General features: G+C 30.1%; 2 protein-coding genes across 2 annotated transcripts; one reads left to right on the forward strand and one right to left on the reverse strand.

The window, feature by feature from the left end:
- Positions 1 to 3,363: 3,363 nt before the first annotated feature.
- Positions 3,364 to 31,145, reverse strand: LOC100162279 (probable G-protein coupled receptor Mth-like 5). Its single transcript, XM_001947265.4, has 6 exons — positions 30,639 to 31,145; positions 9,272 to 9,497; positions 7,796 to 8,096; positions 5,228 to 5,500; positions 4,718 to 4,853; positions 3,364 to 3,895 (listed from the first exon to the last, which is right to left on the reverse strand). Exons 1-6 carry the CDS (start codon positions 30,959 to 30,961, stop codon positions 3,601 to 3,603), a joined length of 1,554 nt encoding a protein of 517 aa, XP_001947300.1. The 5' UTR covers positions 30,962 to 31,145; the 3' UTR covers positions 3,364 to 3,600.
- A 22,381-nt stretch (positions 31,146 to 53,526) lies between these two features.
- LOC100571758 lies at positions 53,527 to 56,817 on the forward strand. Its single transcript, XM_003240368.4, has 7 exons — positions 53,527 to 53,802; positions 54,063 to 54,525; positions 54,624 to 54,680; positions 54,758 to 54,898; positions 55,629 to 55,780; positions 55,853 to 55,908; positions 56,322 to 56,817. Exons 1-7 carry the CDS (start codon positions 53,661 to 53,663, stop codon positions 56,322 to 56,324), a joined length of 1,014 nt encoding a protein of 337 aa, XP_003240416.1. The 5' UTR covers positions 53,527 to 53,660; the 3' UTR covers positions 56,325 to 56,817.
- The last annotated feature ends 4,500 nt before the right edge of the window (positions 56,818 to 61,317 follow it).

The raw sequence follows: 61,317 nt of genomic DNA on the forward strand, positions 1-61,317 counted from the left end.
AAGATGATATTTCCACTTTGCCCAGATTGATTTTTTCTTAAATAAACATTATTTTTTTTAAGTATACGTGATTTAGGAACTTTGTTTTTAATAACTACATAAAATTAATATAATTATGAACATAATAAACTAAGTTTAAAAAAGTTAATTTATAAATATTATTTAAAAAACCTTAAATTCTTATCATGTATTTTTTTAAGAAATTTAACTATTTTCGTATAAACGCTTTTATGGTGAATGTAAGCTAGTGAATGATACTAAATCATCATCCTAGCAAATACGATACATATTGATGCCAACTTATATGCTCATTATTATTTAATCACTAATATTCAAAAAGTTATTAACATTATTCACTTTGCCCAGCTATCCGCTTTACCCTGGTCTCCCCTACCTTTAAACTGTAACAAAATCAAACTTTTATGTCAACGCAATCGAAAGAAATAATAACAATTTAAGCCACTTATTTTCAAACTCGCGACTACTTGCGAGGGAATCAAAACCTATAGGGTACTTCAAATCGATTTAGAATCTCGAAATTCGGCATGAAGCAACTTTGATAAAAAAGCTTGCCCTTGTTATATTATAAAATAAATGATAGATGTTAATATAAAATGAAGGATTACTGGAACGATAAAGATACCTTTGTCATTAATTTATGATCCTCCAGTTTTCCATATTTTGATGTTATAAATTTCATTTTGCAATAAAATACCATAATTATGACTCGATTGTCGTGATGGGTGAACTTTTACTTATATACCTACAGGTTTGTACGGAACCCTCGGTGTGCGAGTCCAACTAACACTTGACCGGTTTTTTATTATTAATTGACAAACAATTAAATTATACTAATATAAATTATCATCTGAAAACCAAAGATCAATAATACATAGGTACTATACTTTTGCTGCGCGGCTGCGATTTGTGCTCGAGACAAGCCGCATAGATTTTCGAGCGGGGGCACTGATGTTATGTTATACAAGGAGTATATAAATTCCGACTGTCCAACTTTGAATACTACTGCAAACAACATCACCACAACAAGCCACATAATCTTCGTTATAAATGGTATTTAAATATTTAATTTATACACAGATTTAAACGTACAAAAAATGTTAAATGTAATTGATCGAATAAATATTATCAAATTGCCATGGGAAACAATCAGTAGCTTACGCCACAATAATCTTAAGATGTACACATTTTGAGTTTATTAATGAGCTAGAATAAAATGTTTTCGATATATTATAAATATATTTTAAAAATGTAAACAAATGTTTAACCGAAAATCAGTTACTTTGTGAAACTTGACAACCACACACAATAAATTACTATTGTGTTACGATGAATCTCGAATGTCAAAATGTGTTTCAAAATTCAAACTTTAAAACATAATATTATTGTTGGATGCATTTAGCTTTTATGATTTTTATTATTAAATTATATTATTTTTACTGAATTATTTTATAATGATATAGTTATGATAAATGATAAATGTATGATTAATAATAAAATGTATGTTTTTTGGATTTACCTACTTTACAGCGGAGTGGTAGGTAGTATACTTGCCCAACTTTTTGTTTTTAAATTGTATGATAAATATAATATGATAAGTTTTGATTTTTATCTTCACTTAACTTCTAACTTAATTGATATTTCACACAAAATGTATTCACTATTATTTATATAGATACCAGTTATTGACAGGGGCGGACTGGCTCCTCCAGAGCGGCCCAGGAATTTTTTTCAAGCGGCCCATCGCCAAATAAATCATTGTCGAAGGTTAGGTTAGGTTATATCGTGTATTATAAATAACACGATGTCCGCGGCCTGCAGGCGGCATCGAAATTTCTATTTATATAAATACCTATTGTTTTTTAGAACAGCAAAATAAAATTTTAGATGATGTTCGTATTGACGTATTATTTATGTTATATTCTATACATTTTAAGTAGACCAAAAACTATTATTATAATTTAAAAATCGTAATAAGTTACTTGTACAACCAAATTGTCCGGCCCCATAATTCGATTATTCGACTGGACCATCGGGAAATTTCCCGATCACCCGATTTACCAGTACGCTCCTGGTTATTGAGTATTATTGACTATAGATAATATATTATGTTTGATATATGAATGGACAATTATTTAGTATTTTATAAAGCAGCGATCGAAATCGTTTCAAATTTGAACAGTTATGGTCTCGGTTTTTTAGAGCGGTTGTTCAGTTCGATGGTTTCGGTTTGGGTTTTGTAAACGGTTTATTTTAAGATTTTAGGTTTTAGTTACGGTTATTAACCGGTGCCTTTAAGCTTTTGGTTTCGGTTTCGGTGACGGTGTTCTAGTATGAAAACCGGTTAAACTGGTTTCGATCCCTGCTATAAAAGTATATAGTTATAAACTATATTTACTAATCAGTTGAAAAATAGTGTTTTTGTCAATGGTCTTTCGAATTTATCTGCCAAAATCATGAACGTCATTGGTCATCACAATACCTATAACTATGTTTTTATGATTTTCATACAATTGATTTAATTTAATCAAAATTAGTCAATTAATATTAAAAATTATATTATGTCGGCTGTTACAGCTTACACTGAACTAAATTTAAATGACTTTTTGAAATAATAATCATTATATTCGTTAATGTGTTTTCACTCAAATACAAAATACATACAGTATTGCAAAATACTTTTAAAAATGCATTCAATATTCAAAATTCTATTTAATTTGTTCAGTTTAAAAATAAAACTTAATTAAAATGAATTATTGTTTATGACTTATGACTATATAGCTATAGGTGTGAGATTATTGTACATTTGTACATAATATTTCTATCATCACTAGGTCTCTGATTCTAATATATATACTTAATAATTAAATCATATGAATTGAATACAGAGACCTATAAATAATCATATTAATAAATAATAAGTCTAGGATTGAATTATTTTCAAAAAAAATAATAACTGTTATCAACGATTACAAAAAAAATAACGTTATTTGTAACGCAGTAATTTATTAGGTAATGAAAAAGTAATGTAACGTAATAAAAATCATTTTAAGTAACGCAAATATAATTTAAATAAAAATATTTGAAGTAATGAGTAATGTAATTTCATTAATTTTTAAAAGTAATTTACCCAACACTGCTTATACTCATATCGGTACTTAATACTTGACAAGACTACTAAGTATTGAACGTTTGGTACCTACCTACCTATAATAGTAGATGTAGCAGAACACAGCATGCTTATAATAATAATATTATTTGGCTCGAAATGATTAAAAGCCTGCACTGTAGATAAAATATAGACGATTGTAGTAAGTAAAATATACGCAAAATGTTACACATATGTAGAAATATTATTATTGCGTTTATTGGAATGGCGATTCGTATATAATATATAAAAAATAAAATAGTTATAATTATAAAAATGTAAAATCTAATTATTATAATAGTCCTTAATTATTTATATTTATCGAATAAGGACATAATATAAATACGACGACATTCGATCGTTTTTATTAGTATAAAACGTATTAGGTGTGTCGTTGAATGAAACTGGCGGTGGTGGGTGTGGGTGAAGGATCGCTAATAATCGGCAGTATTGAACGCCATCATTTCCTCTCCCCATTCAGCGCCAGCTTGTACGTCCGTTTCCTTTGGTCGGCAACACGGCAAAATGCACCGCTCGTAGCAGCAGGCCTTGCGCAGCAGAAACTTAACTCGTTTCGGTCGGATGACGGTCACGTACAGTACCAGCGCCGCTTGTATGGGATTGAAGACAACGTGCACGTAGAACAGCGAATCGTGTTGAGTCCACGACAGGATGAACAGCGTCAGGTCGATCACCATGATCGCGAACAGTTTGGAAAACATGTCGAAACTGCGGATGAGAAAATAAAATAAATAATAATTTATACACTTATTATGGTTTACTGTAAATTGTAAAACTGTAGTAAATCAAGTTAGGGGTGAAATAGGAATTGAAATATATAGTTATTTTACGACGATAGAAACTATTAAATCTTTGTTAGCGATTCAAAGACATTTGCTAAAAATATAGCATTTCCAATATTTGTTTAGTAATCACGTAGAAACGACGGCAATCTAAAGTTTTCATATTTCAATCTTTGTGAGTAATTTGTAGTTTATATTCTGAATATTACCATTAATAAAAGTTGATAGATGTTTGATTTTTGTAAAATGTGTGTATAGTAAATATTCGTTTCAAAAAATAATAATTTAAGATACTTATAATACTTTATTATTCATCATATCAAACAGATTTTTTTTTTCAAATTCCTTACCAGATTACAAAGTTTTTAATTTTATTTTAGGAGAAACAAATTTAAATTTTTCCAGGAAGTATGATAAAAAAAGGATTATGTTTTAGTAATATTAACTTTCAATTTTAAAGAACCAAAAGAGTTTTCGTCACGTTGAAAAATAATTTGTTAGAAAGTAATTACGGTTGTAGTTAAGGCAGCTTGAAAGTAAATAGTCAGTTTTCAACTTTTCGAACACATTTTATAACTGAACTAAAAGTAACTATTAAAATCATTATAATTGCAATTCTTGTATTGTTATTATTATTGTATTTTTATAGTATATTTGAATATATTAACTTCACATTTGTTCACACTGCATAAACTTCAAAGTCTCTATTGAACGTTGATTAATATTAATGCAATAACACTGCTCTTACCTATATTTCATTTTGTGATGGATTTGACCGTATGTCGACATCCGTTTGATCACTGTCTTGGTGGAAATGTAAAAGAACAAATTGACTAGAATCGTGCATATGACCGGGACGAATATGACGGAAATTCCGAGCCACCCTGCAAAGGAAAAAAAACATCAAATTTAATTTTTGGACATAACAATTTCTGTATAGCTCATTATGGTATTCGTCTTTTAAAACACCTTGAACATAGTTTTTCGCAGTCACAAAACCATATACTGTGTGCTCTTACAGTTATGCATTTAAAAAGCTAAAATATGCACTCGTTATAGCAGTTATGGCAGAATATTTGAATTCTGTCGAACGATTCCATCGTAATATTATATAAAGAACTGAAGATTCTCGTATTGAACACACGTTTGCGGAAGAGGAAGTTTTACAGGTATAGATACATGCAGGCTATACAATATGTATATTTATTTATCAACACATGTTATTACCATTATGTATATTATTCGAGATACGACTTACCTATGGCTCCTTCTATTGATGTGGTCGTAGACGGATGCGACGAATGGCTTCTATTAGCGTTGCTGTCACGTGAGTCCAATATCAGATGTGCGAAAAGCGCCATGCCGCCCATGGTTAACGTGCAACCCCACACGTACAACGAGTAATAACAGTATTTGCGTCCGTCGGTAATGCGCAGGAAAACGTTACGTGACTTGAACGTACGCCAAATGTAGTAACCCATCGCGTTCAGCCAAAAGAACGAACCGAGCGTGGACGTGTAAAGAAACGAGTCTGTAAGGGAGAAAAAAAATAAAATTATATCGACATAATGTTAATATACTGTATAATATGGATTATACGTATAACTTTTCGATTTATTAGTATTACCTAAACGGCTATATCGTGATCGCAAATAAGACGTAGTTTATTCACTTTATATTATCTATAGATATTGGTAGATTACATTATTTATTGAAATTAAATAATTAATTTGTGCACGTATTATTGAAAAGTAATATATTATTACACCACTATTAAAAAGGAATATACCACTTTTATTTATAACAGGAAATTATTATACTCATTAAACGACACCCGCCCGACGATCACGACGGTGAAAGTATATAATATTGAATACTATAATATTATATATATATATATACGTGCATAATAAAATATCATATTATTATATACACGTATAATGTATATATTCACGAAACTACAAAAGCATTTATAATAATAAGCGCTTAAGAGTTTCAATCCTATCAATCCTATGAGTTGTGAAGAATACCTACCATATACTACGCGTATACAAACGATAAAACGGAAACACGATACTTAGGGTTGCGCATAACATAGTGTAGGTACTAGGTATATTGTATAATTTTGGCTGTCGTGAAACGGAGTTATATCATATTTCTCAATAGCATATTAATTATCCAATGAGATTATGCGAGAAGATAATAATTAACTATTAATTGAAATCTATATTATTGTCTCTTATATACTTTGTGTTTAAACGCTGTAAAACATTTACTTTTACGCGTTGTTTATAGTAGGTATTTACCGGAGTATTTACCTTGTCAGTGTGCGCGTCAATATGAATAATTATAACATTCCCTTAATGCAGCTGCAACAGAAATGTACCTATGATACGCCTATAATCTTTCAAATTACATTAATTTCTTATTAATTTATTTTGAGTCACGATTATAATGGTACACAAAAAGTAATGAAATAAAAATCATCGTCTGTCGACAAGCCAGATTAAATAGGTGGCTGGTCGCTAGTTCGTGGTGGGGTTGTAAGTCCCTGGGGCTCACGGATGTAAAGCGAATGCCAGTTTCACCGCCTAAACTTAAAATATTATAGTAGCCATCAATAATTGTAGTTGTTCGTCATCATACTTTTTAGTACTAAATCTATTTTATGATTGTTATTATGTTTTTATTATTATTACTACCTATATAAATTATTTCTGAAACCTAAGTAATATTACTTAAAAGACTTCCCATTATATAACTGAGTTATTTTCAGTTCGTTATTATTTTAAATAATAAACTCTGCAAACAGATGTTTGTATTATCACGTCATTTATAACGAAGAGATTTTATCGACATTTTTAAATTAATATTTTTTAACCATCGAATATCTGAGGAGAGGAAGAGGGTATGAAACTATGAACATGGTTCCAGACGCCATCCCCCTTACAATAAAAATTCGTATGGCTTGATACAGCTTGATTGAAATATAAAAATGTATATGTATTTAGACGAAGTAATTATATTTGAATATTTTCTGTAAATAACTTGTACAAGGTATATATGGCAAGAGATTATTATTAGAATATTAATATTTATAAGTATTTATAGTGACTATATCGCTAAATAATTAACAAATAATTTATATATTCATATTTTGATTTTGGGTATCTAACATGATGGTATTATATTATGTACTAGTTAAGTGCAACATTTGTGTGAGTGCCATAATAATATAATATAATATTATGTTCATAATATAAAACTGTAGGACTATATTTTTTTTTATTCAATGAGAGGAAAACCCTGACTAAGTATCGTCTCTCAAGCTCCTAGAAGACTGGCCCACCATAGATCTTAATACTAGGTATTGACTGGAATTGAACTGAAAAGAACCGGTTCTGGAATCAAAAATCCTTAAACTATCGGGAATTGAAATCGAGTTTAAATATTTACAAATAATTGGAACTTATAATTATTATATACGAATAATATTGTGTTTTAAATTTATGAATTTATTAGTTTTGATTTTACCTCCATAATAATTTTTTCGAGTACCTGTACTTAATTAAAGAGTGCTTTTAAAAGAAAAATCTTAGAATTTTTCTTAGCTCCAATTTTAACCGGATTCAAAACCAGAATCTTATTTTTTTTATAAAATAATTAAGTACCTAAACCAGAACTAGAACAGAAAAAAACGAAGGTGCAAATCTCTGGTCAGTTGTATAACTAGGTATTTATGTATTTACTGTATGGTATATATATATAGTTACGAATAAATAAGTATTAACTAATACATTAATATCTATACAAACAATACACATACCGGCTGTCAAATAGCTGACGGGACCGTTGTACTCGACGAATATGCGGACAATGTTGGCGATCCGGGCTACGATCATACAGCCAGCTAGAGTGGTCACCATATTTCCGATCAAGTCTCTGAGCTGCGGCAAAACGAAATGGACGACGGCGACGAGCAGTAAGCAAACCATCGCGATGGCATGGCAAGCAGGGTTGACGATCCTTCGCATGACGAAATCGGCGTCCGTCCAGGGTGACGGTATCTGTGGCGTACAGATGACGGCCACTTGTGCGTTCATGTCCGGACGATCGATGTCAATGACCTTCAATAAAATATGATTGATACAAATTTAAGTGGTGAATTTTTTTATATTAAAGCATTTTTTTAAGGCATTAAGTCGTATTTTTTAGGACATTTTTCTTATTTTTTATGGCATTGAAGTACGTTTCCTAATAATAACATTTCAGAGATTGTCCTTAAAGATATTAAAAAAGTTTAGCGAATGAACCACGTTAAAAAATACAAAGTGCTATATCCAATCCCTGACACCAACAGGTGGTTGCACATCTCGGTTGAATTAGTTCCCAAAGCGAGGTACACAGATACCGACTATTTTCCCGTGAGTTGAGGCATATACTAATAAGGTATTAAAAACCCGAAGAGTTTATAGGTTTGAACGCACTAATCCCAGAAACTCCTGGACCGATTTCAATAAAAATTATACCATTATAGATTACACACGGAGGGTGTTTTTAGTATTATTTTCAATCAATATAAAGGTTGCTATAGGATGGTTCACATACGAAGTTCGCTTTGTTTACGAAAATCGATTAACTTATTGTGTATATAATATATAATATTATATAGGGTTGCCATTTGGTGACAGAAATACAATTTGTAAAATATCGTTTTGGGTTTTATTTAAAAATAAAATAAAATAATATTTAATTTATATTATTTGTAATCAAAATGTACAACAAAAGGCGAAGTCTTGTTTGTAGCTTATAAACTGAAAAACTCAAAAAATCTTAGAGATAAATATTATGAAAGTTTGAAAAGTAGTTTGAACTATGTTCAAAAATATACCAAGTGTTATATGCAATCTACCACAGGATCCATTAGCTCACAAAGCATACCTACCGATACCGATTTGGCCGTAAACATGATGTACACCGCAATATAGCACCGTATTTTACGTTTGATAATTTTTTCCGGTGTGAAGTCGGGTTATAGGTACAGTCAGTATATAATTATATTTTCTTAATATACCGAAGATTATTGTCATATACTGAATTTTCAGGCAAATTATTTGAAGCTCATGCCCCCCCCCCCCCAATTATCCAAGTCCTAATCGTACCACTAAAACCAAAAAGCTCCTAGAACAATCAAACTTTATGTGCACACTTATCAATTATTCATCCGCAGATCTTAATGGTCATATAAGGACCATGCATAATAATGCATAATAATATTAACATAATAATATTATGTCGTTACTTTGTCCAAACAGTAAAATCCTTGTTCGTAGTCGAAGGAACGTTCGTGATCCACGATGAAGTCACGGTTCTGTTGCTGTTGTTCTTCGCTGCTGCCGTGCTGATGTTTAAGGACGTAGTGTCTGAGTTTTCCGTTCGGGTACAACACCAGTCGGTCGCCGGATCCGCGGTAATGGTACACCAACCATTGTTGACGGGTTTTACAGTTTGGGAATCCGGTGGCTAATCTAAATTCGAATAAAAGAAAAATAATTATTAATCATAATTCATAATAATATATAGATACGTTTAATCTCGAAACGCAAAACATTAACGATTCTAGTACTCCACGAAGGTAATGTATAGCGATGGCTAATGTCTATTAGTCGATCATAGTAGGTACTTATTAAGCTTTTTTCCGTAAATTAACAAAAACTGAAATAATATTTTTAAATTATATATTTTATAAGATTTTCAAATATTGTATTTATTATTATTCATTCGATATTAGAATTCACATGTATACCTACAGTAGCTCAGCGACTCCGCTCATCATAACAATTTTATTTATTTTGTGTACTTACTATTAAATTAAAAATGTCAAGTTGCTACTATATCTTCAAAGTTAGGAAGTTAAGAAAATTATATATTCTAATATATAATTAAATTTATTTTTTTTATTTAGTTATTATTGTTTATTAGTGGCATGCATCTATTTATTTATTTTGTACTTAAACTTAAAAAAAACAATTCTTGTAATAGTCGAATGAAAAATAAATGAACTTTAGACTTAATAAAAACAGTGAAAAATATTTAATTTGATTTATTTTTTTTTTAGATTGAAAAAACTATAAAATTTGGTAAGTGAAAATAATATAATGTTTTAAAACATAGTACATTATTATGTATAACCTACCATCTATCTGTATAATCCGACTTCAACCGGAAAAAAAAGATGTTTTGTTTGAAAAGAATGAACATTGTAGTAAGTACAAGGATACTCATACGTTTTTACAATAGTACTTTAAAAATATTAAAAATTCATATGCACGATTTTGGTTTAAAAGCATTTAAAGTTCAAATTTTGACAACATTTATCATATTGAAAATTTAAAACAAGGTTTCTCATAAGTCATAATTATTTCATTCTGTGGCCAAAAAATCTAAAAAGTTATACATACAGATTATTCTTAACAGATATTTTAAGTTTAAATTTGGATGAAATTAAATATTTATACGGAGAATAATATTTATAAATATTATTCGTGGGTATACATCTACTTGGAACTTTTAAAGTATATTATTGTATTTTATAGACACAATGATATTTTTAAATGCAATGTTTTCGGAAAAAATCAATTCAACCTATACGATATTGCTAATAGTAAAATAAAATATTATTACTTTAATAGCAATAATATCATAAAATATATACTTAATAATATAGGCTGATAAATTTTCTTCGCTCAGAATCGTTTTTCGTATAGGTACCAGCCGCCTATAATGATTTTTACCATTGAATTAAAATCAAACATATCCATAACGGTGACCCACTCGACATCTAATATACAGCGGTACCCACTTGACGAGGTACACTCGACACCGGCTACTATGCAGCAGAGCGACTTCTATGGGTTTTTTTGTACTGATCATTACATTCATTTTTTGCAGTGACTGAACGACTATGCCAGCCCCCGTTCCCCTCCCCTAGTAAATACACCAATATTCTACCCTCAGTGCCATCTGCAAAATATAGTATCTTCGCTGAAACGTGCGGAACGTGAATTGCAGGGTTTTCACGTTCTGGTATTATTGTCCATAATATATGTATAACACCTATAGTGTCGAATATTTCATATTCAAAGAGACTGTTGCAGTATTATTGCGTTCAACAGAGCGAGCTTATCGCTGCACAACCTCGACTACCACCTCGATCCCACACGAATAAGTTACCCATCTACAACGCATATATATATATATATATATTGGTGCGGGTGTATTCTATACGGTTAAGTGCGTGCGGTCCCTATCGATCTGTACCTTTTCAGCGACGACATGATTGAGCACCCTCGCCTTATTGGATTCCGTATACGCATTATACGCGCACACCGTCGCAGTCGTCACAGTCAGCTCGTACAACATATATATTATATATATAACCAGCCCGAGTCCCACCCACTGATCCGGCCGGGGGTTCGATGCTGAGCGGAGACCTCGCGCGAGGCACTCGTCGTCGTCGTGCAGTATACTTTTTGCGCGTCGTCGTTGTCGTCTCGTTTCGAGAGTATGTAATATACGCACTATGATAATATTATTCCTCGGGCAAGATATTATGATGGATATTATAGATATATATATTATACATAATATTATATATTTGTACAGGAGTACGTCAATGTTTCGAATTTATTGACAGTTGACAGCATAGTTACCTCTCCTAACGGTTGCACCGTATATTATAACCACTGCGGACCAAAATCAATAATGATTATTATTTTGTTATTATAACGAAACATGATTTTTAAGGGACGATAAAGGGGGACGTCTCCTCTTTCGTCCACGAAAGTCTATTGATCGCTGGGTCCTGGCTACTGTAAATACACACTATGGCCAAACGCTAAGGAAAACAGTCTTCAGTCTACTAAACGAAATGAAAATTGTATTTCAATGTTGTAAATAAATGATACTGCATGGGGACCAAGTCATGTGAAAACAGTTCAGCTCTCATAATATGTAAAGCTTGATAAAAAAAAAAGACTAAAATCAAATACATATTTATTGTATACATATATAATATAATATCTACATCAGTAACAGCAATTTATAAAAACACACAAGTTGGATCCGATAGATATTTTGTATTGTGTAGCGAGGTACGTGAAAAACAAAATTATGGTATGATGATAAAATGATCATTAATAATAGCTACGCCTGGAGATAAAATTTAGTAACTACCTATATATATATCCACTCATTTAAACCAACAAATTAATTATATTAGGTTCGTTGTGGTATAAGGTCCATAAACCAAACTTTGTTTGACGACTTTATGGAAATTGGGAATAAAGTTGAATTAAAGAAGGTATAACAAAAATAATGAAATATAACTATATATAAGTGCCCATCTACATAATATGTATGTAATTATGTATATTATATACCTAATAATATTATTTTGATATAAAAAATGTTAATAATCCCAAATTAAATTTATGAAAACGTATAAAATAGCTAGTACCTATAATTTTGTTTTTTTTTTTTGAAATTACCATGTCAAGTGTTTAATAATTAGAAAAAAATAATTAACGCAATTATCCGCTAAATAATTTACAGTAGAAAAGTGGGATTCTCATATTTTTTGTAAAGAAGTTTGTATACTTATCTGCTGCAAACACTATAGATAAGAATACGGGACAGCTAGACTACAAAAGTGGGACACTTTTTATCCCCAGGAAAACATAGGGCTGTCTACTCAAAAAATTTTACGGAGTTGAATCTAATATTACGCCATGTACCTAACTATTAATTTCTGATTCAAATATGTATAAGAAATGGATTTTCATCCCATACCGAGGTTGTTAAATTGTCTACACGTAATTGAAAATACTATAAATAGATAAATAGATGTCTGTATCTTTGGTATTATAATTCCTGAAGACGACTACGTCCGAGAATTTCTCATAGAGGCAAGCCACTAGGATTTTTTTTGGGGGGGAGGGATACTTATATCGCTTGAATTTTAACATTGATGTCCCGTATTCATATCTCTAGTATTTGTCCGGAGATTTCTTAAGTAATACAAAATAACTCAAGAAATATATTGGTCTTTAAATATATTTAAAATTTTCAAAAATCAGATTTTGAATAACTGCATTATTAAAGAAAAAAGTATCGTTATGAGCATGCTTGTTAAATCACAATGCATGAATTCATATTTTTTTTAATTTACTGATCTTAATTTTTAAACAAACAATATTATTAGTTATTAGTTATTAGTTATTAGTTCTTACTCGAGCATAGAACAAATAATAACAAAAAATCGAATTTCAAAACTGTTTTCAGAAATTAATATTTTATTTTATTTATGATATACAATACTTTTTATAATATATTAAATATTAATATATCGTATGAATGACCAAGCACTAAGGCATTCAAATAAGAACTCTCATGAAAACATGAATAGATAAAATGTTAAATTTATAAATCAGTATTAAAAAATCAAATTAAAATGAAAATGTTGTCAACATGCGGTAATGCAATTTAATACCGGTGTCGGGTGTACCATCACATAAGTTTAATTAATACGATATAGTTTATCGTAATACCGGTTACACCTTAAAAAACCTATACGAGTGTACCGTGATACTGATCATAAGTATAGTACGTTTATATGATGGTGTTAAAACGGTTTTACATAGACGGTTACTTGTATTTTTACTGGTAAATAAATAACTCTAACTATCTGCGTGAAGAGAATATCCATGAATTTCAAACCGTTTTAACCCCATCATATAACCGTATCGTACCGGCATTGCAGATGATATCATAAGTACACAAGTGTTGAAATATATAATTTATAATTAAATACTTAAAATATACGATTGCCTACCATATACCAATAATACCGCTGTATAGTTTTATAAAAGTGACATAGGTTCCTATGTATATAATATATATCCAACTATTTAAACAGCGTAAATGCGTGTGCTGTCATATTAAGAGACAAATATTTAATAATTTGTTTTTAACCAGTTCTACAAGAAATCTTCTTCGGCTTACGAGACGTTCTGTTTTCTGTCTTTTTTGATTCTTTGTTACACATTCATATTGTTAGTGTAAACGTGTTGAAGTACATGAACAATATTAATATTATTTACAGCAAAGACAAGTAATATTGTCAACGGTTCAACGAACATTTTAACTAAGTATCACAAATTTATCACGTTTTAGCTGCACAGTCGTAATTTATTAGTTTATTAATTAATTTCATTATCTACCGTTGAAAATCATCGTTAGGCACTTAGGCACGTTTAGAACTATTTAATTGATGGACGATGGTTAGTACTATCTAAAGAGAACCTATTATTATATTGTAATTTGTAGAGTTCTCCGTAATACTTAAGTAGTACACTCACATACGTACATTTTAATATGGGTAATGATGATTAGTGCATTTCTTAGGATGCAGGTGGAACTACAGACAATGCACGAACAATCAAAATGATTTGTTTTATACTTTAAGGAATGCCAACATACCTATTTGTTTTTAAATGCTATATGCCAAATAAATACTAACTTTTTACGTCTCCGTGCGCAATCATCATTATTCTTAATTAAGACCGCAAATTTGAAGTGCTTATTATTATTATTTTATTGATATATCATATTATGTACCTACACATGCTCACTGCAGCTCCATTGTGCGGACAATCGTGCGTTATCGTTTATTAATTTCACAATTATTATTGTCCATGCGTACATACCGACAAATAATATAAAAATAATCAATTTTATTTTAATTTCGCATTTAACAACGATTTATCCACATAATAATATAAAGGTAGTATATTCTAATTTCTAGATACATTATTGTCCACCGATCGGGGAAATATTATAATCATTACATTTATTTGACTATATACCTATGGCAGGGGCGTATATACACGGGGGCGGATATGGGGACAAATCCGCCCCCATGGCTCTTTAAATACATGCCTATTATTATACTATAATTATTACATCGTAATCAGTAGGTTAAAACTCTTGTCATCCGCCTCCTACAAAAAATACTAAATACACCACTGACCTACGGTATTAACTTTCTGGTGATGGACTATTTTAGAAAAATACAATTTACTGTAAAACTCGACACGCGTCGTTTAATTGACTTTCAAGTGCTAATACAAAAGTATACGCTGTAAGAGAAAGCGAATCGATTTTTTTCTCACACATATTGTTTACACGTTTATGTATAGGTTAATATAACTCGAAATTACGATTCAAACCTCCATTTATACACGTCAAAGTTGTACGATATGTAAATATAATATTATTTCAGATATGGATGCGTGAAGCATAATACTAAATAACTTTTTAACATTCGTACCTTTGGAATTTCAACCAACCAATAATATAGTTATTTAAAAACGTTTCTTTGTACACCACGATGTGTACAAAAATTAAATTTTATATTTACAAGAATAAGACCTAAACATATTACGGAGAGGTTTTGGTATACGGGTAGTATGCAATAAATAAATAATTGTATTGATGATTGTTTTGATTAACGCATCCACGGTAGGCATTTAGACGTAAAGAATTATTATATTATTATTTAATATTAAATGTATTGCAGATGTAATTGTTTTGTAAAATTATGCTCAAGAACGATATAGTATTAAAACTTTTTTGCACTAAAAAAGTTTGGAAGCCTTTGCAATGCCATTATATAATATTATACTATAATATATATATACATAATACATAGGTACCTAATATGCGCGTATAATACGCCACGCCACTACATTGAAACGGTTCAATTGGAACTTCAATCGTAAATTTATTCCGAAAAAGTTTTTTTTGGTTCACTACAGGTTATCCAATATTTCATTAAACTTAAGGTAAATGCTCATAACTGTGGAAATATTTAAAGACTTATTTGTTTGTTTTAAAGTTGTGTCTTAATATTCGATATAGCACCATAATGTAATAAAATATTAGTAATAGCTGTTAAAATGTGCTTAAATACAAAGAGTCAAGATGCGGCATAATATTGTTTGCTAAATTAAATCTTTCTAAGACCAAAGACGTGCTTGTAAAGGACTTTGTATATGCCTGAAGGCAGTATAACAATATATTATTTTACTTTCCGTCTTTAACATCATCCTCCTCAAAGTTACAAACACTGATGTCGGTCGGTTAATTGCGTCTGACTAAACTTTAATACAATATATACCACCACCCTTAGGGTTTCTCGCCAGAGGCAACAAGACCGAATACATGTATGTTGTATATATATATTTTTTCGTAATACCACCTCTCCCAAACTATGTATACAGCACTGCCTACATGAATGGCTGAACGTATTTTAAACTTTATTGCTTTACATTATATATAAAAAAAAATCAATTCGTTTTTACGTTCGTTTTGCGAAAAAAAAAAATCAGAAAAGCAATTTAGATTCGGGTTCTTTTTGTTATTCATTGTAAACATAATAGTCGACATAAAAATTCAATTAACACGGAATAAACATTGTTTTAGAATAAATAATTTTATGTGGTTTTATTTACACATAATATGTATTAATTACACACATATTTACACATATTTACACACATATTAATAAATATATAATAGCTAGCATCATGAGGCGTTCAGCAAAATATGTTCTTTTTAATATATTTATAAATACATTTTTTGTATGTGAACAAGGATGTACTTAAATCCGAGAATAGCTGAACCATGAAAAACGATCGGAACGAATTTTCTAAACACTATTTTGGTGGATGTCTAGAAAGGTTTAATATTATTATTTTTATCTATTATCACTGATATTAAATAATATTCAATCACAGATGCCAGCTATGTTGTTCGAACCGAATGCATTTTATATCATATACTTGTGATGAAAAATGTTGTAAATAATGATACTAACTGACAAGAAATTGTGCAGATGGACATAGATTACATTATGCATTAATTCTTCACATCAGAAATGACTGAAAATATGGAAATCACTTTATTGTAATATATTACCTAACCTAACAAATATGATTTGAAATTTCATAAATAAATGATTATATTTGATTAATTTATGAATCTAATGTTAGCACCACAAATACAATTTAAGTCTTATTAAAATTTAAAAACAAAAACCCAATTAAATATTATATACCTATATATTTCAGTAATACTGGCAAACCACTTGATTTGTATAATATACATTTATAGGCAATAATAAAATGATGTGTTAAATTATTTATTTGTACCTAAATTACATAATTGACAGTCACGTGTAGGTAGTACCTATGCGTTTATACAACGTTGATAATGTGTATCAAGACTTTTAAATATTAACAAAAATAAAATAGCCATATTAAAAACCACTACCCTGTTGTATAGTTTACGTGGAGTATAGAGAAGAAAGGAATATCGTTTTATTTTCGGTTACCAGTTTTAAAACTTAAAGCCGGGTGCTTACATTAATTTATACTTTTTTAAATGCTACATATGTGCTTAATCAAAAGATCCAATTATATTAAAATAATATTAACTTTGGATGACTACCTACCTATGTAAAAAAAAACTTTATTTAAAAAAAAAGCAAAATATCGATATTTTGGAAGTTTTTCTGCAGCCATTAGGTACAACTTAGCCCGTGCACGCATTATAGTGGGTATATAATACTATTGATGTTTTTTAATGAAATACTGAAAAATATAATAATATAGTTTTACATATCAAAGGTATAATTAACTGCAAAAAAAGAAGTCTTATGAATTATATATACACATGACGGTTATAAATCCAAATAAAATTGATTTTTCATATCATAGTTTTCATTTATTGTTGAACGGTATTTGACTCAGCAATTGAGTAGGTATTTGTTTTACGTAATATTAAACATTATATACCTAAGTAATAAATTGACTCAAATTAATTAATTTTCAAACAGTATAAGATCTATGTTGTGGATATTATAGAAGGTAAAAATAATGATCCTATTAAAGTTACACTTAAACGATAATCGCTTGAACGGTAAATGACGCAATCTATTGATCCAATTCGTATACCTAATGCGAAAATGCACTACGTAGGAATCCAATGTATCGGCAATAAAATGAAGTCAGTTCGAATCATATTGGCGTGTTGGAGAAATGGAAAGCATTTTTCGGTAAACATTTTAATTAAAATTTCGATCGATTATAATTTTGAAAACAATATTATACTTCAATATTTGGAATTTTTAGGCTTGGCCGAGGAAAGTATGGGACGGATGATCTCATATTTCCCGAACAAAAGATACGATCAAGTCTGTATGGGTATAGAAACAGGATGATTAAAGAGTATAGGTACTTATAAAACAAACAGATGCCTATCGGTTTAGTAGTGAACTAGAAATATTTTCTTTGTTACGATGGAATACTTTTCCGAAATGATTTGTCTTTTACGTTTAGTTTTAATACAAATTATATACCTATACGTACTATAAATTATTGAAATTAAAAAGAAAACTTTTTTTTTTTATGTAAGTTACATAAACAAAACCATAACACAGACAATTTCGTAAATTGTTCTTGTTTATATTTTGTTTCAATATGTTCGTTCATATAAATCACACTTCATGAATGAATAATGATATAAAGTAAGTATTAAGTAATATTTAGTACAAAGACATTAATTGTTCTTTATGAAATATACATAATTAAAATATAGTACCTATATTACAATATGATTTAAATTATATACACATATATATAAATATAACCACGGTATTACAAATTGAAAACATTCAAAATCAACGAAAAGTAACAAGATTTTAAAAATGACTATTCGGGTACTATATAGGCATATAATATTATTATTCTATTAATCGTAGGATCCAAAAAAAAATCAGAAATATTTTCTTCCGCTTTCATAGAAAAGTGTGAAATATACTTAATAATGACCTATAATGACCTATAATAACCTATAATACAATTTTCTGAAAATAACGAAATCTTTTTGATATAAAACGCCTATACATATTATAGACAAAGACTTCTATTTAAATGTGTACATTTATCATTTCAAAAAGTTTTAGTTTGTTTGAAGGATATTATTTTTACATACAGCTTAGAATTTAGAGGAACAGAGTTGAGTGTCGCAAGGATACTCCTCAAATTGTTGGTCCACAATACTACGTTCATATAAATATTAAATACTTATAACTAACTAATTAACTTCTAATCTGAAATTAAAATATTATGTATCAATATAAGTACCTATAGGTACTTACTTCAAAAAATATGCCGCTTCGGAATATTAAATTTAAAATGTATGTATTGTAATTTAAAAAAGTAATTAACTTAAAAAAATGATAACAATAATAAGTAAATAAACATTTTTTTTTTAAATAAGGCTTTTGCAATGACATAAAATTATACAAAAATAATATTTTCAAAAAAGTTAAAATTGTTTGAAATTATATTATGAGTCTAAACATTTAAATGGCACCTATAGTATATGTAGTATATAATTAAGTCATACGTATAACTATATCATTTAACACGTTAACTTTCGTAAAAGGTGAAATAATTTAATAAAATATCACAAAATAACTTTCGATAATTTATTAATAATACCTATTTAATAAAACCGGTCTTGTTTGTAATTATTTCCAAGTCTTATCGAAATAGAATTATGTAAACGAGGACACATTTCAGATTATAGAGATTATAATATCATTTTATTCAGTTTTTTTTATATACCAGCTAGGTATAAACTGAAATTATTTAGTTTTTAATTACTTTGATTAGGTAGGTAGTTTTATAACCAATATTGATATAAAAAGGTTTGGCGAGCGTATCGAATATACACCGTATTAAGGTTATTTGTGATTTGCGCTAAAAAATTCACCTTGTCTTTAAACATCTATAATCTTAATAAACCTACTTATAATGTTGTGGGGCTTATATTATATTATGTATGCTCTAAATTCGAGAACGGCAGAACCGATTGGAACGATATTTTTTATCATGTTCGGTGGATGTCAATAAATATCACTTCAGGGTGTCGGCAGTCTGCTGTCTCATATGTCAGGTATATTATGTTGTACCGTTATTATGTTATTATGGTACTTGTAGGCGTGGGTATAAAATAAATTTATTTGGTATATATTATTTCCGTGGAATGAAATACGAAAGTTAATAAATCAGAATTACGTATTCAGTATTCGCCAGATTATATAAGTATATGGACAGTTCTAAAAATCTATAAACTTTTCGAAAGTGATGAGCGTTATGTATTAAATCTTTGAGTTGCTTGGAAAATGTCCTATGGTCATAATACGTTTGACAAACGCAAAGAGTCATGAAACGTTCATTAGATTTGAGTTGTGTAGCTTCAAAACGTCCTATAGTGTTATATATGATACGTAATTTAGTATACGACCTTTAAGAAATGAGTTTTCAAAGAAGTAATCTACAGATAAACACAACCCACGGGCGATTGCTTTTGGTTCAATCCGTTAAATCTTTACCTAATAATTGCATCAGCTGGTTGATTCACGTTTGGCAAATAACATAATAACAAATGAACTGCTTTCAAAAGACATCTTTCATCAACAACCATAACCATTATATTTATTTATTGTTGGTTAATTTTAAATTTGTAAACGTCAGAGTTTATAATAATATTATATGATTATAAACCATAATTTCTATTCGTAAAATAATCTAAATGCTTATCAACTCGAATTCCTTTCGTTTAAAACAATCTTATTCTACTCACAGTTGATTTTATCTCTGACACTGCGAATAATTGTCTAGGACAACCAAACTCTTTATTATGTTTTTTAAATACGCATTGGTATTTGGTACTCAAAGTACCTACTCGTGTATAACCGCAGTACTCAATAAAAATTAAAATAGAATAGTACACAATATACTTAGTTATATAATAGAATAACATTGAGCAGTTTTATATATTTTACTAATTGTACAATTTATATAAATAGGTAGGTATTAGGTTCAGCAAATTGTTAGATAAATATATATTACAGATTATAAGTTTAGTATATTATAATAATATTATAAAAAACAAAAGCCGACTGCGAGGAATAAAGATCATCGAGTGTTTTACAAACGTAGGTATTAACAATACATTTATTAATACATATTACAAATAAATGAACACCTAAAATCTTAACTGACTATAAAACATGTAGGTTAGTAATACTATTATATTTAAATAATATTATAATTTATCAATACTGCAGGTAAGGAAATAGGACATTATTAAAATTCTATAACTAAACAGCATTTTAAAAAGTTTTATGATGGATTATTATGTATAAGGAATAAATTAAAATTTGTTTAATATATTGTATAATATATATAAAATATATTGTGTATGGAAATTATTAAATAAAAGCGTATAATATGTGCCTCGTGTACGCATGTTGTAAAAGGTGGAAAAATAATAAAATGGCATTGTGTGTTTTTATATCGAAATTGACGATATTCGACAACGAGCTTAATAAAATCAAAGTTATATTCTTCCTCTTTCCACTGAAATAAAATATAATTCACCCCACAGGATAAAAAAAAATACAACCCAATTCAACGAAATGGAAATAAAATAAATGAGGTGGGTACTATATACGTGTTGACCTCTTGCTGCAGTGTCAACGAACACATAAAATTCAACGGTCATAGAAAATAGCGCCAAGCCACTAAGTGTCTAACTTGCCTCAGGTCTTATAAATGTAGTTTATTTTAAATTGCTAAAAAAAAGTTTTAGGGGAATTGGTCGACACATTTTATTTTTTATTTTCAATATTATAATTATTTCCAAAACCATAACCAGCAATATTTGGGAATTGGGCACCTACATTTCAACGAATTTTATTCAATGGAGTTTGGTAGACACATTATTGAATAATTTTGTTATTTTGTAACTTTATTTCTCAAATACTTGGGTAGGCTGTTGATTTAATATACACTATATTAGGTATACAGTATAATTATACTATTTTATACTATTTTATAGTATTATAATTTATTACAAAATAATATTTTAAATTAACATAATGAAAATAGTATTTTGCACTTGTTAAGTATATTTAAAAAAAACTAAATAACCAATAAATATTTAGATAAATAACTAACAATGTGATTCAATTTTGGTGTACAATTTCTAATGCATCGTAAAAATAATTTTTTACTTTATAGTTTAACTAAAATGTACATTGTACTCAACTCTAATCAAATAACGTTGACCAACTTAGCTTACAATTTATTTTTTTTGAAAAGATGCTTTGAACGAAATATATAGATCTAACTGATTTAACGTGTCCAATATTATAATTATGAGTTACCTACCTTAATTGTTTGTTCATTGCTTATTTAATTTTTTTATTTTAAAACTAGAGCTTTGAATTTAATTTAGGAACTAACGTAGAAATTGCTATACATTCAAATTGAGAAAAATGTGCTCTACAAAACCTAAGATAGGTTGGGATGGGATCTATGCGAAAATATTCAATAATTTAAAAAATGATAAAATATACTATTATAATACAATAATTATTGTGATTTTTGTTTTCTCTTGTCGTATAATTTTGAATTTCGATATCGATTCACCTATTTATCATACCTAAGGGTCAATGGTTTTTAAACTATAGAATACACAAGGCCGTGTGGTAGGTAGGTAAGGCAGTACGGAAAATAAATAAATAAATATGTTAACTTATATTTGTGAGGAATTTAATATTATTTTATGTTTCGCGTATACGTAAATAGATATTAAATATCATTAAATGCACCTAAATTATTATTTTCATACAATATTATTGTTATGCATTTATTGCAATTTTAAATTATTATATTTTTAGTTATCCGTATAATATGCATAATGAGTTATACGCGAAAAAAAGGTTTGAGAACCTTTGAGCTAGGTAATTGAAAATTAAATATAATATAATATAATATAATGTAAGGTAAATATATAATATATATAATACTAATAATAAGATATCGAAGTCATCCAACCGTAGGCTATAATAATGCTATACAGACATAACCACCTTTTTTGTACCTGCCATGATGACGAAGTATCTACTTCATTTTTTTTTTTTTTTAGCAATTAGGAGTACGAATAAAATAATTGTACTTAAAGTTCGGCACCAGTGCGCCACTACTGCACAACAATAAAATATAATATAATAATATATATAGGTATGATATAATATGGTATGATATCGGCTCGGTAAAAAATTTCCAAGAGGGCGATGGCTGCAGAGTCTGTCCTTGTATGGGACGATTCTCATAACTCGTTACACCACATAGGCACACTTACATTATAATAATGTACGCTGTATAATAAGACGCGTATTATGTCGTATTGAGCGATTCGTCAGTGTTAAGGTCAGTGCCACAACACACTGCAGAACGCCGCGAGGAGTGTGCACTGTGTACGCAGAAACCCTCCCCCTCACACTCCCACGTCATAACTCATTCGTGACGAATATAATACCCACCCGCCAGAATCCGTCGGACGACAATATCAAATTTTTGATTTTAGGTTAGATGATGATTTAACAATAATATAGAAAGTCGATAAATTATTAAGGTTCGGAAATTGTTGCATTGAAAAATTTATGAAATTGATTAAAATATTGCAGAAAATTATGTCGGATATTGTATTAAAACATTTTTTCTTTTTTTTTGGAATTTTGACGAACAATTCTAAAATGAACACGAAACGAAAAATACAGCATAACCATTACGGATAACAACTGTTACAACGTCTTATAATCAAATGATACTGAAATAGAAATACCTTCGTAACGATGACTTAAGGATGGATTTTTGAATAAAAAAAAAGATTATCTGTTGGCTAGACGTAGTTTTGTTTAGTTAATGGTCATGGTGAATATAATTAATTAATGTATAAGGGTTGAACTTAATTCAAAATATGTACTATATTAACCGACAAAATTTTAACTAGAAAATTTAAAAATTGGTAAAAAAGAAACAATAATAATAATAATACATACACAAGAGTTTTATAGGTACAACAAATATAAAACGGAGGTAAGCATTCAATGTTTGTGGATTTAATTTTTTTTAGTAATTTCATAGTTGACTATCACAGTATCACAAATGCATATATTATATAATATCTATATACTATTAAACACAAAAATATTGACGTAAAAATTCAGAATGGAAATTGAACTTAAAACATTATAAATAAGTTCATTTTTTGCATATATAATGGATTTGTATAACATAAGCGATTTGTTTAGCTTTGCATACCAATAAATTACTTACACAAAATAAATAGGCAAACGCAATAACTTTTGATCCCTAATTAGGGCAGTGAATATTAACTTATTGTCTTACTATATATATAATATACGTTGCTTGCTATAAAACGATATATCATGAGCCGGCACATAAAATCGTCTATTAAATTATATTTCATAGTTTGAATATTATTGCTCTGCGAAATGGATTTATTTGTCAAAACAATAACAAGCCCTATTCGTTCGAGTAATAAAGTATAAAGTTTTTGATTTTGATTTCCAAGCAAACAAGAAAAAACTTTCAAATTTATTTTTTGTACGAAAGATTTTCGCCTAATTCTTTGCATAGTTCAGTTATTAATTGAATACAACAAAATATGTCAATAATCGTTAATATAAGTTTTTAAAATAATTAAAAGATAGCTCGCAATATGTAGTTTTAATAGAAGCTCCGCGGTTCAGAAAGGAAATTATGATTATACCATCGCGGTCGTCATCAAACAACCATAATAAGAACTAATAATAAAAGTATAAAAACAGTCTTGCATCGTAGCGAGTGAACAGAAACAATTGCAGATGGCCACATGTATGTCTATATTTTGTATCCCATCTGTTCTTATATAATTGTTATTATTATTATTACTTCCTTTTCGAATAAAAGATATAAATAAAAGTCATAAAGCTTTTTACAAGCCATCGGACGATGTTGCCTACATCTTAAATTCATAGCACTAGAAGGTCTGGAGTTTTACATGCATTTTTGTGCGTAGATATAGTTATTATAAAACACGTGCTTGACGAGAGTAAAAAATGTGAACTAGTTTTTCATCTTATATTTTCATCTTTATTAAGCACATACAAAAAAAACGTTTATTTTGCATATTATAAACACATATTTTAGGGTAGACAGAATATTTCAAGAATTTGTCATATTCGTGAATATATAATATACGACTTATTAGGTATGCGTATGTATAATCTGTGTATAGAAGAGTCAGTATTTTTCCCTTTTGTAGAACAAAATATTTGGTGTTGTACCAAAATATGAAAAAAAAATGGAAAACTAATTCAACGAAATATGGTCATAAATTTAAAAAAAACGACTTTAATCAGCGATGTGTTCATATTTTTTATTACCAGGATAGGTATATCGTATATCCATCGCAATACTCCGCATACTGCATAATATATTATTATAACACAAATTTGCACAATCATATAAACACCAAAAGAGTATATTCACCAGCATTTTTATATAAATATATCCAATCACAAAACTAAAATAAATCAAGTCGATACTTTTTATTCAAAAAAAATAATTATATAGGTATAAATATTATAATACATTATGTGAAATATGAAAATTGACTTATTTTTATAAATCTATGATGAACTGAAGTAAGAATTAATGTTGGCAAGGCATTATAGTCCATATTCCGCATTATTTCTATAATGTAAAACAAATCATTTTTGAACATTGACTATTTGAGAGTTATTATTGGAATATTTGTACAAAAAACGCCACTGTTTTGCATATTTTAAGAGTCCAAATAGAGCATTAATATTAAGGCGGAACCCTTCGAGGAGGACGAATGCATCATAAATTTTTTTTAATTTTTCGAGGACATTAAGGTCTGCAGGACACCATATAATAGTCATTGCTTATATTATACAGTCGTGGCGCTGCGGGCAACGCGTACGGATAACCGTCTGGCAAAATGGCAATCTGTCGCGTACCTATATACGTATAGTATTATATTCACGGGATGTTGAGCGTACGAAAAAAAAAACAGCAAAACAATGCGAATCGGCAAACGTTTTTGAAAACCGGTTACCGGAATGTCGGTTCGCAATGCCCGTAAACGCAATCGCATATTATACGTTTGTATAATAATATTATATACATAAAATAAATGAGACGAAGAAAAAACACACAGCACGACGACGACGGTTATTGCAGGCGGGATATAATCGTCATTACGTTCACAACTCGCAAAGTCGCCTAGCCAATTATTATTATTATTATTATTATTGTACAACCTTACTGCAGGGTGGTTCTTAGACAAAAGAACGAAAGCTACAAAATATGCGAAATTGCTAAATCATATGAGTGCAAATTGTATTACATATTAAAAAAGTAATAAAATATTCAGACCTCTTTACCATATATTATGTATATATCTTACTGAAATAACGTTTTATTTAAATTATTATTTACACGCTTGTGAAAAATGTGCTGAATCGGTTTTCAGTACCGCGGTTTAAGTGTACCCACATAAAAATCCTTCACCAACACATCACATCATCAGCTTAAAGTCGATGTCATTACGTGTGAAACGTATCATATTTTCGTATTTTTAGATTAAAATCAATGTCCGTCAAAGTAAGTCTATATATGACTGCACGAGCGTCACGTAAGGGGTGCTAAAAACATATTCACCCTGAGAAACGATACTTGTATTAATCCCCCGACTAGGTGTGCAGTTTGTTAAAAAATTTCGAATTCACTCGTGTGAGTCGTATTATTATATAATATATATATATATATTATATGGATGTTTGGTCGTCACTGCCACCACCACCTCCTGGGACAGCTGACCCAATAATCAATATTTATCGATTTCAGTGCTCCGGTATAGGTACAATGGACGGTATCGGAACCATATAGTTATTGCATATTATTAACTTAATCATAACACTCGGACAACAATAATAATAGGTTTACGGATTTTAGGGGGCCACCTAGCAAGTAAGAAGCGGCGCATAAGATTTAATCTCTGCAGAAAACCCTATGTACATTATGGTTGTATTTGTATACTTACATAATGCGCTATGCGTTTGTCTACGATTCATGTTAACGACGGTTATTGACATGGCATAAAGTTTGACACGGTTTAACTTAGGTTGTGGGGCTATGAGTTAAAAGCGATTTTGAGCGTGCCATGTGGTACATATTTATAAGTAATGTACATGCATAATATATATGTGTATATGTGTATCGGCCCATAATTTTATATTACACTGTGCACATGAATATTGCATGATTTACCTACACTGTGTACATTATATTTTAATTTTAAGGTATTAAATATTATAAGTTTTACAATATCATACGAACACCACAAACTCACTCAGAAAACTTTAAATGGAATGCACAAACCACAACCGCCATCGCCAGAGTTATTCAGTAATAAAACATTTGAAACAAAATATGAAAATAAATATCAATTACGTGTGGATATCCGGCCACAGGAACATAAAGAAAAAGCAGATCCAGAAACCAAAAAAGTAATATATGATTCATAAACACATCTTTCTTAAATATTACAATCTTTGCAGACACAGAAATCCAAACAAATGAATAGTCTATTAATTGAATATATGTCGGTGTACATAAATGGTGCACACATTACTTTTTACAATAATATTAATGGCCATTATATTTTATGTTAATAAATTATAATCAATAATATTATAAATTTAAACCTATCAAACATTATATTTTATATAGGTTATATATTTAAAAATAAATTAATTTATTTAACTTACGCAGCGGGACATTTAAAGAAAAAACAACCTTCTAAATTTATTGAAAGTCAAGTATTAATACTTTTGTTGAACACAATTAAAATAATGAGAACAATGATGTTTACCTAATTTTTAAATGTTACATGTTTATGTTTGTATTGTTTACTTGTTTTGTTTTCTCGAAGAATGATAACGGTTTAATAAAGTATCAGGTTTCATCAAGATCTAAACATAATATATAATATCTCACTGGAAAAAAATGACCGTATGATAATTATTACAAGGCTACAAAGATTAATGTTAAATCAAAGCCTAAAATACAATTTAACAAAACTAAAAGTTTTAAATTTCGGTTTAATTATAGGTAACTGTAGCGGGTTGCATAAAAAATTGTATTAATTTAATGATTCACTACAATTTAATGGACCAATTATGGACCACCAAATCATGTTTAAAGGACCATTGCTCATTATAGTTGTTGATTCATTAAATGTTTAATGATCGTTTATGCAACTCGCTACTAATATATTCATTTGGTAACTATTTACCTTAACGGGCTTAACATGGCTTAACTCCAAGCTTTACCGCGTAATAATATTAAAGTCAGCGCTTATAAGAGCTGCCAGCTGATGCAGAGGACCGAGTCCCCGCACCCCTTGCCACTTCTCACTACAATTAAAGTATAGGTAGAAAAATGTTTTAAAAAAAATAAAAGTTCTAGTTCCAGGTGACAAAAAGAAATAAAAATATCTACTGTACTAAGTTTGTGAGTAGTTGTGTGGATTAGTTACGTGAAATCAGGTCGTTAACCGTCATCGTTGTTGGTGTAGGCCCACTGGTTTTCAGATAAAAAAAAACAAACACGTGTGGGTATGTACTATATGGTCATATTCCTGTTTCCGATGACTCTCGGATGACGAACATCATATTATCATATTATTATTATTATTATTGTGCAGTGAGTCACTCGAATGTAAAAGCATTTTTGACAACGAGACGGAAGCCAATATAATATAGCAAACATTCGAAAATAAGTTGTCGTACTTATAATGTATATGCATAAAATAACTACAATGCAAATTGCAAACACATATCGTTAAGTCTAGCGATAAATTCTATGATAATAATGTAATAAATAGAGAACAACAACAAATAGATGAATCGGATAATTGATATGTCAATAAGGGGTGAAGGTACTATATAATACCTACTAGGTATTACAATTATCCAATTATGGTCTTCATATACAAAAATGTAAGATATATTATAGAAGAAAATATACATTATGTTCAGTGATGAAATAGTTACTAACAGTCAAAAGAACATATTATTATGTCATATTTTCAAAAAATAATACAATATATGAGATAAGTATATTGAAATATGAAATCGGAGCAATGAATATATAACTCTATGGGAATGTATAAGTACAATATTATAAAACCAAAGAAGTATTAATGATAATTTAGTAGGTTAATACTGAGCTGAACAAATATTATTATTTATGCACTTCATAAATGTTAGCTGTTTTGAACGTTCGTTATTTTGGTTTTCGACTTACTAGTTTACTACCCTTTTGTACTGCATATATATTATATGCATAAATATGTGTATTATGGAATATAATAATATACGACACTTAATGTATAATATGACAATGGTCGTGTTTGTTAGACGTGTGTGTTGCCTGTCTCTCTCGCCTCGACCACCCTCCACCGGCACTGTTTCACTGTCAGCGCCGTCGTGACGGCTTTCTTCATGTGTGCCGGTTATTATATTATTATTATTATTGTTATTATTATTTCTTATAGTATATATACAGGCGATTCGACAAAATAATATTAATTACTATTATGTACGCGTATATGCTACAGCGACGTGTCCTTCGACTCGGTTGCATCATTGCGCATAATATAATACACGATGATGATATATTATCGCTCATAAAATAATAATATTAAATCAAGCACTAACTATAAAACCACAATACTTCTAAAACCGCGTCGACACATCTTCGTATTATACCTACGCCGCGGCCGCGTCGTATTATTATTGTTACATTTATACTACCACCCGGAACAGCGGATGCGCTCCCGGAGTACCTACACACACACACACACACACACGTGTAGTACCGTTAAATTTTCATTATATACGACACGTTCCGTCGAGCGAGTGCTCGCGTACGGAACAGTGGTGTAAGTACTACGACTATAGGTATAATATGAAATACATAATAACAATATATTAGATGGGTTTGCGGTGTGATCGATATATTCGTGACATTATGCGTCGACCCGAGCAGCTGGTACACGAAGTATATAGTATGCACCATATTATACAATATACTGTGGACCGTCTCTGGTATAACCATTATTGTTATTGCCTGTAGCGTCGAATTATGGGTAACTGCGGTAACTCCGGTGCAGTACAGAAATCGCGCCGGAAACGCTTCCCGAATATCATTGTAATATTATCGTACACAGGTACGTCGCGTGTGCTGCACATGGACAAATTGGCGAGGACTCTCGATATGGGGTGTAAAGTGGTCGAGGGTCGAGCGGGTTATCGATTTATTAACGGTTTTTTGTGTGGGAAAAATACAAACAAACAGACGGACTTAATCGTCCACTGCATAATATATAATATTATATCGCTACAATACGAAAAGTCCGTGGCCGTTAAATTTGAATATAATTTATGTAGATACCACAGGACCTCGTGCGGTTTGCGAACGCGTTACCTATATGTAAATTATTATAAAACGCATTACAAATTTATAACAACGATAATAACCTTATAATTCGCCGGCAACCTAAACATTATTATTATTATGACGATCACTCACTTATAAGGCACAGACGAGGCCGGAATAGTGTTTTGTCCGGCGGCGGGTTCGTCTTCGTGGCTGGCGTTGAACTCGGGCGTCCACGGCGTGGAGCCGGTTTCGTTGGCGCTCCGGCATCGGTTGACGACGACGATCTCGTCGCGGCCGCAACACTTGTGCACCACCGCTGTGGTCGCGGCCACATCCTCGGTGGCTGTGGTCGTCGGCGCGGCGTTCTGCTGCAAGCCGGCGGCGCAAGCGTGCAGCTGCAGGAGCAACGCAAAGGCCAGCCGCAGCAGAACGCGGCCTCGGCCGCCGTTCAACGACCGGCTGCTGATGCGCATCGCGTCCGCCGCATGATCACGCCATGGCGAGTGGCCGCCTTCGGGTCTGTGGACGATGGCGAAACGCGTTCGCGGCCTGCTGTAGAAGAGACGTCGGCGGCAACGGAACGAGACGCACGCGCGTGTGATCGTGTCGCCTTGTGCGACGGTTGTGGTTCGGCGCCCGGTCACGATGGGTCTGGTTTTATTATTTCGTTGTGTTCAGGTGGGTTTCGTTACGTTTTTTCATTGTCAGCCGTCAAGCGGTGGTGCGGAGTGGTGGTGGCGGCAACGGTAGTTTCCGAGTGGTGGGGACCGGACGACGCCGTCGAGTAGCGGTGGTGATGGTGGGGTACCGGTGGCGGTGGTGGAGGTGTCGGTGTTTGAGCCGGACGCGACGATCGCACGCACGCGCACCGTTCGGTGGTGATACATCGCGGAACGTGTTCATGACGTCAACGTCGACTATTCGAATGTTCGGTTTTTGGCAAATTAAGTGTCCCGGAAATAAAGTGGCGGACAAACATAAACTCCATACATCTTAAAATCTGGAACATTCAAAAACTAAAAACTAAAAGTGACCAAATATCCATAATATAATAGTATACCTATCGCATACATTGTATGTACTAATATTATATTATGATCATCACTGTACTAACCATTGATCATAGTGTATTGGTTAATGTACTATGATCAATGGAATATTAAAATTTTGGACTCTACGCGAAGAAATACTATCCTGAGACATAATTTCCGGATAATTTTTTCTAGGATGACTGTCATTCCTTCACAGTTGCGTATTTACGGGGGGGATCCAAGGAGTCCAGACCCTCCTCCCCCCATTGACTCGTGTTTCGTACATGTTAAATGTTGTGTTTTAACATGATTAAGAAAAATAAATTTTATCATACGGTACGAAGGATTTTGTAAAAAAATGTTGAAGGTTCAGTTATCTATATTTTCAATAATTAATACCGTGATTTTATTCATCAGTTTGGTACCGAAAATGGTTGAAAAATACCGAGTTCATTTTTTAATTTAAATATCTTGTAGTTTTGTACATTGCCAGTATCTAGAGCCACTCTTAAGATCAACTATGAATGAAGTAATGTATTTTAAGAAATATTTTTATAAAGGTTATGTTATAACATAACTATATTAGATTCTGAGCGGAGCAATGAAGTGAGTGGTTTTACAATAGTGTTTATTTATTTTTTTTTATACTGTATATACAATTTCTACCAGGAGGAGTGCTTCGATTTCAATATATAGTACCTTATCTTTTAGAAAATTGGATCAAGATGGTACTTTAAGAAGGTAATTTTTTGATTTTCTCAATAGTTATTCAATGCCACGGGAAAAACCACCGAAAATTACGAAAAACCACTAAAAATGGGATTTTAATTTCTAACGCTTTGTTTATCACCATAGAAACGAATAAAAAATTATAATATTTCAATATTAATTCAACTTACAGACTATAATAAATAATAACAATGTAAAATATCTAGACTGACAAACTATCTCCACTCAGAATCGTTTTTCTTATACAACGATATATATTATATCAGTAAAATCAAGTTTAATATAATCCATTATACATTGATCCACTTGTAACCAGAGTGACTGTACAGCAGAGCGACATCCACTTACCCGCTTTTTTAAAATTAGTTTTGTACATATTATTATTATTTAATAATTAAAAACTCAAAAATTTCAAATCGCCTTATACGTCATATGGTATATTTATTTAATAGAGGGTAATGTGGTAGTGTGAGGGCTTTGCCCCGCACAGCTCTGTTTTCTAAAAAATATCTCGACCCTCCCCATGACAAATTCCTAAATACGCCACTGTTCCTACAGTGACTTTTATACACCTATATAATATATTCAATTTTGCGTATTTTTTTCGTGGCGCTCTGTCAAAGTGTCAACTGCAGTACGTTATAAATAATAATCGAAAATTTCAATATGTATATAAAAAGTAATAATATTCTTAGATATAGATTGTTTAATGGACAAAATATTATTCTCTACTTAAAGTTAAGTTATAATTTTTGTTTTTCTGGTGATAAAAATTATTTGAGAATGATTTTGAGAAGGTTGGTTATAAGTTATAAGTTATAACTTATAGTTAACAACATATAGCACAACATATCACACTTTTTTCATGTTTTCATTCGAATACCATTTGCCTACACTTCATGGACCCCGTAGTATTTAAACACTCAAGAAAAAAAACAAAATTAACTTACTTTAGAATGGCCAAAAAAGTTGCTCATTGGTGTTATTTGTTTAAGTTCGTAATCTAAAAATGGGTATTAATGTTGTTATTACCAGTGACTGTACGACAGCCGGTATCATAAAAGTCATCTGAATAATTTCGAGAGTAAGTACCTAGAAATAAAAATTATTTATTTATGAATTTCTGGTAAACGTCACGTACCTACATGTTGCATCTATAAAACGCATCTCAAACGCATCTAAAAAACGAAACGTTTAGGAATATTAGGATTCTCGCGACTATCGTAATCATATACGACACGTACCAACCACATTATGACATATTACCACCAAAGAATACAAACATGTGATATATTTAAATTTACGTTCATGAAATAAAAATAGTACCTTATATATTGTTTCCAGATAAAACCTATTAAAACCGTACTTGGAAGACGTTATATAAATTAATAATTTTATTATAATAATAATAAAATCCAAACTATTCAATTTTCACGACGTATTTAATAGTTGATAATAATTTTTGCTCGAACGCAGGTGAAATTAATAGATAATTCATGAAAAAATTGCTGAGCTTCAAACCGAATAGTATATTGTGTGGCAAAAGCGGGAAGTGAGCTATTTTAGTTACGGGCGACGCGTGTGCGGTATTTGCCACAGGCGAGGACAAGACTGAAATTGCCTTCCCGCAAGAGCCACACATAAAATTTTGGTCACGTCTCTGCTTTCATCGATCATAGCAAAGGTAAATATGTAAAATATGAACTATGTAGGGATCTATGCAACTATCATATTATTCTACGAAAACAATTACATGAAATGAAACTGTTTACGCGTCATGCAAGGATATGAATATAAGATGTAATCAAAATTTTATGTTTTCTAAGGACCGTGGTATACATTTCAGTGTCTGGTTGTGCAAGGGATACGCGTGTATACGCGGCCAGCACTTTTAGGGATTTTCATTTTACCATCCGCCACTATGAGGATTCCCACTTGACAGCCCGCTGGTAGGATTAAGGTCTCTTTCCAAAGCTTCAACCGTCATCGAAAACTAAACTTTCGGTGCAGGAGTGACACAAATTATTCTTTTCCATTTCGATTTTGATTTCTGCTATCGGTATTTATTTTTTCCGATTTTGATTTCTGTTTCGGCTATCGGTATTTATTTATTTTTTATTACCTTTTTGGTTTTGAATTTCAGTTTTTATTACCAATATTGATTTTTTGATTTTGTTTACAGTTTGAAGTTTCGATATCGATGTCGGTTTCGAACGGTTTTCACTGGTATTCAAAATTGGTTTCTAATATCGGTTTCAAGCCTTGAGAAATTGTATGTGTTTATAGTATACTACTTATAGGTATATAGGTAATTTCATTATTGAAACCAGAGGAACCAGAGTTTGCTGAATAATAGATTTAGAGTGTTTCATTGAGTATTAATTTTAGGTAGGTACTCACTCTGGTCTGTGATTTATGTAGGTATCTATATTGTATATATAGATAATATGGCAAATCATTATAGAGGTACGAAAAAACGATCCTGATCTAAGGAGGCCTTATTTTTCTTTATTTAACACGTTTTAAGTCTCTATTTTAAATTGTTATTTTTTGAACTACAACAAAATAATTAAAATCATAGTTTGATAAACAAAAATATAATTTTTCGTTTAAATATTAAAGTAGTTATATCTACTGCAAATTAGAAAGGTAATTTAAATTATCAATTTATGCAATATTAATTTATAATAGCCAATTATATTATAGTGATATAATATTAAAGTCCTGATAAAGATTTTCGAGACACTGCAGGGACGTCTGTGGTTAGATTAATAATAATCATTGTACTCGATTGTAGTAGGAAAACAACATGCCTATTTTTTGTAATCGAATTCCAACAAATTGGCACGATGATAATATCCTGCCACTCCGATAGTCACTACTCGTCTGGCCTATCGGGGTTTTCCCAGCAGTGGCGTATCTACGGGGCGATATGGGGGTCATACTCGCAAGCACATTTTAATATAATATTATGTTCTTTTTTCTTCATAAAACATATACATACATAATAATACCAACTTTCAGGCACGTCCACACATGTGTCTAAATGACTAAGTATAAATATATTCCAACTATTAATAAATTAGTAGTTAACAATTTATCATTGTGACAATAAATTCTTAGTACTTACATAGCATAATATTTTCCTATAAATATAGGCATGTTTTTGCGATAGTATAATGTAATGATAGTTAATTGAAAACCACTGGGCACCGGCCATTGGGCTGTTTTTAAGATCAGACAGGGACAAATGCCCACCAAATGACGCAACTGGCTAATAGTAGTCTTCACTTTGATTATACATTCATCAATTCATGAATTACCTACAAATTATTCATCTATCACTTGGGTTGAAAGCAAACGTATTTCCTTTAGATTCAAATATGTCAAAAATGATTTAAGAAATACCTTAGGTCAAAACAAATCTATTACGAAGTGTATTGTTATAATATTATTGTATATTAATTTTTATGGAATGTCGTAAAAGTCAGTCTTTAGTCTGAGTTTATTGATTAGGTAATAGGTAGGTATAATTAATATTGTAATATGTTATTATTTTAAAATTTAAATTAAATTAATGATTTTCTAAAAATTGTACTGTACAAATGATATAACATTAATTGCCACGATTTTGGGTTAATTTGCGAATTTGCGGGTACCAGCGTCACGTACCTCTTGATATTGGGTATAGGTATGCAATAGGTATTTGCACAGTAAATATTAGGCATATTTGATTATAGTTACCCAGTCAATAGCCTTACATTTGTGAGAGGTTTTATTTTCCGAGTGAGGCCATTCTTAAAATTTCTCAGAAATGGCCTATATTATCTTCCTATGGTCTACAGATAAGTTTGATATATTACGTATAATCTAGCGATAATCAGTACAATTGTATTACAGTCTATGGACCATTATTTGGTCAACGCTCAACAATATAATATACAGTCCCCGATAATCAAGCAGATCGGCTATTCACCCGTGACATCCAACTATCCTAGCCCTTAGGCCAACGAGTTTTAAAATAAAATACATTATTGCGTTCTATTAATACGACTGATTCGCGCAAACTGTCGGGAATCAACCGCGACATAATATATTGTTGGACTGATATAAGTTTTCCCACGAGACATCCTAACTGTTAGCATGTACAAATCACTCTAATAATATGTTCCTACACGAATAAAAAACTTAAATTATGTTATTTTTTATAGGTAAAGAATATTCTTACACAAAAATTAATCAAGGTATCTACTGAATTTAAAATATAAAGGAAAGCCTATGTATTGTTGGCTGTATAGTATATTTACATTTCGTGTCTTAAGTAGTGATTACCTATATACTAAATTAACTATACACCTAATTAGGTATCTAAATACCTATAATATAGGTATATAATATATAAACTTTATTTATGAGCGGCCTGAGCCCTATACAACAGTTTAAGATACGATACGATAGTATGTAATTTAAATAATTAATACAAATAACACAAATAAAATATTTTTATAAGATAATAATTATAGTAATATAGTAAGTATAATAATGATAGTGCATTATATTATTATAATATTATAGGTACCTAGGTTAGCTATACCTATTTTAGATTATATTATCATGATCCATGTATGTATATTGTATTATGCTATATGTATTATTACTTTATTATTAGTTGTTAATTATTATGTTATATACTGTTGCAGACTTACAGTACAGAAAGTCAGTAAGTAATGGATTTAATTTTATCTCTGTGAGCCCGAGGTGTAGCCATATAAGAGCTTACGTGTAGGTATGGCAGTATTTTTTTCATGTAAGAACTGACGTACGGGAACGTACAGGTGTGACTTTTTTTCTGCAGGAACTTCCATAAATACCGTTTACCTACTACATACCTATATCGTGTGAAGGGAACTTACTAAACCCCATGTTGTTACAATAGGACTTGCCCCAATTCATTTCCAAATACGTTTATAAAAATAAAAATGTTATTCTTTCGGATCTTTGAAACAATTGTACTGCTCGGGTTGAAAAATATTTTTATCAAATCTATAATTATTTCTATTCATAATTGATTAATTTAATGAATTATAAAGTTTGCATTGGAATTTTATGTATAGGTATTCCTACATGGACAAGAAAATAAAAACGCATTACTGGCAACTCTATAAAGTAATTCTAGCAAATTTTATATTAATTTATAATAAAATGGACTTAATTATTTATCATAATTCATAAGTAAATTGAACAAATATTGAGTAAATCAACGAATAAATATATTCAATAATATTTAAAATACATTTTGTGAAGTATTGACATCGATATTACACATTGTTACCTATTAAGGTCTTAATATGTTAAATGATAGTCTACCTTATAGATTACCAGCTATCTTAATGATGTTACATTTTTTTTTTTTTTTTAATTAGTTTTATTACACAATCTGTAAATATATAATTTTTACAATAAGCGTAAGTGTTATAATAGATTAATAAATAGGGACTGAAGACTTGAGCGAAGAATCCATCCAGTGATGGGACTTCTTGGAGTTATGGATGGGTTTTATTCAGTCAGGAGGTCCCGACACCATTTTCGTTTTAAATGTCTCCCAGGGTCACCTGGAATTCTGAGGGTGGATAAGTTTGAGATTAGAGGATTGCGGTGGTTGGAGAGATTTGAGTGGAATCGTTTATACAGAGTTTTGGCTACGAGTTGAACTGTTGGAATAGACAGGTCCTTATGGAGTGTATCGTTTGAGACGTAAAAAGGTGCTTTGGTAATTTGTCGAAGCCATTTAGATTGGAATATTTGAATTTTTTTTATGTTAGATGATTTGGCTGAACCCCAAAGTTGTATACCATATGACCATACGGGCTTTAGTAGCAATTTATATATAAGTATTTTGTTGTTCAGATTGATGTGTTTAGATGTGAGGAGAAGACGTAGCTGATGGGATCGGTTATTCAAGGCAATACGTTTGGTATGTATGTGGTGGGCCCGGGTCAATCGACGATCCAGGTGAAGTCGGAGATATCGGACGTTTTGTGTGGGTGGAATGGGTAGGTTATTGAGGGTTATGGTAAGGCAGTTTCTAGGTCTTAGAGTGAATGTGCAGTGGGCTGATTTTGATTCGTTTATATAATGTTAAATGATTTGCAATTTCTCATAAAAGTCAATATGGGTCAATGAATGTATCAAAGGAGTTTTATAGACCCCAACGAAATAAAAAGTAAACTGTAGTAGGTACCTATTATGTTATATCAACACACGTAAATAATTGTGTCATGAATAAATCTAAACATTAATTATTTAAATTTATTATTTAATAAAAATTAAAAAATATGTAGATTGTAGGTAGATACTGCATAGAATAATAACTGCGGAAGTGCTCCGTCCCTTCAAGATACACAACAATTATGAAGAACTACGTATTTTCGTTAAATTAATTCTTTGGTTGCCTAGCAATCAGCCGCGTACCAAAAATCAATAAAAATTTAAAATAATTTTACCCATGAGAGGCATGAAAACAAGAACGTAGTTTTACGTCAATGTCAATGGTTCGATGATAATAATAGTGGTTGTATTATAAAGTAAAAGTGTCTTGTGTTTATATATTATATAATATATTTTATAAATGTAGGTATATTAAAATTGTGAAAATGTGAAAACTATTCGTATTATTATTTATTTGTATTGCTGTGGTACAACTTAACTGTAATATGTTATAGGTATACATTATAACAATAACACAATTCAAGGATGACATGCATTTTTTCTCTCCTTATAATAAAGAGCCATAGTTATTTAAGATTCTGAGTGTAGCGCAAATGTGCAATTATAGGTTTATTAAACTTTGAAGGTGGTTTACCATAAAAAATGGAACTCTAGGGGACCAAAAGTGAAAAAATAAAAAATGCCTATAACTTTTACAAAATAATTGAGAAAAACGAATAAACATTTTAGAAAACGGGAATATTTACGCAAAAACAGTTTTTGACAAAAGTGGTCTGTTTTAGTTTTTGGGCGGATGATATTATATTTTAGATTAAAGACACTTTTTATGGAAAAAAAAAATGAGAGATTTACCTAATCAAATACAATATAGTTTGTACTTTAGTTCAGACATTTTTCATTAAGTAAACTTTTGAAAATGAACGGGGGTGGTGAGGGGAAGGCGGACAAGTGGATACCACTCTACTGTACAGTAATTTTACTGTCGAGCATGCAGGGCTTCAAAACGTTACAATATATACATTATAACGGAAAATAATGAAAAAAAAAAATAAACGAAATCAATAAACGAAAAACGAAAATAATCTAATATCATTAAACATAATATATCATTAATCATAATTCATGATAAAAATTAAAAAATAAACATAACATAAAAAAAGGTGGGTAAGTGGATCAAAAGTCACTCTGCTGTACAGTAGGTTACAAGTGAGTCACTGTATAATGGATGGTATTAAATTTGAATTCAATGGTATAATATCATTGTATAAAATAAAAAAATGATTCTAAGCACAGACGACGGTTTTTCAGTGTGGATATTTTATTTTATATAATATTTATATTGTTATTACTAATTATTATTAATACGGTAGCTGGTAAGTTGAATTAATATTATAAAATTACAACAAAATAACTAAAATCGTTATTCTTGTTATTTGATATGTAACTTCCTTCAAATTTGAACAAAAAATAACTATTAAAATAAATCATGTTTTTTTATTTTTGAGATTTTTTAGTTACAGAATAATCTACTTACGTGGAACCTTGTTGTACATTTTCAATCATTAGCTATAAAAGTTGAACATTTTAAACATTTTAAAAAACTTAAAAGTTTTCTAAAAGTATCAACAAGTCACAGCCAAGATTCAGATTTTGAAACCTTACAAATTATTTCGTTGTTAAAATAAGTATCATACAATTTGTTCGAAAATTGAATACAAGAGTTCATATAAGATTTTCTTATAGAAATCAAAAATATTGAAAATATATTATACACACAATTTTTTTTACAGAAAATCATTGAAATTCGAAAAATTATGATATTATTTTTATATTTTAACGAAAACCAATACGATATTAGTTATTGTTGTAATTCAAATGATATTGGTCGCAGGGAGTAGGAAGTTGACACTTTTCATCATTACGTTTATTATTATTTTCTATACACAATATAATATACAATTAAAATATCAAATTGTCAAATATACATTTTAATCCATAGTCCTTTACGTACCGTTCTACTTGATTTCAAAATTAATTGCAAAAATATATAAAATATGCAATAGCCTATAATATTATAATAATCAATACATAATAAAATATTAGTATGGTACATAATATTATACCATATGCGATGTTTTTGTAATAATTAGTTCAAAATACCGTAATACTTATGGAAAAATAAACAATTGATGGTAATCATATTATATAGGTAGAACATTTTTTATTATTAGAAACTGAGGCTGACAAACTGTCTCCGTTCATAATCGTTTTGCGTGAATAATTATTTATTATTGGATTCAGACTTCAAATTGTACACATTCATTACAGTGACCTATTCAATGACGTGGTAAGCTACTAAGCCAGCACAGCATTTCCCGGCTGGTTTTCGTTAAAATCGATAATGTACGAAAATATCTCACTAAAATATCAGTCTACTTTCATTAAAAACATTTAGTTTAATTTATGCATTCAAAATCTAGAATACAATTAATGTTAATACACTTTAATGTTTACTAGGTACTACCTACATCATATACGTATATAATATTATGCAATTCATGATATTAATTACAGTACCTAAGTACCTAACACAATAATACATAAAACATTGTCATTATAAAACACAGACATAGGTACCTACCAAACATGAATTGCCAAAAATCCATGTAATATAATAAAAATTATATGATGGCAGGCAGGTAACTGTTTAATTGTTGAATTCACACGAATAAAATGCACACAGGTTGTTTTATTTAATAATTAATAAATGTATAATTTTTGCCAACAAATTACGATATTTAATGGTGCTATATTTGAAACTTCTGGACTAATTCATTTACTTTGGTACTTAAAGTCTCAAAACAAGTGAAAAACGTGGTTATAAAATTAAAATTGGTAAAATATTATATTCAGTATTCCTATTATAACGGATTGGAATCTTTTGAATTTATCGTTATCGGTTCCGGTACAGGTTCTCCAAAAATAAAATAACTTTCCGTATCAGTTCTAGTTTTTTGATACGAAAAGTAAAGGTATGGATTCCAAATAATTTTGGTACTGGTTCCAGATAATTTAGGTAGGTACCGAAAAGTATAATAGTTTTAAATATCTATCCGGAATGCGAGTTTAATTAATAGTATGAGAAATATTATAAAACTCATATGATCATATACCTATAGTTTATACACAAAACAGTGAAAACAGTAATACCATTAAATTATGGTACTACTAGGTACTGAGTATTACTATTGATTATAAATGCAGTATTTTTAGTATTTAAATAATAAATGTACGTGTACCTACATTGTATTTGTGTTGTAACAAAATTATGCCTATATAATATATTTTTTAATCATATTCATATTGTTTTTAATGTAATAATACCTAATACGGTAGGTTGAATAATTTTTGTGGAAAACAATGTATTTAAAAATGTCATTACATATTATGTAAAAAAAGGAATAACAATAATATAGGTATCCATGAATAATATTTTTAAAAAATAAACCATAACCGTAATCGTTATAACTAACGACAAAAAATATGATTAAATACAATTATAAATCCATAAATAATGTAATAATTCATTATACGTAATATTATTAATGAATTATCTATACAGGTATAATAGGTATATAATGGTATCCCGTCAATTAGGTACTCGAAAATGACAATTGATCGAAATAAAATTTGATCTTAAAACTAGAATGGCTAAAAATATGCATAATATAATTATTTAAATGTCAAATAGACAAAATACGCAGGTATACCAACAAATACAAAATCAATAGAAACCAATATAATCATAATATATGAATAATAATTGACTAAAAATTGAATAAGCAGTTGAAAATTAATAATTATAGGTAAAGTTTGGATTATTCTACGGAGATAATCATCATAAAAATAATCCAATAAACATTATATTTAGTTAATGATCACATTTTATATTTTCCTAACTCCATCCCACCCCAGTACCTATTTTTATTATTCAGAAGTTCGTTACAAAATTACATAATTTAATATTCTTAATTTTGAACTGATTGGTGTTTTATTCATTCTTTAAAGCTTCAATGAAACGCCATTTTCATGCAAATGTTTCCCACCTAAAATTGAGGTAAAACAGCTGAGCAAACCTTTAACGGAATAATTTGTTGTTGCAAATAATCTTGATGTATTCAAAATAGATTCAAATTTTCAGTTATTTTATACTTTTATTTTTCTTTGTCTGTTTAATTTACCTATTATCATATTATATTTTCGAAATAATCTGACTAGAGTTCTAATATTCCTTTGTTTTCTTTATGATATTATTTTCTATTAAAAGATTATACAAATTAATTACAGAATCATTCTTAGGTGTTAGGTATATATGCTAAGCTAGTAACATTCTTAATATTATTTTTCGTTATTTAAATTGAATAAAGGCTTGTTATAGGTACTTTACTACTAATCAAATTAATTTATTTTAATTATTTATAGCTGTTAGGTATACATAATAACCTTTAGCTAACAAGTAACAATTTGTTGTTGTTATTACTTATTGCTATCAATTGACATGCATCTGCATATAATATATAACACGAATCGAATCCGTCAAGTAAAAGAAAAACAGAATCGAATGTTTCATATTATTTTTATTATGTAGGTACTAGTTGATCCCGTGCACTTCGTTGCCCATTAAAAATGCCAACTCTAAATGAATAATATATTATCATTATAATAGCATAAAAACACATGATGACCATTTATAAAGAAAAATGTCCATAGAAAATCTCAATATCCGTGTTTGAGCGCCTCCCGGGGATGATCATCTCCCTTTTTAAATTAGCCTATCTTCTGTCCAGAGGTCTATAGTCTATCTATGTACCAAATTTCATCAACATCGGTCCAGCTGTTTGGGAATGCATAAAGGACACACACACAAAGACAGACAGACAGACATTAATTTATATATATATATATTATATATTATATCTATAGCTAGATAATATAAATTATGATATTTAATTCAGTCACACACATTATATAATATATTGCCAAAAAGTATTTGTGACGTATGATGTAGGTACAGACTACAGTACCACATACTACATAGTGTACAGACATACAGTCGTATAAAATAAATTCTCAAACATTTCAGATGATTCTACACAAAAACGAACCTATACATGTATACAATAAAAATATATTGGTATCGAATTTCAGAAAGACCTATAAAAAATAAACGATTTCTGTCAGTGGGCTTGTTGTTTATTTAATATTATACGCGATATACTGTCAAATAGTTTAGTTGTATACATTACGCATCCGGTACCCGACACTATATACGTGTATTATATTATATTGTCGAGTACATTTTCAGGGACAATAAAAGGGTGAAACTGTATACATATAATCTATAAGACTAGCTATAACGAACGTATTGTGAAATGCTCAAAAAGAATATGAAAATAATTAAATCGTATTCAAACATTATAATCATATTGCATAGTATGATGAGCTCGTCATATTATATTATATCCAAATATATTATACATAGTTTAAAAAATACACAAATTCATATACTTTTTTGAGTTACGATGTTGGTACAATTTTATTTTGTCGGTTATTGAATTTTTTTTTCTTTTATTTGCAGCTATTCCAATCTGATATACACGTTGATACACATAAAATTTATGACATTTAAAAATTCTGACAACTACTCTATACGATTTAACTGCATACAAGTTTATAGTTCAAATATGAAACGAGTTGTTTGTGTAGTTATAGGTACCTAATTTGTTTATAGTATAATATTTCTCTGACAAGAAAATCAGACGCATCGTATACCTATGACCTTTACATCCTAAATTAAATAATGAAAACTGTTTGTAGGTTTTTTGGTTAATTTTTACTAAATATAGCTGATAGCCATAGTACCTAAGTGAATTTGTATTAAATTATTTTTCTGCATCGTGTGTTTGGCAGTGAATAAATAGGTTGCTTGTAATATTGTGAATTGTTTAATGTACCTACTGTATAGCACGTAGCCGGAGAGAACAACCCCTTGTAAGGAAGTCATGCTTTTTCCACCAATGGCCGTAATTGTTTTATTTTTAACAAAAGCAGAGTTGTGGGTATTATAATATATTAATATACAACATAAAAATATAATAATCTATCAAATGAAGCTAAAAGATGTCTGTTGACCGCACCATTGGGACGTCGAACATCATAATATTTATTATGTTTGTAGGCAGAATAGTGACATTATATTATAATGTGTTTATATACTATTATCTATTGTTCTGATATTTAATTCATATTAGCTAAATACCAGGCACCATGCCAAGGGGGAGGCAAGGCGTGGCTCTAGCCCCCCCCAGAGAATAGTTCAGCCCCCTCGCCAGCCCCACCACTGACATATATGTACGAAATAATAAAGTCACAAAACATTATTCATAAAAGAGCTAAATCAAAGAATTTATAAAATATACTTTTTAAACATTTTTTTAATATGGAAATACTTTCGTATACTTTCATTACTAAACACAATTACTTTAGTTTATGTTTATGAAATGTAAGTAAGTAAAAGAAACATAATTATTCATTCACAAATATATGAAATATTAAAGTCATAAAGAAATTATCATTTTTGTATATCATTATTCATTATGAATATAGCTGTTGAAGGTCTGTGATTAAACATTTTCTTACATAAGGAACATAAAAAATATTTGACATTATTCTTATAACATTTTTAACTATTCAAAAGTTTGTACATATTATCTATTTATCTGTTTAGACTTTTAGAGCATACAATATAAAAACTTGTGTACTATATAGCTAATAGCTATATTACCTATGTTATTATTTGATACAAAAATATTTATATTTTATTTATTAACCTCAGTGTTTGTTGATAAAACTTTAGCCCATATAAAAAAATATTTTCCCCACTCCCCCCCCTTCCTGGAAAACAATTCTAGCGCCGCCAATGCTAAATACTCACTAATATTAAATATAGAAATACGCTTAATTTATTTATTTTAACTTTTATACTATAATATTATAATGTGTGGTACCTATGTATATTATTTTGAATTAAAAAAAAAAAAAATTATATGTAGGTAATGACAACAAAAATTCAATTTTTATTTTATTTATTAATTGTTAATTGTCTTTTATCGAGCGCTTAGGCTTTTATAAATCTCTTTTAAATATATATAATTAAATAACATAATTCGCTTTACACCGGTATCTACTACATATTACAATTGTATTAGATAATATATGCAACACCAAGGATGTAATAAATGCAACGATTCGTCTTCCTGTCATCGCACAAAGCCATACAATATTTATTTTGTTCGTGGCACGTACCACCTCAAATATACATTGTATTGTGTTTGTACATACTATATAATATGTCTATATATTTACATGAACTCTAAACCCATCACCCGTATAATACACTTACATCTGTAGGTATTATGTTTTTTATGTGCCAATGTGTGTGTGCGTGCATTATTTTTTATAAAAAGTTTTTTTCCATCTGTTCTTTTGTTTACCCATACCCTATTACTGCATGACCAGGATAATATATACAGAGTATTTTAGTTTCCCGTACAAACTTTTAGAATGATCACGTGTTAGGTCGAGTGTTAGGGAGTGATAATTGAAAACATATTATTTTGTGTCTTGCGAATGCGAGGTTTTTAAAGGAACTTAAGATAGTTATTTCGTTTAGGTATTATTAAACATTTTACATTTTACTTTTTGACGATGAACGAAGAAAAAGTCTAATGTGTTGGTACCCATTTTTCTATCTATACTTAATATTATAAAGCTGAAGAGTTTGTTTGTCAATTTGAACGCGCTAATCTCAGGAACTAGTAACTACTGGTTCGAATTGAAAAATTATTTTTGTGTTGGATAGTCTATTTGTCGAGGAAGGCTATAGGCTATATAACATCACGCTACGACCAATTAATAGAAGGGCTCAAACAGGGATTTTGAGATTTACGATGTAAATATTTGTTTATAAATTATAAGTGGTTGCTATTGGTGATAGGAGAAATAATTAATAGAAATAGTATTTATTTATTATTGGTTGCTATTGGTTAATCGAACAGATCAAGTACAAGCATGCATCAAATCTAATTTTCACACATTGCCTATCACCCTGGCCACCATGGCTGAGTTGCACTTACTGCCAGGGCTTAAATCAAAAATAATAATACCGTTTACCGTTATATGGATATTAAACGTTATGATCGAATGATTGTTTAACGTTATATGTATATTAAACGTTATGATGGAATGACTGTTTAACGTTATATAGAATTTAAACGTTATTCAACTTAAGCGTTTAAACGTTTTAAAAATTTAAACGTTATGAAGCGTTTAGCATTATCTGATGGATATAGCTTGTTTCCCACACAAAACAGAGTGATTGAAAAATATAATATTACAAAAATAACCATAATATATAACTTAATGATAGTCATAATTTTATAAATATTTTATTGTTCAGGCAATTATATCATGCTTCAATCGTTTATCGTTTCTGTTTCGTTATCCGTTATCCGTTTTCAATCGTTTATCGTTTAGCGATATGTTACCCGTTAACCGTTTCAATCGTTTATCGTTCACTGATACGTTATCCGCTATCGATTTCAATCGTTTTTTGATGTGTTTAACGTTATATTCATAACGTTATAAAAACGTTTTGAAGCCCTGCTTACTGCAGTGTGTTACACCAAAAAGGAGTTGAACAATCACATTTTTTTAAAGAGTCGTCATTTTTTACGGGCCAAGAAGTGCGCAGGATCAGCTATATTATTTAAAAATGAATGTTTGTGTGCAGATATCTGGGAAGAAGATAGGCTAATTTAAAAAGGGTTAAATGTGGTTTTTTTATTCATTGGATTTTAATACGGTTAGGTTGGGTTAGGATTATCTATTAATTGATTAAATTAATCAACCGTATTATATCAAAATAAACTTGGTATAACTTTGATACCTTAGAGTCAAATCATACACTTACGTACAAACAGCACTGGGTCCACGATCTACCGCAGGTAGATTGCCTACCTGATAATATACTGCTGCGAATCAGAATTTTTATTCCAGGCAACAGAAAAGTTAAGATAAATTTTGAACACCATACACCGAATATTAAATAACGAATCGAACAAATTTTGAGTCGTATAGAGTTAGTACATTTAACGGGCAAGTAAGTGCACAGGATCAGCAAATAAAATATAAATTTAAGTACTAATCAATAAAGTAGGTAATTAATACTTTTTTTTTTCTGTTTTAACCGACGACGCCGCGGGATCTGCTTCCGCATTGCTTCCGCATTGCTTCCGCGGCGCGAAAGTAATTAAAACTACACTTCAAATCTCGTAGGTACTCGCAAAATGTAAAATAGTATTCTATTTTCAGTCACCAACATAATTAGATATTATATCATTCTCAAACAGTAAATATCTTCTGTAAACAGAGAATCTGGAATCATCCTGTATATTATGTTCATTGGGTCCGCCCTGACTGGACGTTTTATATTATTATTTTGCAGGTACGCGCGTGCCTGGGAAAAAACGACTAGTCCGGGCAACTGTAAACGGAGTTGCGGGAGAGCGCTGAATCATCGGAGTGGTTAGTCGGGGGTGGTGGGGGGGGGTCATGCAATGGGTAGGACCAGCTAGTCTTGGACGGATGAAGTAGGGGAGGGAAGGAAAAAATTAAAATATAAAGGGAGATGCTTATAAATTCGGCCATGTTCTGCAGCCGTGGAAAAGGTCGCCCAGGGATGCCTAGAGACACAGGGGGACGCGGGGATTGCGGGGATCTTAAAACATAAGAATATAACTTTATATAGTATCTCCGACGACGGGGTTTTAATGGGATCACTCTACCGACTCCGTCCTTTTGAACCGGCGTATATACACCGCATCAGAACAAAGCGCGTGATGGTGCACAATTAATGAGTTTCATATTATAGAGCACCTCAGTCCTCTGCGTTTTCATATACATATTACACATATTGTACATAAATTAGATACATAATATAGGTATTAAAATGTATAAAATTAATGTATGATTTTTTTAAAAACCAATTTTGTGTAAAAATTCCCATTTTTCCTTAATTTTTATTTTATTATTCCAGGCGCTTATGAAAACTATTTGGAATTTAAATATTGACCTCCCAAAAGTACCAACTAGATTTACTTTACTATCGAACAAGATACTGAAATTGAAAATCGAAGTATTATTTCGACTACTAATCGTATAGGTACACAGACACAAAAATAAAAATAAAAAATATATAACATACATACCATCATTCTCGATATCAACATTTATTTAAAAATATAACGTTATTATGAAAAAGAAAGCAGGTAAGTGGATGTCGCTCTGCTGTACAGTAGGTTACAAGTGGGTCATTATATAATTGGTTTTATTAGACTTGAATTCAATGATAAAATATCATTGTATAAGAAAAACGATTCTCAGCGGAGACGGTTTGTCAGCTGGATATTTTATTATTTATTTTATCATGTAAGTTGAATCAATATTATAATATTATAATTTTTTATTCGTTTCTACGGTGATAAACAAAGCGTTGAAATTAAAATCTCATTTTTAGCGTTTTTTCGTAATTTTTCGGTGGTTTTTCCCGTGGCATTAAATAACTATTGAGAAAATCGGAAAATGACCTCTCTAAAGTACCATCTTGATCTAAAATTTTTTCGTTTTTATGGTTTTATACGTAAATATTAATACTAAAATAAAAATATTTAAAAGAAATTAAGAAATTAAAAAGATGTTTATTATTTTTTTATATTTAACATCTTTCTAAAATTATAATTTGTTTGTTTTTTCCTTAATTTGTACTTCAAATCTTTAGGTATTTATATTGAATTAAAATATTTACCTATTAGAAATTATTTATGAAGCTATGTTTTGTACAAATAAGTATTTTGACAAATGGTTAAGCTAATTCAAACATAAATTGCGTTCTCTGCCTATCCCCTAACGATGCACAGGTATAATTTTTCCCCTAACTCTAAAACTCTAAAAGTTGCGAGGGATTTTCAATTTCCGAAAACGAGCTTACAAATTATTGCAAACTATTTGCAAAATATTGGCACCGGTCTGATATCGATCGGATGATGTGAAGGTTACGTGAAGTTGGCCCCCTAATTTTTAAATAATTTCTACAGGTAAAGTGGAAGTTTGCAAATTTAAAAAATTGATTAGGAAATTATTTGGATAGGTTTGAAATCGCTCGGACAAAGTTAGCGGGGGGAAGAGGGGGGAGATAACTTCACTGACATCAAAAATTGTAAAATAAACATATTTTTTATGTATGCATATATTTAGCTTAAATTAACTTACTAGTTCGTAAACATAGTAATTCTCATGCGAAACTATTTAAAAATTGTCTGGGCTTTAAAGTTAAAAATTAACCTGAAATGAGGTCTCTTCATATTTAAAGGACATACCCAGTAACGCCTTTCCGTTTTAGGTTTTCTATGTTTTTTTTTATTCAAATGGTACAAAATAGTAACAATTGCATCATCTTATAATTCAGATTATATAATTTTGGAATAGTAGTTACATATGTGTAAAAAATGGATAGGTAACAATTACTGATGTGATTTTCGAGTTGATAGGCCAAATACATCGAAATCTGGGTGCCAGCGTCGCATGATCAAATTGATTTTGGATTTTACGAGTGATGGGGGGTGAAAACAATTTGGAATTGTGATTACAAGTTTGTACAAATTGTATGACGTATATTGATGTGGTTCTTGAGTTGAATTTAAAACTTTCGGGTGCCAGCGTCACGCATCTATTATTAGGTACCTAATAATTTTTATTGCGATTATGAATAAACAATATATGCATATATTATTTTGTCAATCTGTAATATTCACCCGTAATATTTTATAATACTTAACTAAGTAAAACTCAAATTTAATCCATTCACCGAAAATGCAAATTTCCCTTTGAAATATTGTTAAGTCGATTATAATTATTTATAAAATCGTTCAACTTCAGTGAACAGGAAAATGTCTTTCAAGGTAGTTCTCGGGAATAAGGCTCAGAAAGGTATGGGGTTGATGCAAATTTTATAATTATATAATAATATATATAGTATACTATATTAAATTAGCTGACCCCGTGCATCTCGTTGCTCGTTAAAAATGCCAAATCTATATGGTCCAAACGTTGTTCAATATGATATTTAATAATCGTTGTAATAGTGTTAAAACTTAAAAATGTTCATCGATAATAATTATCCCTATTAAATATCACCGTAATTTTTATGGTTTTGACTAAATATAAAATAAAGGTCCAAAATTCTATTCAATCATAATAATTATTTTATTTTTTGTAATCGATAGCAACCCTATCTAGATCCCTTATCCTTGCGTCTCGACTGGCACTCAAGGTTTTACAGAACTGAGTCCGGCATTAGTTGTGTCTGGATACTACTTCCTGGACCACCACACGCGCGTCGTTTCGCGCAATTTATTAAAGCGGATCAGCGCGTGATCGCTTGACGTGAGATTGTGGGTGGCGGACCAGTCCACCACTCTGACGTTATTCAATGTCAGCGTAACGTTCAGGCACGCTGACCCTTGATTTCTAAACGTCGGTGGGTATCCCGCTTTGTTTTGTACTGTTATATCGTTTCGACTTATAAAGTCTACCAAAATTTCACCTCGCTCGTCCGACTTACAGTCATGCCAAATCGTGGACCTCTCATTCACATCCGCTCAGACGAGTACGCCACCGCTCACCTTGTCTAGAATAGACTTGAGGGCGTCGATGCACGCCCAGTTGGGTTCCCAGAACTGGAAATACGACGATATTAAAGTTAATCGGATATCTCCCATTGTGGCTACAGCCACGGCATTATGAGAGGTACTTAATTGTCTCAGACCTAGGACGTTTACGTGTTAGGCACATTCCCGCTAACTATAGGGGTGCCTGTCGAGCAGGTAAACGCCTCTGCCATCGGTCACTGGTTCCTGTATCAGACATATATCTGCGGCTTTGCTTACTAATAATTTTTCTAATGATTTCCTAAAAAAAGAAATAAAGAAATCTGAGGACAAATTGTACAAAAACAATCCTGAGATCCCATCAGGTTCAACTGATTTGACATTGACCAAATTGTAATTAATCCACAGGTGTATAATATATTGGTTGCTATTGGTTAATCATGTCTGTTGATTTGTATTATTATCTTTTGTCAATATACATATAATATATATAATACATACAAGAAGATATGATAAGTAGTTCCAGAGTTTAGTCTGTATGGTTATAGTCTGTGTATTTATATAGTTAGATATATATATATATATATATATATATATATATATAAATTAATGTTTGTGGGTAGATTAGACCTCTGAGAAAAAGATAGGTTAATTTACAAAGGGTTATTTTTTTTTTTTATTATTATTCATCGGATTTTATTACGGTTAGGTTAGGATAGGATTTTGCATAAATGTATTATATTTATCTACCATAGGTAGAATTAAGTAAAAACGACAAACTTGGTATAACTTTGATACTTTAGAGTTAAATCATACACTTACGTACGCAGGTAGATTGCCTACTTGATAATGTACTGCTGCGAATCAGAATTTTTATTCGGGGCAACTGAAAAGTTAAGATACATTTTGAACACCATACACCGAATATTAAATAACGAATTGAACAAAGTTAAAGTCATATAGAGTTAATACATTTAACGGGCAACGAAGTGCACGTGATCAACTAGTTTTTATAAAAACATTAATTTTTTTTACGTTTTAAATTTTAAAATGATAACATTTTAACCAGCAATTAAATCTTAGATATTAATGTATTAATTTATAATTTATTGAGAATCTATTTTGTAACACAAATAACAAATAACGCATTATTTTAAAAAACATGCAATTTACGCCACATTTATATAGTAAATAATATTAATTTTGTTAATTTGCACCACACATTAAATTTCAATTATTGGAATTTAATATTTACCTGATAAATTAACCGAGCTGATATCAGTTTTAGCACATAAAACGTGAATTAATAACATGCACAAAGCACAATTATGAATTATATTCCTGATTTACATATTTTATTATTAACTAAAATTATGAATTCATGCAAAAAGTACGCAGGCTTAAAATTACAATTACCTTACATTTTTTATTTTACTTTATGTAGATTTTAATATTTTTCTTGAATTTATGAATCTATTCAAATTAACTTGAGTGATGAATAAAATACATATGAATAAGTTTAAAAAATAATTATTATTTATTATTTTAAATTGGCACAAATTAAAATTTTTGTAGTTGCAAGATTGCGTTTCCAAAACATACTTTTAACTAGTTTTGTGTGGTAATATTACAACTTTAAAAAGAGGCGTGAATTTTAGGTTTTAGTGAAAATTACAGTGGTACTCCTTTATTTCTTAATATTGTTAAAATGAATTAAATCTCTTTTCTAAATTCTATTGTATAATATCATTGTATTATGATTATAATATGCTCGTTTAGCCGTGTAGGTTTCGTAGTTACTATGATTCATACTTCATATGTCCATGCATTCTACCATCAATGCATTATTCGGTCAAACGATGAAAAAGAGACTCAATACCCAAATACGAAATAGTCCAACAGGGAAATTCCCGATGCGCCCATCCGTTCTACGTTTACATTTAGAATATGATTTAAAATTTGAATAACCCTCTATAATATTATATTATAGTTGCAAAACAGTTATGCTAAGTTAACACAGCAAGTTCCGTGAGGTTTGATGTTTATTTTGTGACATTTCAATTTTCTCGAATGACATAGTGTACATAACAAGATAAAAAACAATTTATTTACTATTCAACCAGCTATTATATCCGATATTATATCAAATTTATTCATAATTAAAAATAATGCTAAGTTTTCAAATATAACTAAAATGGAAATGGAAACTTAACACAAAAAATTACAAAAAATAAAAACTCCGTTTTTAAAATAAAATTGAATTCCCAACGGTATGATGAATCGCTAAGGTAACGGTTGTTGATTTACGTTATTCATAAAGAGTCATCAAATTCAATTTTATTCTGAGATTCAAAATTATAATATAATAAGCTTTACACACACACAATTAACTTTTAAAAATGTCAAAAAATACAAGAAGTAATTCAATCAAAAGAGACAGTTCGACTTTAAAGAGAAACTCCAAAAGTAATTTAGCTGATAGGTTTGAATTTTATGCCCGAATAGTCAAGTTAGTAATACTCAGAAAAGATGACACGGATGGTAAGCGAAATGAAAAATAAATAATTTTCAACTAAAATACGTTTAACTTAGGTATGCTATGATAGTTTTTAAATTCAGTTAATTTAGGCTAACGCTATTACGCAGGACAAATTAATTGAAATACGGGTGATAATATTCTGCGGAATTAGAATAATAATAAAAATTGTTTGATATATTTACACATAATATCATTATTATAATATTTGATTGTAATTCTTTATTTTTAATACCTGTCATTTGGAACGTGTTTCCATCGACAGTCGTATCAAAGTACTCGACTTGGCTGAAAAAGTTGAGAAAACATCCGAATGAAACGCTCAAGTACGACTACGTCAAGTTACTCGTCATGGGACTCAACCATCCGGTACCGGTGTGCCCCTTCAACGAGTACCCACCAGACGTCATCGAACCTCTGGAAGGCGAATGGATCGTAAACGCTAGGAACATTTTCTACAACGGCGATCCGTCTTGCCGACCGATCGTCCTGAACCCGCCAATCATGACGGCCGTGTCGGACGATAAGTGTCAGTTCGCCGCCTATCAGGAAATACCGAATGCGGGGCTTCAGTGTTATTACGCTCAGTCCGACGAACCGCTGTACGAGTGGTTTTTCAAACACGACTCATTATCAATTCCACCAGAAAATCCTGTCCAAGCCATCCCGTTAGACTGGGAAAGGTCTCTGGCCGGAATTCACGTGGCACCTCCTAAAATCCCTTCTAAGTATAATGACCGTTTACATTAATAATATTGTTATATTGATTTATCGTACCTATATACGGTATTAATAATATTGTTGTTTGTGACTTTTGAATCCGCAGAAGGAAGACAAGCTCGTCGCCGATTCAAAGACCATCATCGTTGAGCGTTATAGGGAGGTAAATAAACGATTAGGTTCACAAATAATATAATATTTTGTTCAATATTAATATTTTTTAAATGTATTAACCCACAGCAAAGTCGAAGAGAAAAGGGACTTTTGCAAAATACTCTCCACATATCAAGAAATGTTTAACATAACGACGCACTTCAAATGGAACGAGAAAAGTTTATTAACGGGCGACACAATACCTGGTTCCGATTTGTGTATCGATTGGTAATTATAATTTATTGTCAACGCTCGTTGTTCATGGCGTGTAGTCCTGAAAAATATTTTTTAAGTTATATAACTGTAATGAAAATCGAATAAGATTGGTGCATTGATTTAACGTAACTTTACGATATTGATTAATAAGTCGAGCAATAGTAGGTAATGAGTTTACCTACATAGTTTTGTGCATCATCTGCATTCGAAGTGGACCCCGAAATTAAAATTCATAAACTAGTTGGGCTCCGAATTATTTTAGATATCTACTTCACTAGTTGGGTCCTACTTTTTGGTAAGTACTACACTAAAATGTTAAAAATCGATTTAAAAAATCACTTTTGTGTTGGTAAAAACGTATAAGATATACATTTTTCAAAATCAAATCGACTAATTGTTACTTTTGCTAAGTTTTATATGCAATACTAAGTGAAATGTTAAGATTATACACTCATAATTTAGGGAATACCTAATTAAATTAATTTTGAACCACACAAAAGTTATATTTTTTAATCGTATTTTTATATTTTGATTCTTTTGTATTGCTTACTTAAAATAAGCTGAGACCCAACTAGTGTTATATATAATATAATCAAGGATCCGATCCAACTAATGTAGTACTTACCTAAACAAATTTGGGATCCAAATAGCATACTATCTGTAATTAACCCCGAGTGCTAGGGACCTACTCGAATACGCCGCGTCGTACATATGATGAATAAGATTCATTTGGTTTTTGTAGGTTTATTCACGAACACGAAAGAACACAATTGGACATAGACGAGGAAATGATTAGGTCGTTTGATAAACTGTACCCACACAATTTCCGTCTGTCAGCAAGACCTGAATTATTAGAAGGACTTGTTAGGAAAATGGACTGTGCCGAAGAAAATGGTATGGACTCTAAACATTTAATTTTATATAAAGTTAACATTAAGTCTTACGGTTACGGTTTTCTCTTTTTAGCTAAATGCATGGACGCGGAATGTGCTAAAGTTGAAGAAGAGGATTGCAAATACCGAGTAAGAAAGTTGCATAATATTATAATAATAGACAGACGCAAACTAATTAATGAAAAATACCTTTTATCTTATACTTCCATGACCGTTAAATGTTGTCACGGTGTGCATTCTAAACATTTTTTTTTCCATTTCCTGTTAATCTAGATTCTAGAGGAGTCTAAAATAATATAATTAAAAAAAAACCATTTAATGGTTGTTCAGATACCGTTCAGATGGCGTTACTGTTGTTAAAAAGTTCTATCATCTAAAAAAAAATATCATCTAATATGATAAAATAATAATATTATTTATTTATATTTCTCTAATTTACATTACTGCCATTCTTTGAAACATCAATTCAAATCAATAAGAAAATTACAAATAATAATCATTAGTTGTCGTCGTGTACATTATTTATTTTTTCTTTTCAACAGTAGGAAAAGAAGCGGTCTTGAGAGTTAGGAGGCGCTCAGAAAGACCTCTCTCAGTCCAACATCCGATTGACTTGGGATGGCTTGGACAACATTGTCTGATAGAATTAGTAGCCGTGTTTGAAAAACCACTCAGAATAAGTGGAATAACAATGAATCTCCTTGCATTAAGTTCATTTCTGATAGGCTGCAAACACTCATCTGACCCGGTGACTACGGTCACGACTGGTGAGTTTGAGAAAATGTTCTGGCGTTTACCATCCAATTGCCTTCCAGAGATTCGTCGAAGGGGCACACCTGTACCTACTGGATGGTTGAGTCCCAGACGAGGTCTTGATGTGGTCGTATCTGACCACATCGTTCGAATGTTTCCTTAACGCATCCAGCCTCCTTGAGTACTTATAGTTGATGAAAAATCAACATATATAGGTTAACTAAGTTACCGCTACTATCAGTGTTATTTAAAATGTTTATCTGAATAAATTTGTTTTATAGTTTTTTTTTGTATGGTGATTTTTTTTTAAAGTTGAGTAACTAGTTTTATAATATTGCTAAGGATACGATTTATACACATTTACATATTTTTTCCTTGAGTCCATATTGATTACAATGATTAGGTGTCAGATATATATTTGAATTATTCTCGATTAAATAGAACACATTTTTAGATTCTGAGTGCAGTGAGGAAGCTATTGGTTTTACAATAGTGTTTATTTTTAATTTTTTTTTTTTATATTCTGTGTACAAAATATTTACCAAAAGGAGTGCTTCGATTTCAACTTATAGTTCCTTCCTTTTAACAAATTGGATCATGATGGCACTTTAGAAAGATCATTTTTCGATCTTCTCAATAGTTATTTAATGCCACAGGAAAAACCACCGACAAATTACGAAAAACCTCTAAAAATGGGATTTTAATTTCTAACACTTTGTCCAGTATTCAGTGTATCTAGATAAATATTCTTTTATCTTTTATCTTATCTAGATAAATAAAGAATATTAATTTACACAGTTAGATATATAAAATAAAAATCACTGTTATCTAGATGAATTTATCCAGGTAATTTATTTATTAAACTGCTTTTATTTATTATCATTTATAAGTAGACAATTAAATAATTTATTAAGCAGGTAGTATTTATTAATAACTATTGATATTTTTGATAACATACTATTAGTCTATTCTATATTGCTACGAGCTTATGGAGAGTTGCATAAACCAAAAAAATGTATCTGATAATTTACCAGATATAATAAATAATAACAATATCCAGACTGACAAACCGTCTCCGCTCAGAATCATTTTTCTTCTACGATGATATTATATCATTGAATTCAAGTTTATAATACATCCTTTATACATTGACCCGCTTGTAACCTACTGTACAACAGAGAGACATCCACTTACTCACTTTTTTTTGCATCTTTTTGTATATTTTGGACATAATGCATATAATTATATAATTCGATTTTTGAAAATCTTATGTTATTTTAAATCGAATATATTTAATGGACGTCTATACCTAGTTGTTATTATTTTATTTGTCGAATTGTGGAAAATTTACTATCTAATCTTATCTTGGTCAGACGACCAATAGGATTACCTATACCTACCTGTTTACATAAATACATAATTTTTGTTTTTCATTAACATGACTAGTTTTAGTCAATATAAATTTATTCTTCGTTCCAATTGAAGGTCTTTCGTATTTCAATACTTTAAAGAACATTGTATTATCATTGCAGCAATATTCAATGTAATTATAACTACTATATTAAATTATAATTCTATGTAAATAATAATTAGTTAGTAGTTTCTATTTTAGTTAGTTTCTGACTAATGATTATTATGTAAAAATATTATGTTAGGTAGAAAAAAAATTGTTTTTACATGTTATTATTGTACCTGAATAAAATTCATATTTTAAAACTTTTTTTGCATCTATCCTATCCCTAATTATGATTAAGAGTAAATATATATGATTGACACTATGGCCGACGGCGGCCTACTAATTACAAGAGGGGGGGGGGGCAAATGCCCACCCTGCCACCCTCAAATGACACCACTGTACGTACCTATGTATAATATACCTACTTATATCGATTTGAAGTTACGAAAATAAAACACAGAGCATAAAATATATACTATTATATTATATTTGTGCACTTCACATAAAAACCATAAGCCGATAACATCAAACTTATCGGGATGACAAATACAATGCAATTTCCTTTTGAACGATTTCTAGATTATGACAACGTATTTTGTAAGTACCAAACAACGAAGTCCACAAATTAGAAGTTGCATTTTGGCAACTCCATTTCTGTTTATTATATTAGAACACATTATGGCAATGTATATTATATAATTGTGGACCATCATAGAAGGTCCAAAAAAAATAACTGCAAATTTCTAAATAAATATTTTAACTTTTATTAAAGTGTGATTAAAGTGTATTTACTATAGTTTGTAAACTTTCATATAGATATATTCTATTGAAACTTATAGAATATAAGGGCAAAAAGTGTAACACAAGGATTAGCTAGCTATTGAAAATATATTTGTTCCTCATAGTTAATGATCGTATATTATTTTTTTGTTTTTTACCTATCTCTCAGTAATTCTAAAAATTAAAATTATTCAAAAACGGTCTACATTAAAATAAAAAAAAACTGAGAAGTTATTCTGCTTAGTTCCTGTATTTTAGAACTTTCATAATAGTTTTTGAGTGAACATCGACATTATTTAGGTTACCGTGAATAAATTTGTTAAGTTTGAATTCAGTGTAAACTATCATTATTGTATACGTCGGAAAGTGTCAGTCTTTATTTCTAAGGAAATTAATTTACATATTTGGATTGCTTTAAATAATGTATTTTTAAAATAAAAAAAAACAAGTAAGTACCGGATCCATCAATAAAATACAATTAATGAAAAGCTGTTCGTTGGTTAGTGCATTAATCGAGAACGGCTAGACCGATTTTTTTAAATGTGCAAAGTTGCACGGATTATTGGAAAATTTAAGAAAAACCGAAAGACTCGTTTTTACAAAAGTTTTTTTGTTTATAGGCGTAAAACTCTAAATGGTTGCCATTAGTTGCATAATATTATAGGTAGCACTTTGTTGCACGTTAAAAATGCTAACTCTATATGGATACAATTTTGTTCAACTCGTTAATTAATATTCGGTGTAATGGTGTTCAAAACTTAAAAATATGTTTTACTATTTCTATTATAATCTGTAAACAATCATAATAATTATTTATAAACAAAAAAAAATTTCAATTTCTATCGTGAATCTCAAAACACGTGTGTGCAAACTGCAAGCACTGCTTTAAAATGTGAATTTCATAAAATCATTTTTTATTGCATATCTAGATTATTAGCGCCTATAGAGAAACCACTAATCCAAGTTTCAAGTTTGTACGTTTTGTAGTTTTTGAGATGTAGTAATGAGCGAATGAGTGATTTGCGTATTTGGATTTTGTATATATAGATTAGCAAATTAGTACTTATAAGTACTATATATAGTAATTACTAATAAGTACTTTTTTCTATATAAATAGTTTCCACACGTTACATAATAAAATATAATTGATCAGATATAATAATTCAAACTTATAATTTTTATATTTGGTCACAATATTACATTATGTTTAACTCGCCTTGGTTTATCCAAAGTTATAAGTCTCAAAAACGACTGAACCGTTTTTAATAAAAAGTTATACCAATAAATTTCTCGAGACTTATAGATGGTGTTTATAGTTTATGTTTTCAATCTCTAGGTATACCCAGGTGGCCAGGTGAGCTAGCTAAAGGTAGCTCACGAAAAAATAATATTTTTTTGTTTATGTATAGGGTGGTCACTTCGGCGTACTGTATAACAGCGCTAATAGGTTCGTAGGGTATAAATAGCTTAAAAATAGTTTGAACATTTTGTTTTATAGACATAAAACATAAATCTATAATTTTAGTGATATAATATTTTAATCTCTGATTGTCCAAATTCTTTACGAAAAGGGATTCAATTTTGATGTATAAATTAAACTGTGTTGATATTATTATATATTATTATGTAAACCGTAAACGTGAATACCTGTGCACTGCCGAGTTGCCCCTCATTCACATAGGCATGCGCAGAATTTCGGCACAGTCGTAGCTCGGGCATATTTGACCTGGTTTGTATTGTATAAATAATATTATAATAAACAATGCCATTTTAGTGAGAATCTGCTGTTGTGGGTCTGTTAACATTTTTAGTTTATTCACAGATGTTCATTTAAAGCATATTTTTCAAATGTTTAATATTTTTTATCATATTTATGAATATTTTTTTAAGTTTTTATGTTTTTGTAATGGCAACCTATAATTATATTATTACTTATTTCATATTCTGATTTAGTATTATATATTATTATCAGAATTCCTAACCATTTTTGACCTGCACTAAACTTTTATTAAAATATTTAAAGTCTAGGTGAGTGAGCCAACCTCAATACTTCATAAAGTTTTAAATTATTTCTTTGCTTATCCATATGCATAGTTAGGATAAGGGGGATATACATATTCGTTAATAACAAATACAATTTTTAATAATTAATAATTTTTAAATTATAATTCACAACAATATGCATTTTTTTAAAACCAAAAAGAATTGTTTTCATCCATAACACTAAACCCTAACCCAAGACACAACTGCAACCATAGCTGCTGTAAACCAACCATATTATGCATTAGCGCAAATAGGGGGCTTGGGGGACTTAGTCCCCCCAAATGTCAGTCAAGTCCCCCCCCCCCCAGTTCAAAATCTAGTAATTAGTACTAATTTTTATATTCTGTGGTACTGAGTAATATGGCCCCCCTGGTGTGAGTCCCCCCAAAAAAAATTAGTCAATTTGCGTCTATGATATTGTGGTTACCTATATTTAACTATATATATAGGTTTATATATAAATATATATATATTATTAAAAAGTGTATAATTAGGGTGTCAACACA

This window comes from Acyrthosiphon pisum, chromosome X (assembly GCF_005508785.2).
Source record: "Acyrthosiphon pisum isolate AL4f chromosome X, pea_aphid_22Mar2018_4r6ur, whole genome shotgun sequence".
NCBI classification, from domain to species: Eukaryota; Metazoa; Arthropoda; class Insecta; order Hemiptera; family Aphididae; genus Acyrthosiphon; species Acyrthosiphon pisum.

Excerpts from the sequence above, each read along its gene's own strand:
- LOC100162279 (XM_001947265.4), bottom strand. The coding sequence starts at position 30,961 with ATGCGCATCAGCAGCCGGTCGTTGAACGGCGGCCGAGGCCGCGTTCTG. Across the intron at positions 8,097-9,271 it reads GATTTTACTGTTTGGACAAA|GTCATTGACATCGATCGTCC; the intron begins GTAACGACATAA and ends ATTTTATTGAAG. Across the intron at positions 3,896-4,717 it reads CATCACAAAATGAAATATAG|TTTCGACATGTTTTCCAAAC; the intron begins GTAAGAGCAGTG and ends TCTCATCCGCAG.
- LOC100571758 (XM_003240368.4), top strand. The coding sequence starts at position 53,661 with ATGTCAAAAAATACAAGAAGTAATTCAATCAAAAGAGACAGTTCGACT. Across the intron at positions 54,526-54,623 it reads CCTCCTAAAATCCCTTCTAA|AAGGAAGACAAGCTCGTCGC; the intron begins GTATAATGACCG and ends TTGAATCCGCAG. Across the intron at positions 54,681-54,757 it reads TCGTTGAGCGTTATAGGGAG|CAAAGTCGAAGAGAAAAGGG; the intron begins GTAAATAAACGA and ends ATTAACCCACAG.